A 72,089-nucleotide genomic window follows, 5' to 3' on the forward strand; every position below is an offset into this window, starting at 1 on the left:
TCATCCAACACTATAAAACACTCATCTACCATTATAAAACACTCATCTACCACTATAAAACACTCATCTACCACTATAAAACACTCATCTACCGCTATAAAACACTCATCTACCACTATAAAACACTCATCCACCACTATAAAACACTCATCTACCGCTATAAAACACTCATCTACCACTATAAAACACTCATCTACCACTATAAAACACTCATCTATCACTATAAAACACTCGTCTGCTACTATAAAACACTCATCTACCGCTATAAAACACTCATCTATCACTATAAAACACTCGTCTACTACTATAAAACACTCATCTACCGCTATAAAACACTCATCTACCACTATAAAACACTCATCTACCGCTATAAAACACTCATCTACCACTATAAAACACTCATCTACCGCTATAAAACACTCATCTACCACTATAAAACACTCATCCACCACTATAAAACACTCATCTACCATTATAAAACACTCACTACCACTATAAAACACTCATCTACCACTATAAACACTCATCTACCGCTATAAAACACTCATCTACCACTATAAAACACTCATCCACCACTATAAAACACTCATCTACCGCTATAAAACACTCATCTACCACTATAAAACACTCATCTGCCACTATAAAACACTCATCTACCACTATAAAACACTCATCTACCATTATAAAACACTCATCTACCACTATAAAACACTCATCTACCACTATAAAACACTCATCTACCGCTATAAAACACTCATCTACCACTATAAAACACTCATCCACCACTATAAAACACTCATCTACCGCTATAAAACACTCATCTACCACTATAAAACACTCATCTACCACTATAAAACACTCGTCTGCTACTATAAAACACTCATCTACCGCTATAAAACACTCATCTATCACTATAAAACACTCGTCTACTACTATAAAACACTCATCTACCGCTATAAAACACTCATCTACCACTATAAAACACTCATCTACCGCTATAAAACACTCATATACCACTATAAAACACTCATCTACCGCTATAAAACACTCATCTACCACTATAAAACACTCATCCACCACTATAAAACACTCATCTACCATTATAAAACACTCATCTACCACTATAAAACACTCATCTACCACTATAAAACACTCATCTACCGCTATAAAACACTCATCTACCACTATAAAACACTCATCCACCACTATAAAACACTCATCTACCGCTATAAAACACTCATCTACCACTATAAAACACTCATCTACCACTATAAAACACTCATCTACCACTATAAAACACTCATCTACCACTATAAAACACTCATCTACCACTATAAAACACTCATCTACCGCTATTAAACACTCACCTACCGCTATAAAACACTCATCTACCGCTATAAAATACTCATTTACCTTCATTAAATGTCATATACCCTAATACAATACTCATCCACCGCTATAAAATGCTCATTTTCCCCTATAAAACTCTCATCTACATTGTACTTTCATAAAACACTCATCTACCACTATAAAACACTCATCTACATTGTACTTTCATAAAACACTCATCTACCGCTATAAAACACTCATCTACCATTATAAAACACTCATCTACCGCTATAAAACACTCATCTACCACTATAACACACTCATCTACCACTATAAAACACTCATCTACCACTATAAAACACTCATCTACCACTATAAAACACTCATCCACCACTATAAAACACTCATCTATCGCTATAAAACACTCATCTACCACTATAAAACACCCATCTACCACTATAAAACACTCGTCTACCACTATAAAACACTCATCTACCACTATAAAACACTCATCTACCGCTATAAAACACTCATCTACCACTATAACACACTCATCTATCGCTATAAAACACTCATCCACCACTATAACACACTCATCTACTACTATAAAACACTCATCTACTACTATAAAACACTCATCTACCGCTATAAAACACTCATCTACCACTATAAAACACTCATCTACCGCTATAAAACACTCATCTACCACTATAAAACACTCATCTACCGCTATAAAACACTCATCTACCACTATAAAACACTCATCTACCGCTATAAAACACTCATCTACCACTATAAAACACTCATCTACCGCTATAAAACACTCATCTACCACTATAAAACACTCATCTACCGCTATAAAACACTCATCTACCACTATAAAACACTCATCCACCACTATAAAACACTCATCTACCATTATAAAACACTCACTACCACTATAAAACACTCATCTACCACTATAAACACTCATCTACCATTATAAAACACTCACTACCACTATAAAACACTCATCTACCACTATAAAACACTCATCTACCGCTATAAAACACTCATCTACCACTATAAAACACTCATCTACCGCTATAAAACACTCATCTACCACTATAAAACACTCATCCACCACTATAAAACACTCATCTACCATTATAAAACACTCACTACCACTATAAAACACTCATCTACCACTATAAACACTCATCTACCGCTATAAAACACTCATCTACCACTATAAAACACTCATCCACCACTATAAAACACTCATCTACCGCTATAAAACACTCATCTACCACTATAAAACACTCATCTACCACTATAAAACACTCATCTACCGCTATAAAACACTCATCTACCGCTATAAAACACTCATATACCACTATAAAACACTCATCTACCACTATAAAACACTCGTCTGCTACTATAAAACACTCATCTACCGCTATAAAACACTCATCTATCACTATAAAACACTCGTCTACTACTATAAAACACCCATCTACCGCTATAAAACACTCATCTACCACTATAACACACTCATCTATCGCTATAAAACACTCATCCACCACTATAACACACTCATCTACTACTATAAAACACTCATCTACTACTATAAAACACTCATCTACCACTATAAAACACTCATCTACCACTATAAAACACTCATCTACCGCTATAAAACACCCATCTTCCGCTATAAAACACTCATCTACCGCTATAAAACACCCATCTACTACTATAAAACATTCATCTACCACTATAAAACACCCATCTTCTGCTATAAAACACCCATCTACCACTATAAAACACTCATCTACTACTATAAAACATTCATCTACCACTATAAAACACTCATCTACCACTATAAAACACTCATCTACCACTATAAAACACTCATCTACCACTATAAAACACTCATCTACCACTATAAAACACTCATCAACCACTATAAAACACTCATCTACCACTATAAAACACTCATCTACCGCTATAAAACACTCATCTAATCTTGATAATACTGATCTACTGTCATAAGATATTGATGCATTCCTATATCTTCATAGCCTATCTTGTAATGTTGCCATACCATATGTATTACCGCCTGAACATATAGCCATTGTCTCTTTTATCGGCATCTACATCACCAGGATACAGTCTATAGTACTCCGGTGCATAAAAAGGGAGATAAATCGAGTCCTTACAATTTCAGAGGTGTAAGTTATTGTAAATTATCAACATCAGTATTAAATCGAAGGTTATTGAAATGGAGTGATTCATATGAATTATGATGCCCAATTCGGGTTTCGTACTGGAATGAGTACAAATGATGCTTTGCATTACATTCAATAATTACAAAGTCTTTAACAACAACAACTATTTATACTGCTGATTTGTTGATTTTCAAAAAGCTTTCGATCGCGTTGGTCGTATAAATTTATGGTACAAATTATCAAAATTAGGAATTCGAGGAAAGCTTTTAAATTTGATCAAATCTTTGATATGGACACGTAAAATCATGTGTAAGTCCTCAAGGTCGTATCTCTGATTTCTTCGATAATGAGATCGGCCTCTTCCAAGGGGAAAATCTCTCCCCGATACTTTTTTCTTTGTATGTTAATGATTTTGAATCTTACTTTATATCGCATTGTAATTCACAATACGATTTTCAAGACCTTAAATTCTCATGCTTTACGCTGACGATATGGTGCTATTTTCTGAGACTTTCAATGGGCTGCAAGATCTACTAGATAATTTAGAAAGGTTTTCAAACAAACGGAAACTGACTGTAAATATAGAAAAAAAAGTTGTTGTTTTCCGAAAAGGTGGAGTAGTTTATTGCAATGAGAAATGGCCATATCAAGGTTGTGATCTAGCTTGTGTAAATGAATTCACATTTCTAGGTGTAAATCTGAAATTTGATAATAAATTCAACAGTATTCAAATACAACTATCAAATCAGGGTCGGAAAGCAATGTTTGCACTTTTTACAAAATATAATCACATGAAATCAAATATTGAAACTATGCTTCATCTTTTCGATATGTCGGAAGTATTTTAAGCAATGGTTGCGAGATGTGGGGATCGTCAACTTGAGGCAAATGCCATTGAAAAAAGATCCGAACCCATTTTGCAAACGAATACTTAATGTACAAAAATCAACCTCTAATGCGATGGTATATTGTGAATTAGGTCTTTTTCCACTTTGATATCACAGGAAACTCAGGATTAAGTACTTAAATCGTTCATGTGGATTTTTAAGAAATTGTAATACAAGAAATTGTTTCAACTGGGTAACTTTTGTTGAAAATAAACTGGTTTTTTTTTTGTTGCTTTGTTTTATACATATGTATACAATACAATACAATACAATACAATTCTTTATTAACGAATTCTGGCCCACATGGGGCAATATAGGAAATACAATCACAAAGAGGTAGAGTGGCCGAAAGACAGATAAATGGACATGCATTTATACTAATATAAATTACAAACACATAAACAAAATTGTTTGTAACATGCTCATGTTGTAACCTATGACTTGGAAGTCAGCTAGATTAGCTATTACAAAATCATTATACAGTGGGTACAGAAATAGTTTGTATTGTGTATTTTAAATTTGACATAATGAAATTAGACAACAACTTTATATGTGTGGGAAAACCATCAAAGGTATGCAAGCTATATCAACAATATTTTGCCAATTTTAAAGCAGAGACGTTTTGACCAAGCTCAGCAACACCTACACCATTTGTTAGCGTCATCCTCAAAATGTCATATATATAAACATCTTGTGGACATTGTTACACTACCTTTTTAACTTACTAAATATCTAAAAGATTTAGAATTTGTCTTACTAAGATACGTCTATCTGCGCATTGTTTAGCCATTGAAGCTGGTAGATATAATATTACTCCAAGATTAAGACGAGTTTGTAATATGTGCAATACCAGACAACAAATTGAAGATGAATATCACTTCATTTTTGAATGTAATATATATATAGAATTTTGGAAAAATTACATCGAACGATATTACTGGAGCAACCCATCTTTTTTTTTTAATTAATTCGGCTACTCAGAGTTGAAAATGTAAAGGAACTTTGTCATCCAGGAAAGTATATACAAGAGGATAGTAAAGTAAGAAATAATTACTAAACCAATCATTGATGTTATGATGTCTCATTCTCTATATGTTATGTTCTGTTGTATACGCCATGCTGTAATTTATGTATTTCATGTACAATGGTTTTTGTGAGTGATAGGCCGTACGGCCGAAAGCAATAAAAGAATTGAAATTTAATTGATAATCTTGTCATCTTTCACCTGTATTACATCGTTTTTTGTTTTTTGTTTTTTTGCTTTTTTTTGTGGGTTTTTTTCATTATTTTTTTCCATTTTCCAATTTTTCCATACATCATATACACAATCTTCCCATTCCTCATAACTAGTTAAAATTCTACAGTATATTGAAGATGATACAAACATGATTTACAATGTAATTGCAAAACAATTTATATGAACTGTATTTATGAGAGAAATAACGACAGACTGAAGAAATTAAAGGAAAAGAAAAAAAGAAAGTCAGTGTTGAGAAAGAATTGTTGAATAAGAGGGAGAAGGGTACATGGGGATATGGCAATAGACTTGGTGTATTATATAAGAAATAAGTGACTTTGTAACTCAGAGTTCGTGGGATATATCTTTTGTTTTTATTGTTGTATTAATACTTTCATGATATTGCGAGGGACTTGATAGCATTTATGTCAACTATAGACATAACAAAGTATAACATCATTGTATAGTGAGGAGGGATATTTAATGCATTGAATATTCGCCCAGGTATAAGAATTTCATAGGGGATCAATTTTTATATGACATCGGTATCTATGATTTTAGGGTAAGGGTTAGCTTTTCCAATTTAGTTTACAACATATTTGATTGAGAATGAGGCTAGCCTTCCACGGCCCTTCTCACGAAACAAATAAACATTGATACAGGGGAGGTAACTCGCATACTTTTAAATTATTTCCCTTATTATATTACAGACAGACAGTAATATCAGAGATCATAAATGATTTGATAATATGTATATATCAACCAAATGCATTTGAATTTAACCTTTAAGAATATGACTTAATGTAAAAAGAAAAATATATATATACCAAATTAATGGTGCATTGTCTAGTGTACGAGAAAATCGACCAAAAGTCCCATACGTGTATACAATGTGTAAAATCTTAATTCCGTCTTGAAGTTATTTTTTGTACAATAAAATGAAATAAGCAATATACAGAGAACTGTTTTTTTCTTGAAGATAGAAGAATATTTTTTTACAATCGCATATACTATCCGCACAATTCTTCGTTTGACTCTAAAAGTAGGTTGCGCCAATCTAAAGCGCACTGAAGACCTAGCTATAACACAGACAAAACAAACACATACATTACACACAAACGCCTACACATGAGTGTAATCGGGAGATTAAATAATAGAGGAGTTCAAAAGCTGGGATCCACCCTCTTGGTGTTCTACGAAGCATGGCTTGATCCCGTTATTGGTAAGTTATGTCTATACTTATCATAGTTATGAATGCATTTAATCTTTCACAAGCAATCGTATAAGGCGGTCGTTTGTAGCATTGGCAATCAGCTGTACCGAGGTCCACTGATCACGCTTGGGTAATGTTTAGTGTATACACGTGGTTTAATACAGGTCTAACGTGTGTGTGTTCTGTAAACACCACAGTGACACGTCTCTATGACTTGTAATCACGGTCAAATCCATACGATCTCTTTATATTAATTACGAGTGGACGAAAAGATGCCGCAATATACCTTACACATGTACCAGAGACATATATACAGATATGTCTCTGCATGTACTAAGGCTCGCTTTAAGGTTGTCACAGAACATAGGCTTCTGGTTAGTAAATACTAACCAAAAGCAGACGCATGTGTCACACAATAATTGCCGGGTGCTACGGTCGTTCCACGCTTTAAAACTAACCAACCTTAAGGGTGAATTAATTTGTGCATGTATATCTAGATCTGCTACGTATTTATCGAAAAATGCACGCACACAGACATGGTTGATTCTGCTGTACATACAATGTAGATTCCCTAGCTTGTGACACACATTTTCCATCTGATTCTTTAGGAATCTGCACTAGAGGACCAACGTTTAGGTTGTAGTAGAAGACCTATATATACTGCATCATATGAATGACCTACGGGAAATAAACCCATGTTTTAGGAGAGAGTGGTCTGAAGTTCGCGTTTTATTGCTCTCATTACGACAGCATTTCACTGTCAGTGCATTGACGATCGCGAGGTACCAACTTTATTATCATTATTCTCTTTATTTGCTCCAATAATGAAGATTACATAAACAGAATATTTAAAGTACAAACAACATTCAGACGAGGGTCATATAAATGTATACAGTTATTTTACAAGTGAAAAAGGCATTTGATAATGTTGGGTAAAGATGGAAGTAAATACTATCTAGTGTAATCAACCTGGTTATCCCAGGACGACAAGAACGAGGATATAGGGGAATAACAATGGATATAGGAGGAATAACAATGGATATAGGAGGAATAACAATGGATATAGGAGGAATAACAATGGATATCATATAGGAGGAATAGCAATGGACATAGGAGGAATAACAATGGATATAGGGAATAACAATGGATATCATATAGGAGGAATAGCAATGGACATAGGAGGAATAACAATGGATATAGGAGGAATATCAATGGATATCATATAGGAGGAATAGCAATGGACATAGGAGGAATAACAATGGATATAGGAGGAATATCAATGGATATCATATAGGAGGAATAGCAATGGACATAGGAGGAATAACAATGGATATAGGAGGAATATCAATGGATATCATATAGGAGGAATAGCAATGGACATAGGAGGAATAACAATGGATATAGGGAATAACAATGGATATCATATAGGAGGAATAGCAATGGACATAGGAGGAATAACAATGGCCCATATAGTAATTACATCTAATCTTTTATAGTACTAAGTCCTAGGTATGAGTGTATATGATTGATAGGTACATGATAATACGGAAGACGGCTGTCATATAGCCTAAGACAATATTAGATAACCATGTACAACATGCACCATTAATATCAGATCAACTACGTCAACAGGTAAACAGAATTAGTGCCAAAGGGCAAATGTGTGTAATATAGACAGGAACAGTTTTGGATATAAAATCTGATATATATTTTTAACTAAATTTTAAAATAATTTATTATATTTCACATAGGAGTAAGAACAATGGACATAGGAGGAATAACAATGGATATATGAATAATAACAATGGACATAGGAGGAATAACAATGGACATAGGAGGAATTACACAATTCTAATTACATAAGTAATTTGATGATAATTCATATACAAATATACATAATGAATTACCAATATAATGATGGAGTATCAGATGATACTGTATATAAGTCCACTCTCCTCAGTTCCTATGAAGGGTTTATAGATAGACAAGTTTTGACTATCATCACAAAAATATTTGTTAGCAAAATGGGTATAATAGTTTCATCTTCTGACATACATTGTATGTAGTTTTCTCTAAAATTCTCAAGGACCATGTCATTATCAAGGACACAAATAGAAAATATGTGGCCTTCGTTGTCAATAACATTACAAATATATAGATTATGTGTGACGTTTGGTGACTACATTCTGTCACCTTTATCAGATGTACAGGTGGTGAGTGTAAAAGATTATAATCAAATCGACAGGTGTGATATTGTAATCAAATCTACAGGTGTGATATAATCAAATCGATAAGAATGCGCACTGAGGTTATAAATAGTACGATATTATAATAATATCGACATGTCGTACACACAGTTCACAAACGGTCAACAAATCGATTCAGCTGATAACATGATTCATAAATGTGCGGGTGCTATTTTACCCCCTCGTCCCGGATTAGAACTGATTCGCTGTTTCCAATTCTCTAGCAGACATTATCAGACCAGTAGCTGGGAAATCAGAATAGTGTGTACTGACGGAAATCAGAATAGTGTGTACTGACGGAAATCAGAATAGTGTGTACTGACGGAAATCAGAATAGTGTGTACTGACGGAAATCAGAATAGCGTTAACTGACGGAAATCAGAATAGCGTGAACTGACGGAAATCAGAATAGCGTAAACTGACGGAAATCAGAATAGCGTAAACTGACGGAAATCAGAATAGCGTAAACTGACGGAAATCACAAAAGCGTGATCTGTCGGAAATCAGAATAGCGAGTACTGACGGAAATCAGAATAGCGTGAACTGACGGAAATCAGAATAGTGTGTACTGACGGAAATCATAATAACGTGTACTGACGGAAATCAGAATAGCGTGAACTGACGGAAATCAGAATAGTGTGTACTGACGGAAATCATAATAACGTGTACTGACGGAAATCAGAATAGCGTAAACTGACGGAAATCAGAATAGTGTGTAATGACGGAAATCAGAATAGCGTAACTGTGAACTGACTGAAATCAGAATAGCGAGTACTGACGGAAATCAGAATAGCGTGAACTGACGGAAATCAGAATAGCGTAAACTGACGGAAATCAGAATAGCGTGAACTGACGGAAATCAGAATAGTGTGTACTGACGGAAATCAGAATAGCGTAAACTGACGGAAATCAGAATAGCGAGTACTGACGGAAATCAGAATAGCGAGTACTGACGGAAATCAGAATAGCGAGTACTGACGGAAATCAGAATAGCGTGAACTGACGGAAATCAGAATAGTGTGTACTGACGGAAATCAGAATAGCGTGAACTGACGGAAATCAGAATAGCGTGAACTGACGGAAATCAGAATAGTGTGTACTGACGGAAATCAGAATAGCGTAAACTGACGGAAATCAGAATAGCGAGTACTGACGGAAATCAGAATAGCGAGTACTGACGGAAATCAGAATAGCGAGTACTGACGGAAATCAGAATAGCGTGAACTGACGGAAATCAGAATAGTGTGTACTGACGGAAATCAGAATAGCGTAAACTGACGGAAATCAGAATAGCGAGTACTGACGGAAATCAGAATAGCGTGTACTGACGGAAATCAGAATAGCGAGTACTGACGGAAATCAGAATAGCGTGAACTGACGGAAATCAGAATAGTGTGTACTGACGGAAATCAGAATAGCGTGAACTGACGGAAATCAGAATAGCGTGAACTGACGGAAATCAGAATAGCGTGTACTGACGGAAATCAGAATAGCGTGTACTGACGGAAATCAGAATAGCGTGAACTGACGGAAATCAGAATAGCGTAAACTGACGGAAATCAGAATAGCGTGAACTGACGGAAATCAGAACAGCGTAAACTGACGGAAATCAGAATAGTGTGTACTGACGGAAATCAGAATAGCGTAAACTGACGGAAATCAGAATAGCGTAAACTGACGGAAATCAGAATATCTTGTAAAAACGTGAATGATCTCACGGAAAGCATGTCCACGGTTCTGGTCCAAAAAGAAGAATACTTCATTTTACTATGTAGAATGCAAATCGACGTTACGGAAACGATATGTTGATGATATATTAGAAGTTATCAAAATGGACCACATAATATTCTAAACTTGTCTATCAAGTTACACCGTGGATGCTATCAACATCGTGGCATTATCGTTTGAGGAACAACTAAATGGCACCATGTCCTTCCTTGACACTCTTCTGGTTAAGTAAGATGATGGCTTTACACCAAACCTTTCTTCCAAACAGACACCTAAATATTTAGCTAATTTATACATCAGGCGTTCATTAAACAGAGTCAAGCGCCCTGTTAAAGTCAACAAAGAATACAAATATATTCACTTGTCTCATTAAATATATTATGTTACAGTATATATAATACAAAGTGATACGTATCTGCTGTCTTTTGGTGCTTTAGAAAGTTAAATTGGAATTTGTTCATTGTTCCACGCTTACATTCAGTAAGTCTGATGTCAAGACAGAGTTATCTAGACTGTTTATAATATAAATGGTCTCTATGTTACCAGGAGAGGACAGCTTGTCCGAATATATGCACTCTTCCTTCTTGACCAAGCGATACTGATGCTTACCTACAAAATTGAACATATTGAGACGATTAAGACTTCACAACTTTTTTTTTGTATTTTTTTGTATTTTTCTAGATTTTTCATTACATGTAAAAAGAAGATGTCAAACACACACTCTCACTTTCACACATATTGTTCATAATAATACTCACTATATCACCATTAGCATCTGACATTCATCATCATCATCATCTTCAAAATCATTCTAAAAATTATTATCATTATCGTCATCATTCTAATCATTCATCAAAATTTAAGACTTCACAACTTGCCTTCAGATGAAATTGTTTTGGGCATGTTAGAGGTATAATGAAAAACGAACAATATCTTTATATCAAATCAGCTGCAATTCTTTATCTGACGAGCGACAGGAGACGGGTGGAGACTCGCTAAAGAAACTGTTCTCTACAGCATAGTTAACTGTTATAACATATATCGCTTTACCCGTAATATAGACCAACCAACAGTCAGTACCTTTAACAAAGCATTCGATAGACATTGGGCCAAGGACGAACTTTTATATAATTATAAGTAAGACATTCGACATCAATCGTAACTGATTTTTTTTTTTTCATTCAGAATATTTCATTTGGCAGATCTTAGCATTGGACAACGGGCCATACCCAATACCAGCGCTCTCCCTATATATATATATATCTTAGCATTGGACAACGGGCCATACCCAATACCAGCGCTCTCCCTATATATATATATATACCTTAGCATTGGACAACGGGCCATACCCAATACCAGCGCTCTACCTACATTGTATATATATATCTTAGCATTGGACAACGGGCCATACCCAATACCAGCGCTCTCCCTATATATATATATATATCTTAGCATTGGACAACGGGCCATACCCAATACCAGCGCTCTACCTACATTGTATATATATATCTTAGCATTGGACAACGGGCCATACCCAATAGGCCTCTCTCAAATTATATGCATGCCTAGCATTCCTATCTCAGAACGAGGCTAAGTGAGTACAGCCACCGTAGCAACGCATACACAATGGCTTCCAGTCAAGCTACATGTAGCAAAAAATAAACAACATTATTGTGCACAAAATTGTGTATCCAATGGAACTTATGGTGATTCTATTCATTTTCACCATATTCCAAAAGATGAGGATATCAAAAAGCAGTGGGTTGTAAAAATAAGAAGAGATGAAGGGCCATTATTCAAGGTAGGTTAGCCTTCACCTAATACATGTAAACGCATACTATGGTCAATCATTTTCCCTTTCTTGTTATTTTTTTCTGCAAGTGAACAGTACATGTCAAGACATATATAAAATAACAATTGCAAGCAGTTCAAGTATTTCATAAAATAAGTGTTCAGTTTAATACCGTAAATATCATAGTAAATGTGCAGGTTGCTATTTATATAACATGTATATATATATACGTATATTACAGATATGAATTTTGATACAAAAAAATTATTTAATATAGTAAATATGTATATGCATTTAAATTGCACCTGATTATAACACAGTTATTACATACATATACCTTTAATATGCATGTAATGTATACATGTTCTTTATGTTACAGTGATGAGACAATGTGTATTGAGACACAAGTGACAGAAGAGTTTAGTAAAGATAACACAGAATCAGAAGAAAGCAGCACAAAAAGGAGAAAAATAGAGACAGTGTTGGAAACAGCCAAAAACAACATTAAAAATCTTGAAGAACAACTGTCTGAAAAGGAGAAAGAGTTGACATGCTTAACGTCAGCAGTTAAGCATGGAAAACATTTGTGTAAATAGATTTTCAACAGATGATTTTCTAATTTCATTCTACATAGGGTTTCAAACATGTTTACTTTTTCTTACCTTTTTATGTATACTGCTAAAAACATGCAGAGTGCATATTATAAAAGTAGTGAAACTTTTAGTCTTAGTGGTAGAAAGCCTTCTATGTTGCTCATTGACGAGCTTTTCTTATTTTTTGTCGCCTTTGTGCAGGATTATTAAAACAAGATCTGAGTGTTTGATTTTCATCAAATATATTTTAAACATACTCCTTTTCTAATTTTTGCTGAACACTCAAAAGAGAGCCTTGTGGTATTTTACCAAATTTTGATTCTACCGCTGGTACTTTCATTTGTGTTAAAGAAGAGAGAATCAATAAATCAAGTGGTACTGAAGATAGACTTCTATACTTTGTGTCCCATTTAACATTTTCTCCACGAATGGGGTTGAATGGGATTGTTTTCAGATTTTGGTTAGTCGTAGACAAGTCCAGTGCGGATTTCTGTGATGAATACCCGCTTATCTTTAAATCCTGGACAGCCTTTCCTTGGATTTTCTCCCCTCTTGGGACTTGCCAAGTTTGTGGCCGGGATGTCTTTGCAATTTTAACTGGGATAGCTCTTTGACTTATAATCTTGAATTTCGCAAGCTAGTACAGCCTTACTCACTTCAAAAGTGTTGATATCACCTAAACTCACCTGTAATGTAGTTATGATATCCTTATAAATAATACATTATGTTTACGTCATGGCAAACGTTTTATGTATTGGTTATCTGTATCAAAAGTGAACGACACAAATTAAATGCATTGATATATTTTCATTGATTTGATGTGACGAATCATTTTTTTCTCTGGAAACGGTAGCATTTCCCTGTTACTTCACAACCTTTCCGACTGGTTTTACTATAAAATGAGTTTAAAAGTCATGAGTTCCATAATATATACAGGTAGAATAATCTGTTTTCCATTTCTGGTCATGTACAAGTCTAGTATACTGGGTGCTTAATTGAGTAAATAAGGTTTCCATTTTCTATTTAGAGGACTGACCCTAAAGGGCTGTAAGGACTATCTATAATTACAATGAAATTAATGACAAGGTGGGATCAGTGAGGGGCAGCTGTGAAATGTAAACAGACTGGACCCAAGTACAGTCCCTAAGGCAACAAGGGGAGAGCAATTTGAGATGCTGATAATGAGGTTTAGGAATGGCATCCCCCTGTAATTATTTGTTTTTTGTCCTCAGACATTCTGACACCCTATATATATTACATGTGGCAGTGTTAGTAAAGTGATGAGTACCAACATTTTAATGTTGCTTGGCCTTGACAAATAAAAGAGGACAGACCAGGCACTGAATTTCGACAACCACTACACATGAACATAGGAATATATACATGTATGCTGTATATTTCCTTCGCTAAAACACTTCAGTCCTTTATTCATGCTCTTCTCTCCAGAGGATTTTTTGGGGTTTTTTTTGTTTTGTTTTTTGTGTTTGGATATAGTTTTCAATAAATGAACAGGTAAGTGAAGTAATTAAATCTAAATCTCTATCATTGTATGATGTAGCCATAGCTGCACATGTATATTACTAGGGACGCTTCCTCACTTAGCCTCGTTCTGGTTTAAACATGAATATTCATGAGGCAATATTAAGAAGGGTCTATAGCAGCGCTCTCCCTACATTGTATATATATATATCTTAGCATTGGACAACGGGCCATACCCAATACCAGCGCTCTCCCTATATATATATATATATATCTTAGCATTGGACAACGGGCCATACCCAATACCAGCGCTCTACCTACATTGTATATATATATCTTAGCATTGGACAACGGGCCATACCCAATACCAGCGCTCTACCTACATTGTATATATATATCTTAGCATTGGACGACGGGCCATACCCAATACCAACGCTCTACCTACATTGTATATATATATATATATCTTAGCATTGGACAACGGGCCATACCCAATACCAGCGCTCTACCTACATTGTATATATATATCTTAGCATTGGACGACGGGCCATACCCAATACCAACGCTCTACCTACATTGTATATATATATATATATCTTAGCATTGGACAACGGGCCATACCCAATAGCAGCGCCCTCCCCATAATGTTATGGGTACACATACACATCAGTCTGACAATACTTGTCTATATAATTGTAAATTGATAATATAAAATATATTATCTTAATAGATAGAGGATGGGAGAATGATAAATAATCCCTATCAGTAATAGGTCTCCTCAATTTCTATTATTACGAAATTATCAAAGGAATTTGAATACGAGAAAAGACATAAGTATCATGATCACTCAAATGGTCAAAAAGGGAACATAAAATGATGGACAACGACTAATCTACATATTCTTTACTGAAACCAGGCTAGACTAGACTAGCAGTCCAAAATTCTGGTTTTGATTGTTCATCTTTTCTTTTTTATCATTTAGTCAAATCGTCTATTATCTCTTATGTATCCCTGAACTTTCTCTATTATCGATATCATCGTAATCATATTAAAATTCTGTGTAAGAGTGGCAAGAAAGTTTGTTTAGTCAGTGGGATTTTAGCATATTATTGATATAAGTTTGCACAGAAGTGTGATTTTTTTTATAAATACCAAAACGATTTGCTGTAAATGTCTAATACGGTACTGTGCTAGACACTCAATCTCGTTCCCCGTTTTAAACCAGTAATAAATACGTACAGCTTTAAGCTTGATTCTGGTGTACAGGAACACTTTTTGATTTTGCACTGATTGAAAATTTTCGAAAGGAGATAAGAAGGAAAGATTAGATAACATGTGCTACCGTAACGTGTTAAATCATGTTAACACCTGATGACACGTACAGATAATATGTCACTGTCAGAGTCCTGATTGTTGTCCCAGACTTCTATAATCCATTGTCGCATGTGGAGGCGTCATATGTCGTTAGATCTTCCTACATTTATGATAAAACAGGTATGTTTCTATACTTATATAAGCAAAAGTACTTTATACAATATCGACTGGTTGTTTATACAATATCGACTGGTTGTTTATACAAATGAGGCTAAGATACGATGAGTTGCATCTTCACAAATAATTGACAACTATAGTAAAGACATCATCTCTTGAACATAAAAGCATAATTTCATATCTAAATATATGTAGTCTGCGGTGTGCTCGGTGTGTCGTCGGTCAAGTCAATAGAAATTCCTGTTCAAGATGACAAATACGACTTATGTTTTAATATACTGACCATAAATAACGCCACAATATTCACAGTTTAGACCACTCATGTCACGAAATCTGTCTGTTAATGGGGTTTTAATTCCTGAGCTGGTTTTATGTCCTGATCGATTGAGCTCAATGTAACATGGCCACAATATACCTGTCGATTTACGATGAAATGTAATATATTACCCAAACTTAATTAAGCTATGATTAATTGCTTTCTAATCACATGAAATGTATCTGATGATAGACACACGAAATCATGACGTCATGAACTTTTACGAATAACATTTATTGAATGAAACACTTAATTTCATACACGATGTTGTAACATTTATTGAATGAAACACTTAATTTCATACACGATGATCTAACATTTATTTAATGAAACACTTAATTTCATACACGATGTTGTAACATTTATTGAATGAAACACTTAATTTCATACATGATGTTGTACATGTAACGTTTATTTGATGAAACACTTAATTTCATACATTATGTTGTAACATTTATTGAATGAAACACTTAATTTCATGCATGATGTTGTAACATTTATTTAATGAAACACTTAATTTCATACATGATGTTCTAACATTTATTAAATGAAACACTTAATTTCATACATTATGTTGTAACATTTATTTAGTGAAACACTTAATTTTATGCATGATCTAACTTTTATTTAATGGAACACTTAATTTCATGCATGCTGTTGTAACATTGATTTAATGAAACACTTACTTTATTGGTGTTCTAACATTACCAGGATTGCCCACGGCCCGAGACGTTATGACAGACGACTAAGCCAGACGACACATCATGGAGGACAGCGCCACACGGAGGCAGCCCCCGCCCGATGGTGGCTGGGGGTGGGTCGTAGTGCTGGGTTTGTATATCTGGTTCATACTAATCTATGTACATCCGTCCAAACCCGACGGGTAATCGTGATAAAGTGTCTGCAGTCCGTCAACAATTGGTTAAAGTTTTGGTCAACTATCTTCAGTCATCTTCCGTCAAATAACACCGATGCTATTGTTCTACTTTTAGGCATGGATATACTTCTGGGGTCTAACAAGGACAGTTAGGATTTGACTTAGGAATATAGTTTATATACATGTATATATTTGAATATTTTGTTACGTTTGGAATTTAACTTTTTTCGGATAATTTCGGTTGACGTTTCTTCAGTGGTCTACAGTTAAGTCCGATGATGTTATTGTCCTAATTTTGGGCATGGACTTGTGGGGTCAAACAAGACAACATGCAATTAATTTATGGAAAGTGTTTCCATTTTAAGATCACTTGAGCAGAAGTCTCAAGTGATCTATTCTAATTACGTGTTGCCGTGAGTCGTCCGTCGTCCGTCCGTAAACAGTTTACATTTTCGACTGCCAAAAGTCAACGGAAATTGTGAAACTTATGTCTATGGGACATAACAGAGTAAAACTGACGGACATTTCGGAAAAAATATCATTTCGTTTCTTAAAAAGTACATGTAAAATTAAATGCTCTTCATAGATGGAAGGGTAAGGTGGTTTACTAAAATTGCGGATTGCCATTGGGAATAATTTAAGCACGGTTTGAATTATCAGCATGGTTTAATGGTGTAGACATATTGGCCCCGACTGACTCTCAGGGATCCATAGGCGAAGCCAAAATGAGTCAAACTCACTGAAGATCTGTCCTTCATTTCCCCTTCACTTTTTTGAACTACCTTGGTATTTGTTCGCCATGTTATGTACATTGTTCGGTTTATTTTTTGGGACACACACGAAAAAGATTAGATAATTGAGGTTACATAAGGGATATTACCATACAGTAGTCAGATTATAGTTAAATACAGCCGAAATATACAAAACGTTTTTCTCTGTGATGGGGCCTCATTTTGGGAAATAAAAATCGTCACGATGGATCGAGTGTAAAACACATTCAACATAAACGAAAAAAACGAAATGTATACCAGAGGACAACTAACTGACGTTATTAAAATGTAAACATCTTTAAACTGAATTAAGTAATAGATAGAGTGACTCATGGACATACAACTATATCAGATAACTGGTTCGTCCTTCTACAGCTGATAGGTGATGAAAGGGGCCTAACGTTGAGAGATTCCGTAAGATAATTCGGGAAAATAAAAACGGGTTGAGTCCATGTTACGATAAAGCAGGAGTGGTTCCTGTAAACAGATTTCAGCTCTACAATCTAACGGGAAAACCATGAACAGAGAAAAACTAAAATAAAGACATAGTAACTAAACATGATTGACATAACCAAACATTATGAACCAACGGTAGAACGGAGCGCGAGAGCAATCTATCTAAGTTATAGGCGAATCCGTTCAAATTGAGTTCAAAATATATTGTAAATCTTCAGAATCTGCATATATTATTATACGTTGTGTACACATCAGTCCTCATCTGTGTCCGAGAAGGCCGAGCAATCTAACAAATACGGTTTTTTTGTGAAGTATTCGTTAAATATAAGAAAAGGGATTTTTTTCGCGAATAACTCAGTAGATATTTACTGTGATATCGCGTTGTTTTACTTCAATATGTTTTTATTTAAGTGTGGTATAATTGTGTTATCGAATTTTACTATAAATTACATGTGCAATGTATTTGTATTTTTGGCCGTTGTTTTCTGTCGGTAACCTTGACTTCATTCGTGGATAGATCATAAAGGAAATGTGCATCCCTTAATATTAAAGTAACCGTTTACCGGTGTATATCCTGGAAGAAATAATAATAATAATAAAAAAACAACTATACATTACATGAATTAGTATTTTCACCTTTTTTCTTATGGTTACCCTGACTTTATGCGTGGATGGATCTAATGGAAATTTGTATCCTCCATAATATGAAAGTAATTTACTGTTGTATAGTTTGGAAAAAAATATCAACAATTGAAATTTCCTGCTACACCATGTTCCTTCGTATGCTTACCAAAGTAACGTCAAAATGACAATGCGAACATTTCATAACTTTTGATTTCTCTAATTTCGGGCATCGTAAAATAATGAAAATATTTTGAAAACAAAGGAACTTTAAACCTCTGCCATGTTGCAAAGTTTTGTGAATATCTGCCTATTGACAAATTTGTGAAAATATGTTGAAAAAAAAGTTCAAACTGTTAGGTTATATAGTGTAAGTTGATTGTGCGAACCCAATTACATTAATCTACTGTACAAGCTATCCAACGTTTATACCCACAACTACCACAACACTGTAATGTGTGACTTTGTCTACCTTCTCCCTTCATGCCGCTGCCCTGCAGGAAGGGAGTAAAGAACTGTAGCTGCTGCCCCCATTGGTGATAGTAAAAGGCGACTAAATTTGGGATCTTATCTTTTATCTTCTTTTTAAGCAACCTTCTTTTTCCTTATGTCTCCCTTGACACTGTCTTTTGGTATTTAGTTAAGCGTTCGCTCCTGTAAGGAAATCTTTGGGCTCTGTCCCCTGGCCAGAACGTGTTAGATTCTCAAAACAGATACTGCTCCTGCTTAACGCTCATCATTTTAGGGAGTAGGACGACTGCTTAGTCCGTTTCAATATAATGTGACCGGGTGGGGTGTCCTGCTGGATGTATTCAGCAGTTTGCTTCAGTGAGTTGGCACTATGAATTAGGCAACAGTTCCGCGCTACCACAAGAAAACGAGCACAAACATACAACAGTCTCCCAAAACAAACACACATACATTACACATACGTTCGTAGCATCTAGCACACAGGGTAGGCCGTCCCTGGTAGAACACATCAGTCTGTGTTACCCAAGCGGTCATTTTCAGAGTATATTTCACTAAGATTTGAATTTCTTAAAGGCTCAAACGAATATGGTTGTATTCCATCTTCTTGTCGGCAATATTCGTCAAAATCATCAACCTCAACACTCATGTCCAGATCGTATTCAGACATGTTTGTGTTGCTACTGTTCACACTGTCGTCTATACTGCTGGCCACCATTACAGTAAGGCTACTCCGTTAAACCTGTGACGTCATAGATTGAAGAGTTCCAAATCAGCAGTCGATCGCGTCCGACAAGTGCAAATCGCGTAATTCCTAGTGCGATATCTCGGTTCTTGGCAAACCGATTTTAATGCGGTTTGCAACATTCTTCTTTGGTGTTTACATAGAATAACATATTTGAATATTATTTTCGTTCCGGGTACACTTTAAATGACCATAGCTGTTGATAGGACTTTAATCAGTACTAAACCAACCAAAACCAAACCTTTGTGCCGACCGACAGGCAATATATTCAAAAGTCTCCTCACCATGATATCGCAGCTTGATAATCTAGTTCTAAACAGGGAGGATTTTTTTATTCATCAAACGGGAAATTTGGGTCATAGTAAGGGGTAAAGTCTAGAGTAGAAATGACAAGAATATAAACATCTTTGATAGATAGCGTTTTATTTTTCAAGTGATTATGCATTCAATATACATTACTTGTTGTCTTCCAGGGTTTTTTGGCAGCACGTTTGTAATGGTAGGGATTGCCAAGTCGTTCGGAATCATTCTACAGGAACTGGTGGTGTACTTCGACACAAACGTCGCCACGGTAGCCGGAGTGATGGGAGTAGAGGGCATAGTCTTCACCATTACAGGTAACATAAATAAACTAGGTAGTCTTTACCACGTCAGGTAACGTAACTACTCTAGGTAGTCTTTACCACGTCAGGTAACATAACTACTCTAGGTAGTCTTTACCACGTCAGGTAACATAACTACTCTAGGTAGTCTTTACCACGTCAGGTAACACAACTACTCTAGGTAGTCTTTACCACGTCAGGTAACATAACTACTCTAGGTAGTCTTTACCACGTCAGGTAACATAACTACTCTAGGTAGTCTTTACCACGTCAGGTAACATAACTACTCTAGGTAGTCTTTACCACGTCAGGTAACATAACTACTATAGGTAGTCTTTACCACGTCAGGTAACATAACTACTCTAGGTAGTCTTTACCACGTCAGGCAACATAACTACTCTAGGTAGACTTTACCACGTCAGGTAACATAACTACTATAGGTAGTCTTTACCACGTCAGGTAACATAACTACTCTAGGTAGTCTTTACCACGTCAGGTAACATAACTACTCTAGTAGGTAGTCTTTACCACGTCAGGTAACATAACTACTCTAGGTAGTCTTTACCACGTCAGGTAACATAACTACTCTAGGTAGTCTTTACCACGTCAGGTAACATAACTACTCTAGGTAGTCTTTACCACGTCAGGTAACATAACTACTCTAGGTAGTCTTTACCACGTCAGGTAACATAACTACTCTAGGTAGTCTTTACCACGTCAGGTAACATAACTACTCTAGGTAGTCTTTACCACGTCAGGTAACATAACTACTCTAGGTAGTCTTTACCACGTCAGGTAACATAACTACTCTAGGTAGTCTTTACCACGTCAGGTAACATAACTAATCTCGGTAGTCTTTACCACGTCAGGTAACATAACTACTCTAGGTAGTCTTTACCACGTCAGGTAACATAACTACTCTAGGTAGTCTTTACCACGTCAGGTAACATAACTACTCTAGGTAGTCTTTACCACGTCAGGTAACATAACTACTCTAGGTAGTCTTTACCACGTCAGGTAACATAACTACTCTAGGTAGTCTTTACCACGTCAGGTAACATAACTACACTAGGTAGTCTTTACCACGTCAGGTAACATAACTACACTAGGTAGTCTTTACCACGTCAGGTAACACAACTACTCTAGGTAGTCTTTACCACGTCAGGTAACACAACTACTCTAGGTAGTCTTTACCACGTCAGGAAACACAACTACTCTAGGTAGTCTTTACCACGTCAGGTAACACAACTAAACTAGGTAGTCTTTACCACGTCAGGTAACACAACTAAACTAGGTAGTCTTTACCACGTCAGGTAACATAACTACTCCAGGTAGTCTTTACCACGTCAGGTAACATAACTACTCTAGGTAGTCTTTACCACGTCAGGTAACATAACTACTCTAGGTAGTCTTTACCACGTCAGGTAACATAACTACTCTAGGTAGTCTTTACCACGTTAGGTAACATAACTACTCTAGGTAGTCTTTACCACGTTAGGTAACATAATTACTCTAGGTAGTCTTTACCACGTCAGGTAACATAACTACTCTAGGTAGAGGACAAAGTCTTTACCACGTCAGGTAACATAACTACTCTATGTAGTCTTTACCACGTCAGGTAACATAACTACTCTATGTAGTCTTTACCACGTCAGGTAACATAACTACTCTAGGTAGTCTTTACCACGTCAGGTAACATAACTACTCTAGGTAGTCTTTACCACGTCAGGTAACATAACTACTCCAGGTAGTCTTTACCACGTCAGGTAACATAACTACTCTAGGTAGTCTTTACCACGTCAGGTAACATAACTACTATAGGTAGTCTTTACCACGTCAGGTAACATAACTACTCTAGGTAGTCTTTACCACGTCAGGTAACATAACTACTCTAGGTTGTCTTTACCACGTCAGGTAACATAACTACTCTGGGTAGTCTTTACCACGTCAGGTAACATAACTACTCTGGGTAGTCTTTACCACGTCAGGCAACATAACTACTCTGGGTAGTCTTACCACGTCAGGTAACATAACTACTCTAGGTAGTCTTTACCACGTCAGGTAACATAACTACTCTAGGTAGTCTTTACCACGTCAGGTAACATAACTCCTCTGGGTAGTCTTTACCACGTCAGGTAACATAACTACTCTAGGTAGTCTTTACAACGTCAGGTAACATAACTACTCTAGGTAGTCTTTACCACGTCAGGTAACATAACTACTCTAGGTAGTCTTTACCACGTCAGGTAACATAATTACTCTAGGTAGTCTTTACCACGTCAGGTAACATAACTACTCTAGGTAGTCTTTACCACGTCAGGTAACATAACTCCTTTCGGTAGTCTTTACCACGTCAGGTAAAATAACTACTCTAGGTAGTCTTTACCACGTCAGGTAACATAACTACTCTAGGCAGAGGACGTAATCTTTACCACGTCAGGTAACATAACTACTCTAGGTAGTCTTTACCACGTCAGGTAACATAACTGCTCTAGGTAGTCTTTACCACGTCAGGTAACATAACTACTCTAGGTAGAGGACGTAGTCTTTACCACGTCAGGTAACATAACTACTCTAGGTAGTCTTTACCACGTCAGATAACATAACTACTCTAGGTAGTCTTTACCACGTCAGGTAACATAACTACTCTAGGTAGTCTTTACCACGTCAGGTAACATAACTACTCTAGGTAGTCTTTACCACGTCAGGTAACATAACTACTCTAGGAAGACTTTACCACGTCAGGTAACCTATCTACACTAGGGTGTCTTTACCACGTCAGGTAACATAACTACTCTAGGTAGTCTTTACCACGTCAGGTAACATAACTCCTCTAGGTAGTCTTTACCACGTCAGGTAACATAACTACTCTAGGTAGTCTTTACCACGTCAGGTAACATAACTACTCTAGGTAGTCTTTACCACGTCAGGTAACATAACTACTCTAGGTAGTCTTTACCACGTCAGGTACCATAACTACTCTAGGTAGTCTTTACCACGTCAGGTAACATAACTACTCTAGGTAGTCTTTACCACGTCAGGTAACATAACTACTCTAGGTAGTCTTTACCACGTCAGGTAACATAACTACTATAGGTAGTCTTTACCACGTCAGGTAACATAACTACTCTAGGTAGTCTTTACCACGTCAGGTAACATAACTAATCTAGGTAGTCTTTACCACGTCAGGTAACATAACTACTCTAGGTAGTCTTTACCACGTCAGGTACCATAACTACTCTAGGTAGTCTTTACCACGTCAGGTAACATAACTCTCTAGGTAGAGGACATAATCTTTACCACGTCAGGTAACATAACTACTCTAGGTAGTCTTTACCACGTCAGGTAACATAACTACTCTAGGTAGTCTTTACCACGTCAGGTAACATCACTACTCTAGGTAGTCTTTACCACGTCAGGTAACATAACTAATCTAGGTAGTCTTTACCACGTCAGGTAACATAACTAATCTAGGTAGACTTTACCACGTCAGGTAACATAACTACTCTAGGTAGTCTTTACCACGTCAGGTAACATAACTAATCTAGGTAGTCTTTACCACGTCAGGTAACATAACTACTCTAGGTAGTCTTTACCACGTCAGGTACCATAACTACTCTAGGTAGTCTTTACCACGTCAGGTAACATAACTACTCTAGGTAGTCTTTACCACGTCAGGTAACATAACTACTCTAGGTAGTCTTTACCACGTCAGGTAACATAACTACTCTAGGTAGTCTTTACCACGTCAGGTAACATAACTAATCTAGGTAGTCTTTACCACGTCAGGTAACATAACTACTCTAGGTAGATCTTTACCACGTCAGGTAACATAACTACTCTAGGTAGTCTTTACCACGTCAGGTAACATAACTACTCTAGGTAGTCTTTACCACATCAGGTAACATAACTACTCTAGGTAGTCTTTACCACGTCAGGTAACATAACTACTCTAGGTAGTCTTTACCACGTCAGGTAACATAACTACTCTAGGTAGTCTTTACCACATAGGTAACATAACTTACTCTAGGTAGTCTTTACCACGTCAGGTAACATAACTACTCTAGGTAGAGGACAAAGTCTTTACCACGTCAGGTAACATAACTACTCTAGGTAGTCTTTACCACGTCAGGTAACATAACTACTCTAGGTAGTCTTTACCACGTCAGGTAACATAACTACTCTAGGTAGTCTTTACCACGTCAGGTAACATAACTACTCTAGGTAGTCTTTACCACGTCAGGTAACATAACTACTCCAGGTAGTCTTTACCACGTCAGGTAACATAACTACTCTAGGTAGTCTTTACCACGTCAGGTAACATAACTACTATAGGTAGTCTTTACCACGTCAGGTAACATAACTACTCTAGGTAGTCTTTACCACGTCAGGTAACATAACTACTCTAGGTAGTCTTTACCACGTCAGGTAACATAACTACTCTAGGTAGTCTTTACCACGTCAGGTAACATAACTACTCTAGGGTAGTCTTTACCACGTCAGGTAACATAACTACTCTAGGTAGTCTTACCACGTCAGGTAACATAACTACTCTAGGTAGTCTTTACCACGTCAGGTAACATAACTACTCTAGGTAGTCTTTACCACGTCAGGTAACATAACTCCTCTGGTAGTCTTTACCACGTCAGGTAACATAACTACTCTAGGTAGTCTTTACAACGTCAGGTAACATAACTACTCTAGGTAGTCTTTACCACGTCAGGTAACATAACTACTCTAGGTAGTCTTTACCACGTCAGGTAACATAATTACTCTAGGTAGTCTTTACCACGTCAGGTAACATAACTACTCTAGGTAGTCTTTACCACGTCAGGTAACATAACTCCTTTCGGTAGTCTTTACCACGTCAGGTAAAATAACTACTCTAGGTAGTCTTTACCACGTCAGGTAACATAACTACTCTAGGCAGAGGACGTAATCTTTACCACGTCAGGTAACATAACTACTCTAGGTAGTCTTTACCACGTCAGGTAACATAACTGCTCTAGGTAGTCTTTACCACGTCAGGTAACATAACTACTCTAGGTAGAGGACGTAGTCTTTACCACGTCAGGTAACATAACTACTCTAGGTAGTCTTTACCACGTCAGGTAACATAACTACACTAGGTAGTCTTTACCACGTCAGGTAACATAACTACTCTAGGTAGTCTTTACCACGTCAGGTACCATAACTACTCTAGGTAGTCTTTACCACGTCAGGTAACATAACTCTCTAGGTAGAGGACATAATCTTTACCACGTCAGGTAACATAACTACTCTAGGTAGTCTTTACCACGTCAGGTAACATAACTACTCTAGGTAGTCTTTACCTCGTCAGGTAACATAACTACTCTAGGTAGTCTTTACCACGTCAGGTAACATAACTAATCTAGGTAGTCTTTACCACGTCAGGTAACATAACTAATCTAGGTAGACTTTACCACGTCAGGTAACATAACTACTCTAGGTAGTCTTTACCACGTCAGGTAACATAACTAATCTAGGTAGTCTTTACCACGTCAGGTAACATAACTACTCTAGGTAGTCTTTACCACGTCAGGTAACATAACTACTCTAGGTAGTCTTTACCACGTCAGGTAACATAACTACTCTAGGTAGTCTTTACCACGTCAGGTAACATAACTACTCTAGGTAGTCTTTACCGCGTCAGGTAACATCACTACTCTAGGTAGTCTTTACCACGTCAGGTAACATAACTAATCTAGGTAGTCTTTACCACGTCAGGTAACATAACTAATCTAGGTAGACTTTACCACGTCAGGTAACATAACTACTCTAGGTAGTCTTTACCACGTCAGGTAACATAACTACTCTGGGTAGTCTTTACCACGTCATGTAACATAACTACTCTGGGTAGTCTTTACCACGTCAGGTAACATAACTACTCTAGGTAGTCTTTACCACGTCAGGTAACATAACTACTCTAGGTAGCCTTTACCACGTCAGGTAACATAACTTCTCTAGGTAGACTTTACCACGTCAGGTAACATAACTACTCTAGGTAGTCTTTACCACGTCAGGTAACATAACTACTCTGGGTAGTCTTTACCACGTCAGGTAACATAACTACTCTAGGTAGTCTTTACCACGTCAGGTAACATAACTACTCTAGGTAGTCTTTACCACGTCAGGTAACATAACTACTCTAGGTAGTCTTTACCACGTCAGGTAACATAACTACTATAGGTAGTCTTAACCACGTCAGGTAACATAACTACTCTAGGTAGTCTTTACCACGTCAGGTAACATAACTACTCTAGGTAGTCTTTACCACGTCAGCTAACATAACTACTCTAGGTAGTCTTTACCACGTCAGCTAACATAACTACTCTAGGTAGTCTTTACTACGTCAGGTAACATAACTACTCTAGGTAGAGGACATAATCTTTACCACGTCAGGTAACATAACTACTCTAGGTAGTCTTTACCACGTCAGGTAACATAACTACTCTAGGTAGTCTTTACCACGTCAGGTAACATAACTACTCTAGGTAGTCTTTACCACGTCAGGTAACATAACTACTCTAGGTAGTCTTTACCGCGTCAGGTAACATCACTACTCTAGGTAGTCTTTACCACGTCAGGTAACATAACTAATCTAGGTAGTCTTTACCACGTCAGGTAACATAACTAATCTAGGTAGTCTTTACCACGTCAGGTAACATAACTACTCTAGGTAGTCTTTACCACGTCAGGTAACATAACTACTCTGGGTAGTCTTTACCACGTCAGGTAACACAACTACTCTAGGTAGTCTTTACCACGTCAGGTAACATAACTACTCTAGGTAGTCTTTACCACGTCAGGTAACATAACTAATCTAGGTAGTCTTTACCACGTCAGGTAACATAACTACTCTAGGTAGTCTTTACCACGTCAGGTAACATAACTACTCTAGGTAGAGGACATAGTCTTTACCTCGTCAGGTAACATAACTACTGTAGGTAGTCTTTTCCACGTCAGGTAACATAACTACTGTAGGTAGTCTTTACCACGTCAGGTAACATAACTACTCTAGGTAGTCTTTACCACGTCAGGTAACATAACTACTCTAGGTAGTCTTTACCACGTCAGGTAACATAACTACTCTAGGTAGTCTTTACCACGTCAGGTAACATAACTACTCTAGGTAGTCTTTACCACGTCAGGTAACATAACTACTCTAGGTAGTCTTTACCACGTCAGGTAAAATAACTACTCTAGGTAGTCTTTACCACGTCAGGTAACATAACTACTCTAGGTAGTCTTTACCACGTCAGGTAACATAACTACTCTAGGTAGTCTTTACCACGTCAGGTAACATAACTACTCTAGGTAGTCTTTACCACGTCAGGTAACATAACTACTCTAGGTAGAGGACATCGTCTTTACCACGTCAGGTAACATAACTACTCTAGGTAGTCTTTACCACGTCAGGTAACATAACTACTCTAGGTAGTCGTTACCACGTCAGGTAACATAACTACTCTAGGTAGTCTTTACCACGTCAGGTAAAATAACTACTCTAGGTAGTCTTTACCACGTCAGGTAACATAACTACTCTAGGTAGTCTTTACCACGTCAGGTAACATAACTACTCTAGGTAGAGGTGGTAGAGGATATTGTCTTTTCAATATTCTATAGCATTTTTTTTTATCTTTTTTTTTTTTTTTGTAAAAAAATGTAAAAACAGTAATTCAACTACTATTAAAAGCTATGTTCAGACACAAGGAGAATATACAAAAAATATTACACATCGTTTGTACGTACACTAGAGTACGTTGTGTACATATATTGCTTTGTTTAACATTTATATATATCTATTGTCATCAGCTCCTTTTTGCCTGGCGTTTGGACAACATTTCTCCCAGCGGATGGTGGTGATGGTTGGCGGGATCGTGGGAGGAGTGGGCTTGGCACTGTGTTATTTCATGATCAGTATAGAATACATCATATGTGTGCTTGGCATAACAGTTGGTGAGTAAAAGTTTAAAATGATATAAACATGACAAATATTCAAACTATTGTACAATATACAATAAATGTACAGTGGATGGGTAAAAGGTGACTATAACATTTGTATTCTCTTGACCAGAGGGCCGCGGTGGCCGAGTGGTTAAGGTGTCCCGACACTTTATCACTAGCCCTCCACCTCTGGGTTGCGAGTTCGAAACCTACGTGGGGCAGTTGCCAGGTACTGACCGTAAGCCGGTGGTTTTTCTCCGGGTACTCCGGCTTTCCTCCACCTCCAAAACTTGGCACGTCCTTAAATGACCCTTGCTGTTAATAGGACGTTAAACAAAAACAAACCAAACCAAACAATCTTGACCACGTTGGAGTATACGGGTCACTATAATATCAATACACTAAATATAAACGAGAATGAATGCGAATCTGTCTTGTGCTATTTATAGTTTGTTAGGATAGTCCACCTCGTATGAGTTTTACTTTTTATATCTACAAACAACACTAGTCAATCTGTCACTTCCTGTTTACATTTGTATGTAAACATGTTGTCGCTACTGTCTACTGATGAGCTTAATTTAAAAAGGTTATTTTAATCATCTGATATCCTGGGACTTTCTTTTAGGGAAAAGACATAGTTTGAAACCTTATTTCCTGATTTTGAAAATACAGGAATCATATAACGTGTCATGTGTGATACTAAACCTTTTGTTCTATTTTAGGTTTCGCCAATGCCTGTCTGTTCGGGAATGGTCTAGTCATTGTAGGGCTGTACTTCGAGAAGCGTCGATCATTGGCCACGGCCTTGGCCCTAACAGGAGCCAGTGTCGGCCATTTCGCCATCCCTCCTATACTACAGATACTATTGGATAATTACGGACTACATGGAACATTTCTCTTTCAAGGTGGATTCTACTTAAATGTTGCATTCTTTGGGTCGCTATACAGACCCATTGCAGTAGGACACAAGACAAGGCAAACTACTGAGACCGAAAACGAGGCGATGTTGACGACTAAGTCAGACGAATCTCCTCGAAAAAGATTTCTGAAAGAAAACACGGATTTTTCTCAATCTCACCACATGCTAAACACACTACCAGACACATTGAAGAAACCGAGAATGTCTCTTAGTACTAATGACATCACCTTGGACATGAAACTTGACGTTAGCAAGAAGGCCAACCGGTTCGCGTACCTGTCTTCCGCCGGAAGTCAGATGATGGGCTCTGTAGAGAGCCTTGGTGTCATGGTGATGGCGAAAATGTTAACCCAGATCAAATGATACGATGGGGGGAGAGAAAAAAACCCCGGCAAGAATTAGTTTTCCCGAAGGGGGTTTTTATTGGACTTTTTCAAAAATTAAACTTGAAATCAAGATAGATAAAGGCTTATCTACACCGCCAACATGAAACCATGCATAATTCTGATAAACGATACCGATACCACTACCGCTACCGAAAGACGAAGGGATATAACTCGTGTAGATCAGAAATGAACAGCAAACAACTTGTACCCACTGTATATCGCGGATCGACATGGACCACGGGCTTTAAAATGAAATGCATGTCCACCACGTATCGTGGATCGTCGTGGAACACGGTGTCTCGAGTTGAACTATGCCCACCACTAATCGCGGATCGTCACATACCGTGATGCCGAGTGGATACCGTATCAGTCAGCCGATGTCCACGATATATGACGGACCGTCGCGGAATGCCATATCCGGTGGGCGAGTGGGGTCCGCGCTGTCCACGTCCGTGACGGACGCGTGGAAACCGCAAAGTCCACGTAAGCTGTAGTGTACTCTAGGTAGTCTTTTCCACGTCAGGTAACATAACTACTCTAGGTAGTCTTTACCACGTCAGGTAACATAACTACTCTTGGTAGTCTTTACCACGTCAGGTAACATAACTACTCTAGGTAGTCTTTACCACGTCAGGCAACATAACTACTCTAGGTAGTCTTTACCACGTCAGGTAACATAACTACTCTAGGTAGTCTTTACCACGTCAGGCAACATAACTACTCTAGGTAGTCTTTACCACGTCAGGCAACATAACTACTCTAGGTAGTCTTTACCACGTCAGGTAACATAACTACTCTAGGTAGTCTTTACCACGTCAGGTGACATAACTACTCTAGGTAGTCTTTACCACGTCAGGTAACATAACTACTCTAGGTAGTCTTTACCACGTCAGGTAACATAACTACTCTAGGTAGAGGAGGTAGTCTTTACCACGTCAGGTAACATAACTACTCTAGGTAGTCTTTACCACGTCAGGCAACATAACTACTCTAGGTAGTCTTTACCACGTCAGGCAACATAACTACTCTAGGTAGTCTTTACCACGTCAGGCAACATAACTACTCTAGGTAGTCTTTACCACGTCAGGCAACATAACTACTCTAGGTAGTCTTCACCACGTCAGGTAACATAAGTACTCTAGGTAGTCTTCACCACGTCAGGTAACATAACTACTCTAGGTAACCTTTACCACGTCAGGTAACATAACTACTCTAGGTAGTCTTTACTACGTCAGGTAACATAACTACTCTAGGTAGTCTTTACCACGTCAGGTAACATAACTACTCTAGGTAGTCTTCACCACGTCAGGTAACATAACTACTCTAGGTAGCCTTTACCACGTCAGGTAACATAACTACTCTAGGTAGTCTTTACTACGTCAGGTAACATAACTACTCTAGGTAGTCTTTACCACGTCAGGTAACATAAGTACTCTAGGTAGTCTTCACCACGTCAGGTAACATAACTACTCTAGGTAGCCTTTACCACGTCAGGTAACATAACTACTCTAGGTAGTCTTTACTACGTCAGGTAACATAACTACTCTAGGTAGTCTTTACCACGTCAGGTAACATAACTACTCTAGGTAGTCTTTACCACGTCAGGTAACATAACTACTCTAGGTAGTCTTTACCATTACAGGTAACATAACTACTCTAGGTAGTCTTTACCACGTCAGGTAGCATAACTACTCTAGGTAGTCTTTACCACGTAAGGTAACATAACTACTCTAGGTAGCCTTTACCACGTCAGGTAACATAACTACTCTAGGTAGTCTTTACTACGTCAGGTAACATAACTACTCTAGGTAGTCTTTACCACGTCAGGTAACATATCTACACTAGGTGGTCTTAACCACGTCAGGTAGCATAACTACTCTAGGTAGTCTTTACCACGTCAGGTAACATAACTACACTAGGTAGTCTTTACCACGTCAGGTAACATAACTACTCTAGGTAGTCTTTACCACGTCAGGTAACATAACTACTCTAGGTAGTCTTTACCACGTCAGGTAACATATCTACACTAGGTGGTCTTTACCACGTCAGGTAACATAGCTACTCTAGGTAGTCTTTACCACGTCAGATAACAAAACTACTCTAGGTAGTCTTTACCACGTCAGGTAACATAACTACTCTAGGTAGTCTTTACCGCGTCAGGTAACATATCTACACTAGGTGGTCTTTACCACGGCAGGTAACATAACTACTCTAGGTAGTCTTTACCACGTCAGGTAACATAACTACTCTAGGTAGTCTTTACCACGTCAGGTAACATAACTACTCTAGGTAGTCTTTACCACGTCAGGTCACATAACTACTCTAGGTACACGTCAGGTAACATAACTACTCTAGGTAGTCTTTACCACGTCAGGTAACATAACTACTCTAAGTAGTCTTTAACAGGTCAGGTAACATAACTACTCTAGGTAGTCTTTACCACGTCAGGTAACATAACTACACTAGGTAGTCTTTACCACGCCAGGTAACATAACTACTCTAGGTAGTCTTTACCACGTCAGGTAACATAACTACTCTAGGTAGTCTTTACCACGTCAGGTAACATAACTACTCTAGGTAGTCTTTACCACGTCAGGTAACATAACTACTCTAGGTAGTCTTTACCACGTCAGGTAACATATCTACACTAGGTGGTCTTTACCACGTCAGGTAACATAACTACTCTAGGTAGTCTTTACCACGTCAGGTAACATAAGTACTCTAGGTAGTCTTTACCACGTCAGGTAACATAACTACTCTAGGTAGTCTTTACCACGTCAGGTAACATAACTACTCTAGGTAGTCTTTACCACGTCAGGTAACATAACTACTCTAGGTAGTCTTTACCACGTCAGGTAACATAACTACTCTAGGTAGAGGACATAGTCTTTACCACGTCAGGTAACATAACTACTCTAGGTAGTCTTTACCACGTCAGGTAACATAACTACTCTAGGTAGTCTTTACCACGTCAGGTAACATAACTACTCTAGGTAGTCTTTACCACGTCAGGTAACATAACTACTCTAGGTAGTCTTTACCACGTCAGGTAGCATAACTACTCTAGGTAGTCTTTACCACGTCAGGTAACATAACTACTCTAGGTAGTCTTTACCACGTAAGGTAACATAACTACTATAGGTAGTCTTTACCACGTCAGGTAACATAACTAAACTTTGTAGTCTTCACCATTACAGGTAACATAACTACTCTAGGTAGTCTTTACCACGTCAGGTAACATAACTACTCTAGGTAGTCTTTACCACGTCAGGTAACATAACTACTCTAGGTAGTCTTTACCACGTCAGGTAACATAACTACACTAGGTAGTCTTTACCACGTCAGGTAACATAACTACTCTAGGTAGTCTTTACCACGTCAGGTAACATATCTACACTAGGTGGTCTTTACCACGTCAGGTAACATAGCTACTCTAGGTAGTCTTTACCACGTCAGATAACAAAACTACTCTAGGTAGTCTTTACCACGTCAGGTAACATAACTACTCTAGGTAGTCTTTACCACGTCAGGTAACATAACTACTCTAGGTAGTCTTTACCACGTCAGGTAACATAACTACTCTAGGTAGTCTTTACCACGTCAGGTAGCATAACTACTCTAGGTAGTCTTTACCACGTCAGGTAACATAACTACTCTAGGTAGTCTTTACCACGTAAGGTAACATAACTACTATAGGTAGTCTTTACCACGTCAGGTAACATAACTAAACTTTGTAGTCTTCACCATTACAGGTAACATAACTACTCTAGGTAGTCTTTACCACGTCAGGTAACATAACTACTCTAGGTAGTCTTTACCACGTCAGGTAACATAACTACTCTAGGTAGTCTTTACCACGTCAGGTAACATAACTACTCTAGGTAGTCTTTACCACGTCAGGTAACATAACTACTGTAGGTAGTCTTTACCACGTCAGGTAACATAACTACTCTAGGTACACGTCAGGTAACATAACTACTCTAGGTAGTCCTTACCACGTCAGGTAACATAACTACTCTAGGTAGAGGACATAGTCTTTACCACGTCAGGTAACATAACTACTCTAGGTAGTCCTCACCACGTCAGGTAACATAACTACTCTAGGTAGTCTTTACCACGTCAGGTAACATAACTACTCTGGGTAGTCTTTACCACGTCAGGTAACATAACTACTCTAGGTAGTCTTTACCACGTCAGGTAACATAACTACTCTAGGTAGTCTTTACCACGTCAGGTAACATAACTACTCTAGGTAGTCTTTACCACGTCAGGTAACATAACTACTCTAGGTAGAGGAGGTAGTCTTTACCACGTCAGGTAACATAACTACTCTAGGTAGTCTATACCACGTCAGGTAACATAACTACTCTAGGTAGTCTTTACCACGTCAGGTAACATAACTACTCTAGGTAGTCCTCACCACGTCAGGTAACATAACTACTCTAGGTAGTCTTTACCACGTCAGGTAACATAACTACTCTAGGTAGTCTTTACCACGCCAGGTAACATAACTACTCTAGGTAGTCTCTACCACGTCAGGTAACATAACTACTCTAGGTAGTCTTTACCACGTCAGGTAACATAACTACTCTAGGTAGTCTTTACCACGTCAGGTAACGTAACTACTCTAGGTAGTCTTTACCACGTCAGGTAACATAGCTACTCTAGGTAGTCTTTACCACGTCAGGTAACATAACTACTCTAGGTAGTCTTTACCACGTCAGGTAACATAACGACTCTAGGTAGATGACGTAGTCTTTACCACGTCAGGTAACATAACTACTCTAGGCAGTCTTTACTACGCCAGGTAACATAACTACTCTAGGTAGTCTTTACCACGTCAGGTAACATAACTACTCTAGGTAGTCTTTACCGCGTCAAGTAACATAACTACTCTAGGTAGTCTTTACCACGTCAGGTAACATAACTACTCTAGGTAGTCTTTACCACGTCAGGTAACATAACTACTCTAGGTAGTCTTTACCACGTCAGGTAACATAACTACTTCAGGTAGTCTTTGCCACGTCAGGTAACATAACTACTCCAGGTAGTCTTTACCACGTCAGGTAACATAACTACTCCAGGTAGTCTTTGCCACGTCAGGTAACATAACTACTCCAGGTAGTCTTTGCCACGTCAGGTAACATTTCTACTCTAGGTAGTCTTTACCACGTCAGGTAACATAACTACTCTAGGTAGTCTTTACCACGTCAGGTAACATAACTACTCTAGGTAGTCTTTACCACGTCAGGTAACATAACTACTCTAGGTAGTCTTTACCACGTCAGGTAACATAACTACTCTAGGTAGTCTTTACCACGTCAGGTAACATAACTACTCTAGGTAGTCTTTACCACGTCAGGTAACATAACTAATCTAGGTAGTCTTTACCACGTCAGGTAGCATAACTACTCGAGGTAGTCTTTACCACGTCAGGTAGCATAACTACTCTAGGTAGTCTTTACCACGTCAGGTAACATAACGACTCTAGGTAGATGACGTAGTCTTTACCACGTCAGGTAACATAACGACTCTAGGTAGTCTTTACCACGTCAGGTAACATAACTACTCTAGGTAGTCTTTACCACGTCAGGTAACATAACTACTCTAGGTAGTCTTTACCACGTCAGGTAACATAACTACTCTAGGTAGTCTTTACCACGTCAGGTAACATAACTAATCTAGGTAGTCTTTACCACGTCAGGTAGCATAACTACTCGAGGTAGTCTTTACCACGTCAGGTAGCATAACTACTCTAGGTAGTCTTTACCACGTCAGGTAACATAACGACTCTAGGTAGATGACGTAGTCTTTACCACGTCAGGTAACATAACTACTCTAGGTAGTCTTTACAACGTCAGGTAGCATAACTACTCTAGGTAGTCTTTACCACGTCAGGTAACATAACTACTCTAGGTAGTCTTTACCACGTCAGGTATCATAACTACTCTAGGTAGTCTTTACCACGCCAGGTAACATAACTACTCTAGGTAGTCTTTACCACGTCAGGTAACATAACTACTCTAGGTAGTCTTTACCACGTCAGGTAACATAACTACTCTAGGTAGTCTTTACCACGTCAGGTAACATAACTACTCTAGGTAGTCTTTACCGCGTCAGGTAACATAACTACTCTAGGTAGTCTTTACCACGTCAGGTAACATAACTAATCTAGGTAGTCTTTACCACGTCAGGTAGCATAACTACTCGAGGTAGTCTTTACCACGTCAGGTAGCATAACTACTCTAGGTAGTCTTTACCACGTCAGGTAACATAACTACTCTAGGTAGTCTTTACCACGTCAGGTAACATAACTACTCTAGGTAGTCTTTACCACGTCAGGTAACATAACTACTCTAGGTAGTCTTTACCACGTCAGGTAACATAACTACACTAGGTAGTCTTTACCACGTCAGGTAACATAACTACTCTAGGTAGTCTTTACCACGTCAGGTAACATAACTACTCTAGGTAGTCTTTACCACGTCAGGTAACATAACTACTCTAGGTTGTCTTTACTACGTCAGGTAACATAACTACTCCAGGTAGTCTTTACTACGTCAGGTAACATAACTACTCTAGGTAGTCTTTACCACGTCAGGTATACATAACTACTCTAGGTAGAGGACAAAGTCTTTACCACGTCAGGTAACATAACTACTCTAGGTAGTCTTTACCACGTCAGGTAACATAACTACTCTAGGTAGTCTTTACCACGTCAGGTAACATAACTACTCTAGGTAGTCTTTACCACGTCAGGTATACATAACTACTCTGGGTAGTCTTTACCACGTCAGGTAACATAACTACTCTAGGTAGTCTTTACCACGTCAGGTAACATAACTACTCTAGGTAGTCTTTACCACGTCAGGTAACATAACTACTCTAGGTAGTCTTTACCACGTCAGGTAACATAACTACTCTAGGTAGACTTTACCACGTCAGGTAACATAACTACTCTAGGTAGTCTTTACCACGTCAGGTAACATAACTACTCTAGGTAGTCTTTACCACGTCAGGTAACATAACTACTCTAGGTAGTCTTTACCACGTCAGGTAACATAACTACTCTAGGTAGTCTTTACCACGTCAGGTAACATAACTACTCTAGGTAGTCTTTACCACGTCAGGTAACATAACTAAACTAGGTAGTCTTTACCACGTCAGGTAACATAACTACTCTAGGTAGTCTTTACCACGTCAGGTAACATAACTACTCCAGGTAGTCTTTACCACGTCAGGTAACATAACTACTCTAGGTAGTCTTTACCACGTCAGGTAACATAACTACTCTAGGTAGTCTTTACCACGTCAGGTAACATAACTACTCTAGGTAGTCTTTACCACGTCAGTTAACATAACTACTCTAGGTAGTCTTTACCACGTCAGGTAAAATAACTACTCTAGGTAGTCTTTACCACGTCAGGTAACATAACTACTCTAGGTAGTCTTTACCACGTCAGGTAACATAACTACTCTAGGTAGTCTTTACCACGTCAGGTAACATAACTACTCTAGGTAGAGGTGGTAGAGGATATTGTCTTTTCAATATTCTATAGCATTATTTTTTTTTTTTTTTTTTTTTTTGTAAAAAAATGTAAAAACAGTAATTCAACTACTATTAAAAGCTATGTTCAGACACAAGGAGAATATACAAAAAATATTACACATCGTTTGTACGTACACTAGAGTACGTTGTGTACATATATTGCTTTGTTTAACATTTATATATCTATTGTCATCAGCTCCTTTTTGCCTGGCGTTTGGACAACATTTCTCCCAGCGGATGGTGGTGATGGTTGGCGGGATCGTGGGAGGAGTGGGCTTGGCACTGTGTTATTTCATGATCAGTATAGAATACATCATATGTGTGCTTGGCATAACAGTTGGTGAGTAAAAGTTTAAAATGATATAAACATGACAAATATTCAAACTATTGTACAATATACAATAAATGTACAGTGGATGGGTAAAAGGTGACTATAACATTTGTATTCTCTTGACCAGAGGGCCGCGGTGGCCGAGTGGTTAAGGTGTCCCGACACTTTATCACTAGCCCTCCACCTCTGGGTTGCGAGTTCGAAACCTACGTGGGGCAGTTGCCAGGTACTGACCGTAAGCCGGTGGTTTTTCTCCGGGTACTCCGGCTTTCCTCCACCTCCAAAACTTGGCACGTCCTTAAATGACCCTTGCTGTTAATAGGACGTTAAACAAAAACAAACCAAACCAAACAATCTTGACCACGTTGGAGTATACGGGTCACTATAATATCAATACACTAAATATAAACGAGAATGATTGCGAGTCTGTCTTGTGCTATTTATAGTTTGTTAGGATAGTCCACCTCGTATGAGTTTTACTTTTTATATCTACAAACAACACTAGTCAATCTGTCACTTCCTGTTTACATTTGTATGTAAACATGTTGTCGCTACTGTCTACTGATGAGCTTAATTTAAAAAGGTTATTTTAATCATCTGATATCCTGGGACTTTCTTTTAGGGAAAAGACATAGTTTGAAACCTTATTTCCTGATTTTGAAAATACAGGAATCATATAACGTGTCATGTGTGATACTAAACCTTTTGTTCTATTTTAGGTTTCGCCAATGCCTGTCTGTTCGGGAATGGTCTAGTCATTGTAGGGCTGTACTTCGAGAAGCGTCGATCATTGGCCACGGCCTTGGCCCTAACAGGAGCCAGTGTCGGCCATTTCGCCATCCCTCCTATACTACAGATACTATTGGATAATTACGGACTACATGGAACATTTCTCTTTCAAGGTGGATTCTACTTAAATGTTGCATTCTTTGGGTCGCTATACAGACCCATTGCATTAGTACACAAGACAAGGCAAACTACTGAGACCGAAAACGAGGCGATGTTGACGACTAAGTCAGACGAATCTCCTCGAAAAAGATTTCTGAAAGAAAACACGGATTTTTCTCAATCTCACCACATGCTAAACACACTACCAGACACATTGAAGAAACCGAGAATGTCTCTTAGTACTAATGACATCACCTTGGACATGAAACTTGACGTTAGCAAGAAGGCCAACCGGTTCGCGTACCTGTCTTCCGCCGGAAGTCAGATGATGGGCTCTGTAGAGAGCCTTGGTGTCATGGTGATGGCGGAAAATGTTAACCCAGATCAAAATGATACGGATACGGGGAGAGACAAAAAACCGGCAAGGAAATTAGTTTTCCCGAAGGTGTTTTATTGGACAGTTTTCAAAATGCCAGTTGTGATCATATATACAGTCGTTATGTTTGTAACTTTTTACGGTTATTTCAGTTTTGTTATATTCATGCCACCAGATGCTGTATCACGTGGTATGTCCAAATTTGAGAAAACGTGGCTAGTGTCTTTTTCTGGAATAGGGGACTTTGTCGGTCGACTTTTGATAGGTTTGGTTGGTGACCTTGGCCTGATGAAGAGGTATAAAATTATGTCATTAGTCTGTGCCTTGTGTGGGATCAACATCATTCTGTTCGACTTCGCCACCTCGTTCTGGTGGATGGGGACCCACGTGTTCCTGTACGGATTATTCGGAGGGGCGTACGTCGCTATCAATGCCGTGGTGCTGATAGACTTGGTGGGATTAGAGACGTTACCCAAGGCCCTGTCAACCGTTCTACTGTTCCAGGGGGCGGGGGCAGCTGTCGGGCAACCTATAGAAGGTACAACTTTTTGTGATAATTTTCACTCAATGATTAAAATGATGAAACGTATTTCTAGTTATCTCCCTTGGTACATGGCCACATATGGTTCATCTCTTATTCATTAATATTCAATGTTTCTCTAAAGAGTGTTCAAGTCTATGGTTTATAAATCCTACATTTAGGTTGTTACGCATGCGCATTGTAGTTATGAATGTGTTTTTGTGTTTTAGGTGTTATCCGAGATGTGACCCTGTCCTATCACCCTATAAACTACATGAACGGTACATTCCTACTGATGGGCGCCCTCCTTCTCATCTGCCATCCCATACTTCTAAAGGTGTGGGAGTCACGAAAACCCTCACTTAACGGCAATATCCCCATGATAGATGTTACTGCGACAGAGGAGGAAGGCAGGCAGATGGACGACTGAGGACAGACAATATACAGGGGAGGACGGCAGACAGATGGCCGACTAAGGATAGACACATTCTACAGAGGAGGAAGGCAGACAGGTGGACGACTGAGGACAGACACATTCTACAGGGTAGGACGGCAGACAGATGGCCGACTAAGGATAGACACATCCTACAGAGGAGGAAGGCAGACAGATGGACGACTGCGGACGGACACAATTCACAGGGGAGGACGGCAGACAGATGGACGACTGAAGATAGACATTGTACAGGGGAGGACGGCAGACAGATGGACGACTGAGGACAGACATAATATACAGGGGAGGAAGGCAGATAGATGGACGACTAGAACAGACACATACAGGGGAGGACGGCAGACAGATGGACCACTGAGGACAGTCATAATATACGGCAGACAGATGGACGACTGAGGACGGACACATTCTGCAAGGGAGGACGGCAGACAGATGGACGACTCAGGGCAGACATAATATACAGCGGAGGACGATAGACAGATGGACGACTGAAGACAGACACATTATACTGGGGAGGACGATAGACAGATGGACCACTGAGGACGGACACATTATACAGGGGAGGACGGCAGACAGATAGACGACTGAGGACGGACACATTCTGCAGGGGAGGACGGCAGACAGATGGACGACTCAGGGCAGACATAATATACAGCGGAGGACGATAGACAGATGGACGACTGAAGACAGACACATTATACAGGGGAGGACGATAGAGACAGATGGACGGCTGAAGACAGACGCGAGAAATGTTATTTTTTTAGTACATTGAAAATCGATAGCTAAATTATTATTGGTACAATAAAAATGAGTTGGCGGGAAAATCGCCAATCTGTCCTTATTTACGAGTATGACCGTGAAAACGAAACAATGAAATGTATCTTTTTTTATTCATTTAGTCAATTTTTGAGTCACTACCTTCGCTATTTTTTTCACATGGCTATGGTAGATCCCATTACTTTTAATGTGTATATAAATGTTTGACAATATCGATAGAGTTTTATTTTTGCTTATAGGCATACACTGTATCTGTCACTGCATGTGCATTTTTTTAGAACTCTCGAATAACACTTGCGGCCAAAAGTGCAGAAAGCAGATGGAATGTTGATGGAATTCCTAATCGGCCTTAACTGTTGTTAAAGTAAATAGGCACTAACGTTTTAATTGTCAATGAGATAAAACTTGATTATGTTGAATATTATCAATGTTTATATTGTAAACCTTTAGTCACTGGAGACATACATGATTTTTGTACCACGTGATTGATGTGTTGATACTGTTACTGCCGACACTGTGAAGCGTGGCTGATATAGCTACGGATATCTAGTCACGTTTTATTGATAAACGCAATTACTGTTAGAGTCTGATGTCATGATGAATATATATATATATATATACTACTTATAAATGTATACATTATATGTTATAGAAATTATATCGTGGTGTAAAATATTGTTAAATGTTTTAGTAGTGTTCATGACAAATAATATATACAAATGTTGAGTAAGTCAATAACATATTTTATATATACATATATATAATAATAATTTTGTTATTATAATTATCCTGTAGCTGACGTCATACATACTAGAGCAGAAGCTGTCCAGTTCAACCTGACTTACGGTGCTTACATAGTTTCTGTTCGACCAGTATTGCATTCTTTATTCTGCTCTATTTTTAGTATATAGAGTATTTTTGTCCATTGTGATATGCAAGTTACTCGTCCATGACTCTGGGTTATTCGGGATACATCAGGGACTCTTTGGTATCCTGCTTAATATCACTTTCCTTATTCTATGACCAGTGATATCCCGGTTAATATCACTTTCCTTATGCTATGACCAGTGATATCCGCTTAATATCACTTTCCTTATTCTATGACCAGTGATATCCGCTTAATATCACTTTCCTTATTCTATGACCAGTGATATCCGGTTAATATCACTTTCCTTATTCTATGATCAGTGATATCCGGTTAATATCACTTTCCTTATTCTACGATCAGTGATATCCAGTTAATAACACTTTCCTTATTCTATGGTCAGTGATATCCCGGTTAATATCACTTTCCTTATTCTATGATCAGTGATATCCCGGTTAATATCACTTTTCTTATTCTATGACCAGTGATATCCGGTTAATATCACTTTCCTTATTCTATGATCAGTGATATCCGGTTAATATCACTTTCCTTATTCTACGATCAGTGATATCCAGTTAATAACACTTTCCTTATTCTATGGTCAGTGATATCCCGGTTAATATCACTTTCCTTATTCTATGACCAGTGATATTCCGGTTAATATCACTTTTCTTATTCTATGACCAGTGATATCCCGGTTAATATCACTTCCCATATTCTATGATCAGTGATATCCGGTTAATATCACTTTCCTTATTCTATGATCAGTGATATCCGGTTAATAGCACTTTCCTTATTCTATTATTAGTGATATCCCGGTTAATATCAGATTCCTTTATTCTTTGACCAGTTATATCCCGGATAATATCACATTCCGTTATTCTATGACCAGTGCCTCAGCTTATCCCTGACGTTACGGGTATGTAGTCAATCTTGTCACAAAGAGTACTTGTAACGTAATAAACACGTGAACATTAACCTCATAGCTTTGATTTTACGTTTCATTGTTTTGACCAAATTGTATTTTCTTAGTCCGTACACATTTTATATGATTTCTCAGTTTGATAAGTCACCTAAACATTGCTTTGTTCACTCTGTATCCCTTGTGTTATTTTATAAAACACCTGACCAGGCTCTTCGAATTGATTATTTGTTTATCCTCGAATTACCCATTATTTGTTTGTCCTCGTGTTACCCATTATTTGTTTGTCCTCGTGTTACCCATTATCTGTTTGTCCTGGTGTTACCCATTATTTGTTTGTCCTCGTGTTACCCATTATCTGTTTGTCCCCGTGTTACCCATTATTTGTTTGTCCTCGTGTTACCATTATTTGTTTATCCTCGTGTTACCATTATCTGTTTGTCCTCGTGTTACCATTATTTGTTTGTCCTCGTGTTACCATTATTTGTTTGTCCTCGTGTTACCCATTACTTGTTTGTCCTCGTGTTACCCATTATTTGTTTGTCCTCGTGTTACCATTATCTGTTTGTCCTCGTGTTACCAATTATTTGTTTGTCCTCGTGTTACCCATTATTTGTTTGTCCTCGTGTTACCCATTATGTGTTTGTCCTCGTGTTACCCATTATCTGTTTGTCCTCATGTTACCATTACTTGTTGTTAAAACGACGTTTTCCTTGCGATACACCTGGTCCGTGTTTTTTGTGTAAGTGTATATTCTTCCGATACACCTGGTCCGTGTTTTCGTGTAAGTGTATCCTCCGATACACCTGGTCCGTGTAAGTGTATATAATCCTTCCGATACACCTGGTCCGTGTTTTCGTGTGTACATTGTTCCTATTTCTCTCGTTTTATTCTGTATATTTTACCAGAGTTATGATTTATGATGTTAAGTGGTCTTAGATTATAAAACACAAAGTCATGTTGATTTGTCTATGGGGTACATGTTATATGGTTGAAGCCCTTTTGCATAATATAATTGTTGAGAGGACGTGTTCTATTGTTATTGTGATATACACAGTGGTGGTTGTGATTTTCATGTGTACAAGGTGATGTCACTAATGTTGTTTTTTTTCTGTTTTATGTCTTGGTGTATCTATAGTAGAGTGATAGACGTGTTTACACTATTGTGTGTAGTGTTGATTTTTATAAAACTGCCGGTAGACCAGGTTAGATTTTTTTATGGACCATAAAAGTGACACAAACCTCAACAGTACTTTTTATATTTTATATTGTTTAGAATGGTAATTTGTCATCCTACGTTACGATATTTTCAGCATTTCATGGATTTCAAATTTCTAGGAAACACTCTAACATAACGAGTATTCAAACGAAAAGTGAATTAAATTCTTGACAAAGATTTACGAGTGTGTTGAAAGGGCAGGTTAGGGTTAGAGGAAGACCATGGGACGTAACTGGGATGTGTGATCTAGATTTGTTTGGTGGGAGTCGTCAATTTGACATGGATTTGTATGGCGGGTGTCGTCGATTTGACCTAGATTTGTAAGGCGGGTGTCGTCGATTTGACCTAGATTTGTATGGCGGGTGTCGTCGATTTGACCTAGATTTGTATGGCGGGTGTCGTCGATATGACCTAGATTTGTATGGCGGGTGTCGTCGATATGACCTAGATTTGTATGGCGAGTGTCGTCGATTTTAACTTGATTTGTATGGCGGGTGTCGTCGATTTGACCTAGATTTGTATGGCGAGTGTCGTCGATATGACCTAGATTTGTATGGCGGCTGTCGTCGATTTGACCTAGATTTGTATGGCGGGTGTCGTCGATATGACTTAGATTTGTATGGCGGGTGTTGTCGATTTGACCTACATTATAGATTTGTATGGCGAGTATCGTCGATTTGACCCAGATTTGTATGGCGTGTGTCGTCGATGAAGCAGAGGACGCTAACCCTTCCGGATCACATGGTCATATCCTCCCTGTACATTTTTATTGTTCACATGCGATTCTTCATTTGATCATACTTCGACCTCAGTATATCGATTTAGAGCTTTTTATTGTCCTTTTTAACTTTGTTAGTATCAAGTTATTTCTGTTATACTCTTTATCAACAAAATCTTAATGAAAAATGATTTATTTTAAATAATGATAATGCAGGGATGTGTATGCTCAATTTTGTCCAATCCTCAAAGTCAAAAATGTGGAATATTATCTCAAAAGAAGGGTATTAGAGACCTGCAAAATCATACGATTCCATGTGAATTTAGATAACGTGCGAGTCTTGGATGATTATTACTATATAATTTGTTAAAATGTTTAAATAAATATATTCAGATGAAATTTCGTCGGAGTGTGCTTTATAATTCTGAAGAGGCACCATACCGGGGTGGTGTCGGTTGATTAATGTATAATATATTGTTGTATACACACTGTATATGGTAATAGATTTACATTCTATGTTGCATTTGCCTATATGTTGTTAGTAAACCAAATTGTATTGATGACACTGTATACAAATGTACTACAATTTACAGTGATTCGGTCAGTGTAGGAATACAGCCCCAGGTTAATTAAAACAATGGCCGCCAGTTACTTTCGGCCTAGAGAGCTTTCAAATGCTACCTATATATACATGTATATAATCAACAACAAAAAATAACACAACTTCACAAGTTATGTGAGTAATATTTTATAATTAAAACAAAATAACTATCAGCGCCGTTCTTGATCTAGGAATTATTTAATTGTCTGTGTGTTATAATATCTGTGGTACTGTCTGTGTTATAATATCTGTGGTACTGTCTGTGGTATAATATCTGTGGTACTGTCTGTGTTATAATATCTGTGGTACTGTCTGTGTTATAATATCTGTGGTACTGTCCGTGTGTTATAATATCTGTGGTACTGTCTGTGTTATAATATCTGTGGTACTGTCTGTGTGTTATAATATCTGTGGTACTGTCTGTGTTATAATATCTGTGGTACTGTCTGTTTTGTAATATATATGGTACTGTCTATGTTATAATATCTGTGGTACTGTCTGTGTGTTATAATATCTGTGGTACTGTCAGTGTTATAATATCTGTGGTACTGTCTGTGTGTTATAATATCTGTGGTACTGTCAGTGTTATAATATCTGTGGTACTGTCAGTGTTATAATATTTGTGGTACTGTCTGTCTGTTATAATATCTGTGTTACTGTCCGTGTTATAATATCTGTGGTACTGTCTGTGTTATAATATCTGTGGTACTGTCTGTGTTATAATATCTGTGGTACTGTCTGTGTTATAATATCTGTGGTACTGTCTGTGTTATAATATCTGTGGTACTGTCTGTGTTATAATATCTGTGGTACTGTCTGTGTTATAATATCTGTGGTACTGTCTGTGTGTTATAATATCTGTGGTACTGTCTGTGTTATAATATCTGTGGTACTGTCTGTTTTGTAATATATATGGTACTGTCTATGTTATAATATCTGTGGTACTGTCTGTGTGTTATAATATCTGTGGTACTGTCTGTGTTATAATATCTGGGGTACTGTCTGTGTGTTATAATATCTGTGGTACTGTCTGTGTTATAATATCTGTGGTACTGTTTGTGTTATAATATATGTGGTACTGTCTGTGTTATAATATATGTGGTACTGTCTGTTTTGTAATATATATGGTACTGTCTGTGTTATAATATCTGTGGTACTGTCTGTGTTATAATATCTGTGGTACTGTCTGTGTGTTATAATATCTGTGGTACTGTCTGTGTTATAATATCTGTGGTACTGTCTGTTTTGTAATATATATGGTACTGTCTGTGTTATAATATCTGTGGTACTGTCTGTGTGTTATAATATATGTGGTACTGTCTGTGTTATAATATCTGTGGTACTGTCTGTGTTATAATATCTGTGGTACTGTCTGTGTTATAATATATGTGGTACTGTCTGTGTGTTATAATATCTGTGGTACTGTCTGTGTGTTATAATATCTGTGGTACTGTCTGTGTGTTATAGTATCTGTGGTACTGTCTGTGTTATAATATCTGTGGTACTGTCTGTGTTATAATATCTGTGGTACTGTCTGTGTGTTATAATATCTGTGGTACTGTCTGTGTGTTATAATATCTGTGGTACTGTCTGTGTTATAATATCTGTGGTACTGTCTGTGTTATAATATCTGTGGTACTGTCTGTTTTGTAATATATATGGTACTGTCTGTGTTATAATATCTGTGGTACTGTCTGTGTGTTATAATATATGTGGTACTGTCTGTGTTATAATATCTGTAGTACTGTCTGTGTTATAATATCTGTGGTACTGTCTGTGTGTTATAATATCTGTGGTACTGTCTGTGTGTTATAATATCTGTGGTACTGTCTGTGTGTTATAGTATCTGTGGTACTGTCTGTGTTATAATATCTGTGGTACTGTCTGTGTTATAATATCTGTGGTACTGTCTGTGTGTTATAATATCTGTGGTACTGTCTGTGTGTTATAATATCTGTGGTACTGTCTGTGTTATAATATCTGTGGTACTGTCTGTGTGTTATACTATCTGTGGTACTGTCTGTGTGTTATAATATCTGTGTTATAATATCTGTGGTACTGTCTGTGTTATAATATCTGTGGTACTGTCTGTGTGTTATAATATCTGTGGTACTGTCTGTGTGTTATAGTATCTGTGGTACTGTCTGTGTTATAATATCTGTGGTACTGTCTGTGTTATAATATCTGTGGTACTGTCTGTGTGTTATAATATCTGTGGTACTGTCTGTGTGTTATAATATCTGTGGTACTGTCTGTGTTATAATATCTGTGGTACTGTCTGTGTTATAATATATGTGGTACTGTCTGTTTTGTAATATATATGGTACTGTCTGTGTTATAATATCTGTGGTACTGTCTGTGTGTTATAATATATGTGGTACTGTCTGTGTTATAATATCTGTAGTACTGTCTGTGTTATAATATCTGTGGTACTGTCTGTGTGTTATAATATCGGTGGTACTGTCTGTGTGTTATAATATCCGTGGTACTGTCTGTGTGTTATAGTATCTGTGGTACTGTCTGTGTTATAATATCTGTAGTACTGTCTGTGTTATAATATCTGTGGTACTGTCTGTGTGTTATAATATCTGTGGTACTGTCTGTGTGTTATAATATCTGTGGTACTGTCTGTGTTATAATATCTGTGGTACTGTCTGTGTGTTATAATATCTGTGGTACTGTCTGTGTGTTATAATATCTGGTGTTATAATATCTGTGGTACTGTCTGTGTTATAATATCTGTGGTACTGTCTGTGTGTTATAATATCTGTGGTACTGTCTGTGTGTTATAATATCTGTGGTACTGTCTGTGTGTTATAATATCTGTGGTACTGTCTGTGTTATAATATCTGTGGTACTGTCTGTGTTATAATATCTGTGGTACTGTCTGTGTTATAATATCTGTGGTACTGTCCGTGTGTTATAATATCTGTGGTACTGTCTGTGTGTTATAATATCTGTGGTACTGTCTGTGTTATAATATCTGTGGTACTGTCTGGTGTTTATAATATCTGTGGTACTGCTGTGTTATAATATCTGTGGTACTGTCTGTGTTATAATATCTGTGGTACTGTCTGTGTGTTATAATATATGTGGTACTGTCTGTGTTATAATATCTGTGGTACTGTCTGTGTGTTATAATATTTGTGGTACTGTCTGTGTTATAATATCTGTGGTACTGTCTGTGTTATAATGTCTGTGGTACTGGTCTGTGTTATAATATCTGTGGTACTGTCTGTGTGTTATAATATCTGTGGTACTGTCTGTGTGTTATAATATCTGTGGTACTGTCTGTGTTATAATATCTGTGGTACTGTCTGTGTGTTATAATATCTGTGGTACTGTCTGTGTTATAATATCTGTGGTACTGTCCGTGTGTTATAATATCTGTGGTACTGTCTGTGTTATAATATATGTGGTACTGTCTGTGTTATAATATCTGTGGTACTGTCCGTGTGTTATAATATCTGTGGTACTGTCTTTGCCGATATTCGGGCTGGGTACACAACACAAGATCTCCGTCGCTGTCTTATATCGATTTGATGGTAATGTATAATTATAACTAAAACACTAAACGTTCTCGTAGAAACAACATTTAATTGTAATATTTTTAAAACTATTAGTGGCAGAGTAGTTAATGGTCGTCTTTACTACTGCGCCAGCATCAATATCATACAACGTATCTTAAAAATATCATACATTCATAAATATCGACATTTCTTATACCTTTTAAAGTATCAAATTAATGTGAAGGCGTTCTCTTGTCAGTAACTTATATTCTCACTCATTCGTACATTGATAATAAACACTGGTCAATGAAATAAGATATAACTCTCACATTAAAATATCATCGGGGAAATATTTGGTCAATAAAATGTCACTCACAGCTCCATCCGTTCTCACAGTAACCAAAGGGTAACCACAGTAACCAAAGACTAACCACAGTAACCAATGGGTAACCACAGTAACCACAGTAACCAATGGGTAACCACAGTAACCAAAGACTAACCACAGTAACCACAGTAACCAATGGGTAACCACAGTAACCACAGTAACTAATGGATAACCACAGTAACCATAGTAACCAAAGGGTAACCATAGTAACCACAGTAACCAATGGGTAACCACAGTAACCAAAGGCTAACCACAGTAACTAAAGGCTAACCACAGTAACTAAAGGCTAACCACAGTAACCAAAGGCTTACCACAGTAACCAAAGGCTTACCACAGTAACCAAAGGCTTACCACAGTAACCAAAGGCTTACCACAGTAACTAAAGGCTTACCACAGTAACTAAAGGCTTACCACAGTAACTAAAGGCTAACCACAGTAACTAAAGGCTAACCACAGTAACTAAAGGCTAACCACAGTAACTAAAGGCTTACCACAGTAACTAAAGGCTAACCACAGTAACTAAAGGCTTACCACAGTAACTAAAGGCTAACCACAGTAACTAAAGGCTAACCACAGTAACTAAAGGCTAACCACAGTAACTAAAGGCTAACCACAGTAACTAAAGGCTAACCACAGTAACTAAAGGCTAACCACAGTAACTAAAGGCTAACCACAGTAACTAAAGGCTAACCACAGTAACTAAAGGCTTACCACAGTAACTAAAGGGTAGACATGTATCAATGTAGCTGTTAAGACTAAAAGTACTCGTGTAAAAACTACAAACAATGGCTAATACTAATCGAACATTGTTATATTACCGTTATTACTCAATAAAACGTACAATGCATTCATCATAAGTATGTTGTCATACAAGTCAGATTTCCATTAATAGACCCAAAATATATATCATAAAATATCAATACGCAATAAACACAACCATTTTGTATTTGTTAGGGAAACATGACTTCAACAACACAATCATCATTCCTCGTGTTTTCACCTCCCTCAGGTCTACACTACTCGGACCCGATGCTACATCTTTGTCCTCTAAAATTTCGACTTAATAGCTTAAATATTGCACAAGTATCGATTTCAGTAGAACGCCTGCCCAGCTCGCGTGCCGAGGTCTCTTTAAGGTTGTTGATAAGTTAGTGGCGTGTCATCATGGCTACAGTCCTTCCGTGTAGGAGAGACATGACTGGTCGTCAAAGGAACAAACACCCGTGTCTTGGTGTTATTAAAACTATAATGTGGATAACTTTTTGTGCACACGAAGCCACAAACCTTAGGTAATATCCGTGATATCATACTTTATTTTTAAATCATCCCAATCAACCATAAACCTGTGTAATACCCCTTGGTATTATATTTTACCTTTGTTTCCAAATCGTGCACAAACCTTTAGGTGTATTACACGACGATGTAAGACTAGATTTGATTTACAATCATCTACAAATCTTTTGATATAATAAACAAACCACGCCACATTACTGTTCCAACTACCTTACCTGGCAAACGTCATACATCACAAATCCTGGTGACTGAATAAGCCCACCCTGTATGTGAGATGTAACACCCCTGTATGTGAGATGTAACACCCTGTATGTGAGATGTAACACACACTGTATGTGAGATGTAACACACCCTGTATGTGAGATGTAACACCCTGTATGTGAGATGTAACACCCTGTATGTGAGATGTAACACCCTGTATGTGAGATGTAACACACACTGTATGTGAGATGTAACACACCCTGTATGTGAGATGTAACACCCTGTATGTGAGATGTAACACCCTGTATGTGAGATGTAACACCCTGTATGAGAGATGTAACACCCTGTATGTGAGATGTAACATCCTGTATGTGAGATGTAACACCTTGTAAGTGAGATGTAACACCCTGTATGTGAGATGTAACACCCTGTATGTGAGATGTAACACCCTGTATGTCAGATGTAACACATCCTGTATGTCAGATGTAACACACCCCGTAAGTGAGATGTTACACCCTGTATGTGAGATGTAACACACCCTGTATGTGAGATGTAACACCCTGTATGCGAGATGTAACACCCTGTATGTGAGATGTAACACCCTGTATGTGAAATGTAGCACACACTGTATGTGAGATGTAACACCCTGTATGTGAGATGTAACACACCCTGTATGTCAGATGTAACACCCTGTATGTCAGATGTAACACATCCTGTATGTGAGATGTAACACCCTGTATGTCAGATGTAACACATCCTGTATGTGAGATGTAACACCCTGTATGTGAGATGTAACACCCTGTATGTGAGATGTAACACCCTGTATGTGAGATGTAACACACCCTGTATGTGAGATGTAACACCCTGTATGTGAGATGTAACACATCCTGTATGTCAGGTGTAACACCCTGTATGTGAGATGTAACACCCTGTATGTCAGATGTAACACCCTGTAAGTGAGATGTAACACCCGGTATGTGAGATGTAACACCCTGTATATGAGATGTAACACCCTGTATATGAGATGTAACACCCTGTATATGAGATGTAACACCCTGTAAGTGAGATGTAACACCCTGTATGTGAGATGTAACACCCTGTATGTGAGATGTAACATCCTGTATGTGACATGTAACACACCCTGTATGTGACATGTAACACACCCTGTATGTGATATGTAACACCTTGTATGTGAGATGTAACACCCTGTATGTGAGATGTAACACCCTGTATGTGAGATGTAACACCCTGTATGTGAGATGTAACACCCTGTATGTGAGAGGTAACACCCTGTATGTGAGATGTAACACCCTGTATGGCAGATGTCACACACCCTGTATGTGAGATGTAACACCCTGTATATGAGATGTAACACCCTGTATGTGAGATGTAACACCCTGTATGTGAGATGTAACACCCTGTATGTGAGATGTAACACACCCTGTATGTGAGATGTAACACACCCTGTATGTCAGGTGTAACACCCTGTATGTGAGATGTAACACCCTGTATGTGAGATGTAACACCCTGTATGTGAGATGTAACACACCCGGTATGTGAGATGTAACACACCCTGTATGTGAGATGTAACACCCTGTATGTGAGATGTAACACCCTGTATGTGACATGTAACACCCTGTATGTGAGATGTAACACACCCTGTATGTGACATGTAACACCCTGTATGTGACATGTAACACCCTGTATGTGAGATGTAACACCCTGTATGTCAGATGTAACACCCTGTATGTCAGATGTAACACCCTTTATGTGAGATGTAACGCCCTGTATGTGAGATGTAACACACCCTGTATGTGAGATGTAACACACCCTTTATGTGAGATGTAACACACCCTGTAAGTGAGATGTAACACACCCTGTATGTGAGATGTAACACCCTGTATGGGAGATGTAACACCCTGTATGTGAGATGTAACACCCTGTATGTGACCTGTACATAATGTCGCTTTTCTTTGTTGATGAGGACCAGTATGATATCATCAAGAGCCATGGACACTTTGATGGTATTATTTTCAGACATCGAAATATAACATGCATTAGAAATATCATATTTATCATATGGAAAAAGCGTTATTTGGCTTTCAAAACATTCTTTTTTTTTCGCCATCAAGCCTTTATTTCGCTGGAAACACTCTCACACACACGTTTTCCTCTCCGACCGACTTGGATGCGAGACGCCAAGTGGGCCTACCTCATAATCACGTGATATATTACAGTGCATCAGTGTAATGTATTGGGATCGGACACGATTGCATGCGTCTCCGTGTCGACCATACATCACTGGAACTGTGCCTGTCACACGGAATTAAAATAGAAACATGTCACATTTAAAACCAATTAAGTTGTTGTCAAAATGTCGTAACAAAATATTTAAATAACATTCACGAGGATAAAAAGTGAAACGTTCACTACTTAGTGGGCATCCATTCGTAGTTAAGCCAGTAAATACAGTGAATTACGTACAGGGTAATTGCCAATTACAGTTACTCTGGATCAATCTACTGCGCAGGTCTCCTTTATCGTCAATCGTATAACCAGCTTCCAACTAAAGGTGACTGGGCTTTAATGCGAACAACTTTAATTTTCTCCAGACGTTTACTTGACACCCTCTCCGTGCCGATAACAAGAATCCAATTTGGCATGTTTTCTTTGTGTTCTAAATAATTCAGAACCCATTTTGTTCCAATTAGATTAAAGAAATAGTCCGATCACGCAAAGGGTAATTTTCAAAATAGCAGGCAGGCATCAGTAAAACGCCCGATTTAATGGGGGTACACCAATATCTACACATCATGCCTTTGTTCAATCATCTTCCACATGAATTTTTGCAATAAAGTCGAAAGTCTTTCCTTTCCCAAAGAAGCCAGCAACGTCTCCTATCTCCACATATCTATTCCTTTTTTTCCTCCAAAGCAATATAAAATCTGGAAACATCCATACATCAAGAATCGAGATACAGATCGTATCGCGTAGGGACATTAATACCGTAATCTTCAAGGACATCTCACAGGGGAAGTCTCGAGATCAAAGTAACCGGGTTTTTTTTCTGTTAACTCGTTTCCCTATGTATAGATCATAGATAAATATTAGGCTCGTGTTCATGGCCTTATATTACACTACACGACGTTTAATTCTAAGTCCCCAAAAATTGTCCTTGACTCCTGACCCTTTCCTGTGTACGACGGTTGACCTTTACTAGTTTATGGCGGATGACCTTATTTGTACTGTCACCCTTGACCTTTATTATTAGTTGTAACTGTATTTGACCTGAGCATCCCGACCTTTCTTTACCCTTCGTATCTACACTGCTTTGTTAGGATGGGTGAACCCGACCCTTACCGGCCCTTTAATATGTACAACACACTAATCATTTGACTCACGTGTCCTACAGTTCAATCCTAAATCTTTGCCGGCACGACAATGGCCGTACATCACAGAGGCTGTAATTGATGTTGGGAGCGTACAAACAAAGCGAATACGGACGCCGATACTTTACAATCCAAACTTGTAATTAAAAGTCAGATCTTAATTTTCCCAACAGATTCCTTTGTACAGAGATGTCTTGGTCTCGGTTACTTTGCCATAGTTTGGTACCGTACTAATGTGTGTCCATGACGGATTACACCTCCGATTCCGACAGGAAGACTATCTGTTAGCTCGACATAATGCTTTCTGTCCTACCCCAGTAACACAAGTCTAGCACCACGTAATTATATCAACGGCAGCATGGTCCATGTACACCAATGCTATCATAATTCTGCCGGACAGCAGTGAACCGTTCCTTTAATTGGAGGGCGAAAATGACTCTCATTTCTCTGGATGTCATTAATCCCTAACTGACACTGGCGACAACCACGTTACTCTGGTTACAGAGTCCGTAGTCACTGTGAGGCTCATTGATGAGCCACCGTCACTTCTTCAACTGTGAAACTTCGTCGTTTTGTCGGATAATTTTGTCAAATAGTAACATATGTCCTCAATGTAGCAGAGACATGTTTATAATCTAGTACAAACATATACAAGATATGCCGACTGAATATCGCAATATTGTCCGAAAACCATTGTTAATGATTTCAGCTATGTTTGGTCCCAAAGGGTACAAGGATGTCGCTACGTGTGACGTTGCTAGGGAAACAAACAAGACACGATGGGAATACAATGGCTTTCCTCCACTACTTTGGTTTACTAGAGGGTTGGTCGGTCATCATTGGTCAAGGGCTCCTTAGTAACAGTCTCAGACCGGTGTTATCACATATCGGCATAAGATGCGTGGCCAAACTTGCGTTTACTGGCGTGACAGGACATTGCTGAGCCAATCAAAGTCACGGCTGCTCCGGCCGCTGTTAGGTAGAAAGACCAGAATAGAGTACAGTCCCCTGAAACATAAATCGAAAGTTCATCTGAAGATCGAGTCAAACTATTATCAAAAATATACTAATACACATTCTATTATAAATATTACGTGATTATATTGCTGTTCTTACAATGTACATGTAACAGGAAAGCGAGTAATGGGCCTCCACCGAATCGAACCGCGACCCACGGCCGGTCCACCGATTGAGCTGAAGGGAAATTCCTCCAAGCGCATAAAAGGAAGGCGATCGTTTGGTAGGCTATATCGGACCAAAGAATTTTAGATATATGAGATAAGGTAGAAAATGTTCCGTTTATTAATACTGAGAATATTGCCGAATTGACCTCAACATTGCTATTTAGTCATTGCATGTAGTAATACGGGACAATGTTGAGACTATGTTACAGAAACCACGATGTTGTATAATACTTTTTTTATGTAGCCTGACGTAGCCGCCCAGTATTACACAGACTGCTGCGCTACACCGTGTCGACCTAAGATAAATACACATCTTGTAAATCTCTTCACTACAGACAGACCTGAACATGACTATAACGACTAAAAGGTTAAAAACATTCACCAGAATTACACCAATACACATGTTAAACAAACTTATTTAAATCTCGTCTTATCTCGCGTGCCAGGTCACGTGCCCTGGTATTGTCAGCTTATGCGATGTACATTATTGTGCATTACCTAGGCTGGCCCCTGTGTCTAGAATATTAAACTTATAAATTAAATAGAGCTTTATGATTTTGGTCTATAGAAACTGTCTGATTCTAGAGATGCTAAGTTTCAAACTTGAAGAGATATTCTATTTATATTATAATTCAGCTGGACAAATTCTTTACAAAAACTTCTGGGCGGTTGGCCAGTGTAAATGTTGCCAACTAGCTATTTGTTACTTATCCCGACGCTGGGTCTTGTATGCACCAGAAAACACACTGATTGTATCTTTCAGTTCATTACCACATGATCACATTAGATTTGTGATAACAGTGGGATACACGAGAGGATGACGGGATAGTCTGTATACTTACAGAGTATACCGATATTGTATTTACAGACACAAAAATAAACCTCTGGCTTCTAGATACATGTATATAAGCTTTACTCGGGTTCATTGATCACAATATCGAACTCAAGTCAATGTTAATTTGTAACAGTCGTTTTAATCGTTTGTAGGTTGATTTGTATACCTTGCGGTGTCTGGTACCAAACCAGAACACCTAAGGGTGTCAGGTTATGGTATGTAATGGCGTTACATGTGGGCAGCACTATTTTGAGTCTGATGAACGCTTGTCAGAATGCTACTTCCTGTATAGCATTCCTGTCACTGAGAGGTTTGTAACGCAGACTCGTCTGATAGAAAACCAATGGGAAACTTTTTTTTGCAATTCTTTGAATCCTCGAATAAAGCTTGAGAGCTGCATGCATTGTTCAAACTTTGACTTTGAAGTGCGGTAACTTGTCTACAGAGCATTCCTAGCTGATGTTCCGTCTCGGATACGCGGTATCGGGGGAGTGTCTACAGATAGCTGGCTGTGATAGGAAGCCACGTATCTGTGGGGAAACACCAAAGATTGCCTCATAAAAGTAACGGATCACATAAGGTGGGGTTTTTTTTTCTTCCACATTTAGATTTCTGCTTTTAAAATCAGCTCTAGAAATTCTCTATTCAAAATCTCAATACTACTCAGAACGTGTATATTTTGCAGACAAACGTGTTCCTTCCTACAAAATAATTACAGACTTGTGGCGCCAGCTTTCTTTTATTTTTTGTTTAAAACTGGAAACCATTTTAATCGAAGAAGGGATAATCGAACGATGAATATGAAATTTAAATATCTCGCCAAAAACATGCTGATATTTACGTCAATATGAAGACTAATTAAGTCATTATAAAAAGATGTGAATGTTTACATTCGGTAACTGTTCGTGTCTTTTCATCATACACTACAGAAATCATTGTTGGGTGGTCGGGTGGCACATCAGTAACACACTTGCATTTAGGAGACCGTGGTTCGATTCCCCCAGCAGCTGTGAAAAGGTATGGAGCCAACTGCCGGATCACGTGAGTTTTCTACGGGTACTCCGATTTTCTCTCACAGAATGAGCCCTCGCGCACTTCCATCCAAGCCAACAATAGTGTTTAATATAAGTTGGTAGACCTTGTTTAGAAACTGTTATATAATAATTAAAGTTTAATCGCTGTTTAACCATGACGTTACCTAACTTTCAAACTATGATGAAGATTCCCAAACGTTTTGTCGATTGAAATACAGCTGTTGCATCTGTTCGTATTGAAGTTTTCTTTAAATATACAATTTATCTAAATAATCCAGAGAGAAACGTACATAGGAAATCTGTAACATTCCGACAACGTGACGATTGTGTACCTAATCCTATACAACCCTGACTGGTTTACGGTACAGATTTACGTGGGTATTGTGTACCTAACCCTATACAACCCTGACTGGTTTATGGTACAGATTTACGTGGGTATTGTGTACCTAATCCTACACAACCCTGACTAGTTTATGGTACAGATTTACGTGGGTATTGTGTACCTAACCCTATACAACCCTGACTGGTTTATGGTACATATTTACGTGGGTATTGTGTACCTAATCCTATACAACCCTGACTGGTTTACGGTACAGATTTACGTGGGTATTGTGTACCTAATCCTACACAACCCTGACTGGTTTACGGTACAGATTTACGTGGGTATTGTGTACCTAATCCGATACAACCCAGACTGGTTTACGGTACAGATTTACGTGGGTATTGTGTACCTAATCTTACACAACATTGACTGGTTTATGGTACAGATTTACGTGGGTATTGTGTACCTAATCCTATACAACCCTGACTGGTTTATAGTACAGATTTACGTGGGTATTGTGTACCTAATCCTATACTACCCTGACTGGTTTACGGTACAGATTTACGTGGGTATTGTGTACCTAATCCTACACAACCCTGACTGGTTTATGGTACAGATTTACGTGACTATTGTGTACCTAATCCTTTACAACCCTGACTGGTTTATGGTACAGATTTACGTGGGTATTGTGTACCTAATCCTACACAACCCTGACTGGTTTACGGTACAGATTTACGTGGGTATTGTGTACCTAATCCTATACAACCCTGACTGGTTTATGGTACATATTTACGTGACGATTGTGTACCTAACCCTATACAACCCTGACTGGTTTACGGTACAGATTTACGTGGGTATTGTGTACCTAATCCTACACAACCCTGACTGGTTTACGGTACAGATTTACGTGGGTATTGTGTACCTAATCCTATACAACCCTGACTGGTTTATAGTACAGATTTACGTGGGTACTGTGTACCTAATCCTATTCAACTCTAACTGGTTTACGGTACAGATTTACGTGGGTATTGTGTACCTAATCCTACACAACCCTGACTGGTTTACGGTACAGATTTACGTGGGTATTGTGTACCTAATTCTATACAACCCTGACTGGTTTACGGTACAGATTTACGTGGCGATTGTGTACCTAATCCTATACAACCCTGACTGGTTTATGGTACAGATTTACGTGGGTATTGTGTACCTAATCCTATACAACCCTGACTGGTTTACGGTACAGATTTACGTGGGTATTGTGTACCTAATCCTATACAACCCTGACTGGTTTACGGTACAGATTTACGTGGGTATTGTGTACCTAATCCTATACAACCCTGACTGGTTTATAGTACAGACAGATTTACGTGGGAATTGTGTACCTAATCCTATACAACCCTGACTGGTTTATGGTACAGATTTACGTGGGTATTGTGTACCTAATCCTACACAACCCTGACTGGTTTATGGTACATATTTACGTGGGTATTGTGTACCTAATCCTATACAACCCTGACTGGTTTATAGTACAGACAGATTTACGTGGCGATTGTGTACCTAATTCTACACAACCCTGACTGGTTTATAGTACAGACAGATTTACGTGGGTATTGTGTACCTAATCCTATACAACCCTGACTGGTTTACGGTACAGATTTACGTGGGTATTGTGTACCTAATTCTACACGACCCTGACTGGTTTATGGTACAGATTTACGTGGGTATTGTGTACCTAATCCTATACAACCCTGACTGGTTTATAGTACAGATTTACGTGGGTATTGTGTACCTAATCCTATATAACCCTGACTGGTTTATAGTACAGACAGATTTACGTGGGTATTGTGTACCTAATCCTATACAACCCTGACTGGTTTACGGTACAGATTTACGTGGGTATTGTGTACCTAATCCTACACAACCCTGACTGGTTTACGGTACAGATTTACGTGGCGATTGTGTACCTAATCCTATACAACCCTGACTGGTTTACGGTACAGATTTACGTGACGATGGTATGACTATAAACCTAGTTGATTAGCGGGTAAATTGCGGACCGTTATATGGTGGCTGGATTAGGCTTTACCATCAGTATCGATCTGTGAGCGTGCTGGCCGGGCGATGTTGGTGAGTCCCCGGTACCATAGTGTATTACCATACCATTACCTAATCTACACGGACACAGGGAAGGCTGGGTGATTTGTGGGCCAGTCGGGATATCGATCTGGTTTGAATGTCGGAGGACTGCGATTGTACAGCAGTATTTTTATTATGTCAGAATAGACTAATTTTCTGCTGTACATATAGCTACGGAAGAAAAGGTCAAATTGGCCTGTTGTATTACAGTAATTGCCTACGTCAACACTGTCTGGCTGAAGAATGACATTTATATATTTTGTGTTTTACTGTCACACTTTATTGAATTCCATTACTCTGGCTTGATGATTACAAAACAGACGTGTTGGTATTCCGTATAGTACATTGGCATGATCCCACTGGTTTCCCTGGTAACAATGCCAATGACGTCATGCTACAGTATATCCTTGGACCTGGACAGATAAGATTGATAATTCCTATCTACCGATTTTACTCGGACAACTCTGGTCAGTACGAATACTGTCGAATGTAATGGCCCGGGAAGCAGTCAAACAAATTTAATGTCTTAGGTCACTTTTCAGAATTGACGTTATCGCAGTCATGGAAATAGACACTGCATATGCCGACCGGATATTAAGTTCTAAGATCGTCCAGTACTAACGACTACACAATCCATTAGGTGTCCACCATCCATGTCAATGATATGTTCATTACAATAGGATTCGGCTAAAACATTATCTGGTGACCTTTGGAAACATGTGGTAAAAATGTTGTTAATTTGATGATGTTGGACAAATTTGGCTTTTAAACAAGCTTTCGAGAGATGGAGACTGATGAATACAACAGAAACATTTTATAGCGGACATCGTGATCTCATTCGGAAATAAATGGGAAATGGAAGTCCGACACGTTCGTTGGTTGTTGAGATGCCCGCTGATTCCGCTGTCACCGTTCTCATTTCACCTAAATCCTAATGACGGATGTCGTCGATAAAAGACGGTTACCCTTCTGTATCACCTGGTCCGATTTTTTTGTATTTTTCAGCGGTTTTATGCAAATTTATATACATGTATGTGTTCATATTTTGCCCACGTTTTGTCGTTCTTAAGTTAGAATTACGATTTTTGTTATTCTGTCGGTATTTTATAATGTGTTTATATATGTATGTAGTATTTTTTTGTGTGGCTGATTACTCGACTTACCGCAACTATGATCAGTATACTTACCCATGTAATACGGCTGTGACGTGTAGCCACATGCCTGTTGTACCTCTGAGCTGTCCCAGCCGTTAGGATAAATCCCCACCCCAGCTCCAATGAGTATTCCTGTAACGACAAAGTAAATGTTAACTCTCGCATCAAGAGGTATTTACAAAACACAAGTCATGTCTTTAACAAAAGCTGGTTTGACGACTGAAGACGCTTATGCTTGCGGAACACTTGAAAGGCCCGGCGCGAGAGTGACGTGTGGTTGAAACATTTAGGGTTTTTTCACATGGATATATCGAAAATACAGAGGAAAAACTACAAAAAAGAGGAAGCCGATGGATTTTGCTTTGCTTGGATCGAGTAAAACTAATATTTTTATTAAATATTTTAACTTTTAAATATCCTTGCAGATGAAACAAAGGTTGTTCTGATGGTTGAGTAGGGGAAAGAAAATAAATGTACGATTAATTTGTTACTTTATTTTATTTCTTTAGACCTAAGTACGGAACAACACCATATCCTGACATTAAAGGACACCGCCAACAGCCCGAAGATATCTTTACATGAAACATGTGCTGTGAGTTGTTGTATTTTCATTATACATTATTTACATAAACAAAGATGTAATGGCTCCTTAGAGCGTATAAACAGGTTATTCAATCTCTTCACCGCGGACTTCATCGATAATAAGAATATTTAAAAACCTTGTACAAATATCTGAATCGGATTGTCGTCAACAGTGGGAGCTGGCCAGCGCCTCGCTACAATATATCCTGAGATAGGAACATTTTCTTTAAGATAGGCGAAGCATAGTCTTCACATTTAACGGGTAAATTTCATTTCTATCCACTCACGTTAGAATTGGTGTAGACAAATAGAGAGAGAAAATAGAGACTAATCCCGGGCCTGATGACGTAATAAGTTAGACGGGGTTGCTAGGTGTTGGACCTTACAGAAAATATTCGTCCTGACCGATGGTCATCGGTGGTCCCAACCCTTGACCATCGCTTCCGTTACCGTTACATACCCTACATAGATATCTGACCATTCAGGATAATCCTATAATCCCTAAATCTATCGTTCTTTCTCCCGGACAAATCCTTACCGAGATATAGCAGTGTTTGGTAAACGTGACGTCAGATCACTTTAATTAGATATCTGTCCGATAAATTCTCAGGACAGGGTGACCGTTATTGTCACCATTTAATTGGTTTCTGAGATTTACAAACCTATTGTAGCTGTTTTAACATATGTCGTACATACACGGAAGTTATAAGTGAATACTCAACAACCCATCAACACATAAAAGGTCATTAGGGCCCGCAAATGCTGCATCAAACAAACGATTTATGTAAAATAACGGTTCATCATGACGAATCCCCGAAAATAAAACTATCGACGATAAGGCAACACTTACAATAACTTAACCTTTACCTTGTGTTCGTACATAGCGTCATCTATATTTATATATAATTAAGTGTCATCTATATTTATAACATAGTTACACATCTGAAGAAGGAAGACAACTTTATGACTCGTGCCCTGACCGGGCCTCGAACTCACGATCTACGGCACCCAATCGCCTAGTCAGATTTTATTTATATATAATCAAAATCACTTGTCTTTGTGGAAAATAGTTGAGATAATATAATCAAAAGATTCCCATTAAATTATTATTGACGACACCGAAAACATTGCTCCATACTGAATTGTTGTTGTCACGTTATGCTAGTGTCTGATTTGATAGATATACTGGAATTATACGCAGACTGTAATTATCGATAATTGTCCCTCCTTATCACGTGTAGATACTTATATATGATGTATATACAGTTAACATATAACCTTGTCAGGATTTCCACTGAGAAAGGCACTGTATTGAACATGTTTTCGTGCAAACAGTTTAGGCGTGTCCGAGAGTTTTTCAGTTTTACACAAAATCTCCCATGGCGTCTAATTCACGAGACCTACATCATATCTACAAAGGAGGGTTTAAACATCGACAGGACTCAGTAGTATATTATGGTGGCTCGTTAGGGCCAAGTATCAAATCTCGCATTCTCGCATTCTCGACCTTAGGTCCAAAACGCGAGAATGCGAAAACGCAACGGCGAGAATGCGAAAGAGCGAAAACGCGAGAATGCGGAAAATCGACGGCGAGAATGCGAAAACGCGACGTCGAAAACGCGAGATTAATCTCGCACTCTCGCCGTCGCAATTTCGCTCTCTCGTCGTCGCGTTTTCGACCTTAGGTTGAAAACGCGAGAACACGAGATTAGGTTTAAACGGCCGTCCTCGCACTCTCACTTCCTCACATATATATTTATCTATATCCAACGTAATGTACCTATATATGTTCCTCCAGAAAATAAACGAACTTCCTTACGCGAGGGAGCGAGAGTGCGAGGGCGGCCGTTAAGGCCTAATCTCGCGTTCTCACACTCTCGACCTCAGGTCGAAAATGCGGGAATGCGAAAACGCGACGGCGAGAATGCGAGATTAATCTCGCGTTTTCGCATTCTCGCCGTCGAGTTTTCGCATTCTAGCGTTTTCGCCCTTTCGCATTCTCGCATTTTCGCTCCCTCGCCGTCGCGTTCTCGCATTCTCGCGTTTTCGACCTAAGGTCGAGAGTGCGAGAATGCGAGATTTGATACTTGGCCCTAACGAGCCACCATAGTATATGTACGTTATCAAACTATATTGATTTACACAGTACCAACGCCCACCTCCCGTTCAGGGCCTCGTTCATCAAGGGTAAATTGTCAGTCATATTTGACATGTTTAATATGGTTTAATTAAACAGTTTCACATGAATGTCAATGAGAGTTTTATACATGAGTAATGTCCTTAACTGAGTCACGTGCATTATTACATGACGAATCGGAATGAATTGAGAAAAAATATATCATCAAGCGTAACACACTTGACTGGTTTCTCATTACATGTCATTGACGGGATTGGACATTCAATGACGTGATCATAGTTTTAATGACTCCATGTCTTAGACATCACAACGTGTCGTAATCTTCGAAATCAAAGGTCTCTGTCGTCAAGGTATAATGCCGAGGGCAAAACCCTTGGATTTCAGATGCATCCTCGACTGTCTGTATTAACAGTTACAATGAAAGTATGACGAGAGTTGAAACGTTGGATTGCAGACGTACCATCGACTGTCTGTATTAACAGTTACAATGAAAGTATGACGAGAGTTGAAACGTTGGATTGCAGACGTACCATCGACTGTCTGTATTGACTGTAATTGTTACGGTGAAGGTTCATCAGCCCATGAACGCCAAATCGATCTCCATATAAACATACAAATAATACATTTGTATTAAGCTAATCCATTGTACGTAATTATGTGTATCGCCTATCCTGCTTTGTCTGGTAAGTTTTAAGCAAACATTGATAATTATTGTGAAACAGAGCTTAACAAAATACTTCCAAGAGCACATTCCCATCATCCCTAATTTCCAGGGTCAATGGACTATAAACGTTGTGTTGACATGTACGCTATGTGACTTGACTTATACTTTTTAAGCAACGGATCTAAAACTTTAAAGTGAAATGTTGACGACGCCGACGCCGTCGCCGCCTGAAATGTAACAATATACGACAAAGCTACGTCGCAGACAAAAATCCTAGTTTCGCCCTGCAGCACGTGCACCAAAAACAAAACTTCACACGACTTCTGGAACGGAACGTTATAGCTAATTTTAACTTTAAAGTGATATAATTATCATAATTTCTTTCCTTTTGTGTTTCCTTTATGGCCTGTCTGATGACTAAAACACGCCCTGTAGATTTGTTGATGATAGTATGGAGTTGTTACTGAAGTAGCGTGGTTTATAAAATCTCACACATTTAAATAATGTATCTGGGATATAACTAGTTAATTCTCGTAGCTTTCTGGACTTTACAGTTACCAGTGAGTCATTGCGATCTACTTGTATGACGCTAAATCGATTAAAATCAACTTTTAAGTTAAATGTCGTAAAGTGAGGAATTGGCTACCGACAACTTCTCTAGATTATATAGTGTTAATAGCTTGAGTGGTACCCAGACATTAAGTTTTTATGTCATTGATTTAATTGATAAACCGCCAGGAATGTCATTATATCGACAATATGTCTTATTACCAGTGTAGGCCATCCCAGGTACAATTCTTCACTCTTGTTCCTGTGAGATTTATATTTATTAGAACACCATCTGACTGGGGATTTAATAAAAAAAAAAAGCTACTTTCAGCGACTAAAATATTTAAATGTTCAATCTATCAATACGTTGTGTCTCAATAAAGATATGTTAGCCTCATTTCATGTAGACCTTCCATGATCACGAAATCACACAATCCTCTGATAAACCTCATCTGGATTCCCGACAAGATGCCCTGCTCAGTATTGTAGAATCCAATGCATGGGGTTAAAAACATGACATATACAATGTACTGTTGTGGACGTGGCAGAAGTGAGTTTAGATTGCCATAAGGAGCATGTCCAACATTGACAAGTTCATATCACGTTACACGAATGCGTCACTTCATCACTTCATTATATTAAACAATTTTCGTAACAAACGTTGCATGCCGTCTCGGATGTAAATAGTATTATATACATACGAATGGTTTAATTAATCTGTCAAAATCGTGACGATAAAATCTGTTATAGTTTATTAAAGTATCTAACGCTGGGTTAGAGAAACACCTGGATATGGCTCCTGTACATAGCATGCTTGTAACCTGATCATGTAGAACTTCGACAATAGGGTAGCAGAGTTGTCTTTCCTTGGCTTGAAAAGATAAAGTTCGAGAAGACCTGGTTGTGCAAGAGGTCTGGTAGAGTATAGTTTAGTGGGTTTAACCTGTCATTGTACTTCCGGTTTAGTGAACTGTTATTAAATGGAAATCACATCTCAGACAGACGTGGCACATCAACGGAACATCAGATCTCCGACAAACGCGGCAAATTAACCGGAAGTCATAAAATATCTCGGACAGGAGCGGCACATCGACCGCACATCATATCTCGGAAAACTGTGACCGAAGTCATAACATATGTCGGACAGACGCGGCATATCAACCGGAAGTTATCAAATATCGCGGTCAGACATGACATATCAACCGGAAGTAATGAAATATCTCGGACAAACGTGACACATCAACCGGAAATCATATATCCGACAAACGTGAAATATTAACATGAAGTCAACAATACCCACATCATTAAGACACAAGTCTATACATTGTATGTTAAGGTGAAAATAAGTACATATTTAATGTATACTTTATAGACATTGTAGAAAGTGTATAGGTCATAAATGAGGTACATGTATACTAAATGTCACAGGGTATGAACGATATACAGTATGTACCCAGTGATACAGGTCTGAATGTCAGCAAACCAACCAACCCCAATGAGCGAACGTTACAAAATTAGTGAAGAGGACTACCTGGTTAAGATTGACAGGAAGCCTAGTCTACAAGCCTGCATGCCTTCCTCTGAAGGAGTTGTGTAAGAGATATTGATTTTGTACAAGTGAATGTTCAGAACATCTGTTACATTTTTATTAAAAGCTAAATTAAATACATTTTTACAGAAAGCCTGGTTGATCAGATTGTATGTTGAAATGTCGCAATGGAACCCGCACACAAACACGAAAAATCAGATGAATCACAAGGCCCCGGGGAGATTTGTACTCACTACGTGGGGAAACATTCCATGTAGGAAATCTACGAAACAATAATACGTTTTTGTATAAATGTCTTCTAGTATACGATACACTTAAGGCTTGTGAACAACACATCAATTCAGTAACATTGGCGATGTAATAGTATGCCAAAATATACATCTAACTGATTCATACAGCTTTATCATCCTTCATATCATCTAAAATAACATTAGTGATGTAAGGCACTAGAATTCTTGATAACTGATATTAATATCGTTACCATAACAAATTGTCATTGTAAAAATAAACCTTGATAGTGATAGAATGAAAAGATTAATTGATTTTATCCGCAAACGAACATGTTGTGTACATGTACGTCTTAGCACTGCTTGGCACATAAGACCTCAATAATGTAAGGAATATGGGCAACATTCATCACCTCATAAGAGCTTGGATTTGATGTAGAGAGACTCTGATAAAATCTGGCGTCATACCGGAAGTAAAGAAGTAACGGAAGTTAAATACATTACTGTCAACATAAACAGCACGAAGTAAACAAATATCAACCTCACAGCGTCATTGAGTAGTATATATGGCTAAATCCCGTTGACAGTCTGTCGTACAGTAAAAGGTATCTGCCTTCGTACGCCATGATGAAGCATAACAACTGATGGACGCCATCAGAAAACCTTACAACAGAATGCGTGCGTCTTCAGCTAATTCTACCCTTTTTATCAATTTTCCGCGAGGAGCATCATTGATGTTACATTTGTAAAAGACATTTTTTTTACAGACAGTGTTTTTCGGTTTGGGATAAAAACGATATCAGTAGTGTTGCAGTGCTATGAACATTATAACCATTTTACGCAGCAAAAGGAAATTGTTATGTCCGTAGAGGCATTAAATCGAGATATCCGCGATGTCTTCTGTTCAATATACCAGAGGCTGTCTAGGTTGACACCAACAACAGTTCTTAATTCAGATCCACCTTTTTGTGTATGTACATTACCTTAACGCACCTGTAATATACTACATCTATATATAGACACACGGGCGATTGATACCGGTGTCAGCCGTATACTGACCTATATACATCAATACACAACACACACCCTACAGCTCTTCTAATCACCACTTTAATCAAAACAGATTTTGCCTAAAAGCTTCAATCAATTAAATTAAAAACCCACCGAATACATCAGATTCTTTTATGTCGATGGTTTTTCAGATTTGTTTTTTATTGGACGAATATCAAATAACTTTTCATCCTAAGAATATATTCACTTACAGTACTAATGTATGAGTATTCGTGTCCCAGATAGAATTACGTGTACAATTTATAACATTGATCTCCAACACTGTATAAGGCCTAATGATTCTGATTATCTACCCAAAATGGCATCTTACTTTCGACATCAAAATGTTAACATAAGTAAACAAAACTGACAAAATAATGTCCGAGTCCAAGGCAAGTCGGGCTAGAGGATAGACAAAACTGACAAAATAATGTCGGAGTCCAGGGCAAGTCGGACTAGAGGATAAAAAACTGACACAAAACTGTCAGAGTCCAGGGCAAGTCGGACTAGAGGATAGAAAAAACTGACAAAATACTGTCAGAGCCCAGGGCAAGCCGGACTAGAGGATAGACAAAACTGACACAAAACTGTCAGAGTCCAGGGCAAGTCGGACTAGAGGATAGACAAAACTGACAAAATACTGTCAGAGTCCAGGGCAAGTCGGGCTAGAGGATAAAAAACTGACACAAAACTGTCAGAGTCCAGGGCAAGTCGGGCAAGGCAGATTATACAAAGCACACATAAGATTTGGCGACTTTTAATAAAAACATCAAAATTAGTTACAGTAAAGCGGTAATGAACTCAACTTCCTTATACAGCTGTTTCGTCCTTCTAATACTCGTCAGTGATGTTAGGGACACCATACAGCTGTTTCGTCCTTCTAATACTCGTCATTGATGTTAGGGACACCATACAGCTGTTTCGTCCTTCTAGGACTCGTCAGTGATGTTAGGGACACCATACCGCTGTTTCGTCCTTCTATTACTCGTCATTGATGTTAGGGACATAATACAGCTGTTTCGTCCTTCTAATACTCGTCATTGATGTTAGGGACATCATACAGCTGTTTCGTCCTTCTAATACTCGTCATTGATGTTAGGGACATCATACAGCTGTTTCGTCCTTCTAATACTCGTCATTGATGTTAGGGACATCATACAGCTGTTTCGTCCTTCTAATACTCGTCATTGATGTTAGGGACACCATACAACTGTTTCGTCCTTCTAATACTCGTCATTGATGTTAAGGACACCATACAGCTGTTTCGTCCTTCTAATACTCGTCATTGATGTTAGGGACACCATACCGCTGTTTCGTCCTTCTAATACTCGTCAGTGATGTTAGGGACATCATACAGCTGTTTCGTCCTTCTAATACTCGTCAGTGATGTTAGGGACATCATACAGCTGTTTCGTCCTTCTAATACTCGTCATTGATGTTAGGGACACCATACCGCTGTTTCGTCCTTCTAATACTCGTCATTGATGTTAGGGACATCATAAAGCTGTTCCGTCCTTCTAATACTCGTCATTGATGTTAGGGACACCATACCGCTGTTCCGTCCTTCTAATACTCGTCATTGATGTTAGGGACACCATACCGCTGTTTCGTCCTTCTAATACTCGTCATTGATGTTAGGGACACCATACCGCTGTTCCGTCCTTCTAATACTCGTCATTGATGTTAGGGACACCATACCGCTGTTTCGTCCTTCTAATACTCGTCATTGATGTTAGGGACACCATACCGCTGTTTCGTCCTTCTAATTCTCGTCATTGATGTTAGGGACACCATACAGCTGTTTCGTCCTTCTAATACTCGTCATTGATGTTAGGGACATCATACAGCTGTTTCGTCCTTCTAGAACTCGTCAGTGATGTTAGGGACATCATACAGCTGTTTCGTCCTTCTAATACTCGTCATTGATGTTAGGGACACCATACAGCTGTTTCGTCCTTCTAATACTCGTCATTGATGTTAGGGACACCATACAGCTGTTTCGTCCTTCTAATACTCGTCATTGATGTTAGGGACATCATACAGCTGTTTCGTCCTTCTAGAACTCGTCAGTGATGTTAGGGACATCATACAGCTGTTTCGTCCTTCTAATACTCGTCATTGATGTTAGGGACACCATACCGCTGTTTCGTCCTTCTAGAACTCGTCAGTGATGTTAGGGACATCATACAGCTGTTTCGTCCTTCTAATACTCGTCATTGATGTTAGGGACATCATACAGCTGTTCCGTCCTTCTAATACTCGTCATTGATGTTAGGGACACCATACCGCTGTTCCGTCCTTCTAATACTCGTCATTGATGTTAGGGACACCATACCGCTGTTTCGTCCTTCTAATACTCGTCATTGATGTTAGGGACACCATACCGCTGTTCCGTCCTTCTAATACTCGTCATTGATGTTAGGGACACCATACCGCTGTTTCGTCCTTCTAATACTCGTCATTGATGTTAGGGACACCATACCGCTGTTTCGTCCTTCTAATACTCGTCATTGATGTTAGGGACACCATACAGCTGTTTCGTCCTTCTAATACTCGTCATTGATGTTAGGGACATCATACAGCTGTTTCGTCCTTCTAGAACTCGTCAGTGATGTTAGGGACATCATACAGCTGTTTCGTCCTTCTAATACTCGTCATTGATGTTAGGGACACCATACAGCTGTTTCGTCCTTCTAATACTCGTCATTGATGTTAGGGACACCATACAGCTGTTTCGTCCTTCTAATACTCGTCATTGATGTTAGGGACATCATACAGCTGTTTCGTCCTTCTAGAACTCGTCAGTGATGTTAGGGACATCATACAGCTGTTTCGTCCTTCTAATACTCGTCATTGATGTTAGGGACACCATACCGCTGTTTCGTCCTTCTAGAACTCGTCAGTGATGTTAGGGACATCATACAGCTGTTTCGTCCTTCTAATACTCGTCATTGATGTTAGGGACACCATACCGCTGTTTCGTCCTTCTAGAACTCGTCAGTGATGTTAGGGACATCATACAGCTGTTTCGTCCTTCTAATACTCGTCATTGATGTTAGGGACATCATACAGCTGTTTCGTCCTTCTAATACTCGTCATTGATGTTAGGGACACCATACCGCTGTTTCGTCCTTCTAGAACTCGTCAGTGATGTTAGGGACACCATACCGCTGTTTCGTCCTTCTAGAACTCGTCAGTGATGTTAGGGACATCATACAGCTGTTTCGTCCTTCTAATACTCGTCATTGATGTTAGGGACACCATACCGCTGTTTCGTCCTTCTAGAACTCGTCAGTGATGTTAGGGACATCAAACAGCTGTTTCGTCCTTCTAATACTCGTCATTGATGTTAGGGACACCATACCGCTGTTTCGTCCTTCTAGAACTCGTCAGTGATGTTAGGGACATCATACAGCTGTTTCGTCCTTCTAATACTCGTCATTGATGTTAGGGACATCATACAGCTGTTTCGTCCTTCTAATACTCGTCATTGATGTTAGGGACATCATACAGCTGTTTCGTCCTTCTAATACTCGTCATTGATGTTAGGGACACCATACCGCTGTTTCGTCCTTCTAGAACTCGTCAGTGATGTTAGGGACACCATACCGCTGTTTCGTCCTTCTAGAACTCGTCAGTGATGTTAGGGACATCATACAGCTGTTTCGTCCTTCTAATACTCGTCATTGATGTTAGGGACACCATACCGCTGTTTCGTCCTTCTAGAACTCGTCAGTGATGTTAGGGACATCATACAGCTGTTTCGTCCTTCTAATACTCGTCATTGATGTTAGGGACACCATACCGCTGTTTCGTCCTTCTAGAACTCGTCAGTGATGTTAGGGACATCATACAACTGTTTCGTCCTTCAAAACTCGTTAGTGATGTCAGGGATATCATACAGCAGTTTCGTCCTTCTAGAACTCGTCATTGATGTTAGGGACATCATACAACCATTTTGTCCTAGAACTCGTCAGTTATTATTTCGTCCTTCCAGGACTCGTGACGTCCGTGATAGAAGATTATACATTTTTGGGTTCATTTGGGTTAGTTAACTCTATTTGTTATATAAATATGTTGTATATAAAGCGCGTGCACGAACCGCTGTACAGTATATACTGTAATATACAAGTATGACACTTGTATACAACATTACATGTATTGGAGAGTTTAGGGTGTGTAGATAAGATGTTATCTACCTGTGAAAGTTTACCGTTGTTAGTGGTGACCTTTACCTTGGGTTACCTGGGGGATTGTTTATGACCTGGTTTTACGTGTAAGGTATGTGGCAGGTACAACTTCACTGACATCAACGACAAGATGAAACTGACGACAAACAATACAG

At 38.5% G+C, this 72,089-nt stretch overlaps 2 protein-coding genes across 2 annotated transcripts in view; one reads left to right on the plus strand and one right to left on the minus strand.

Moving 5' to 3' along the window:
• Positions 1-6,771: 6,771 nt before the first annotated feature.
• LOC117342585 (monocarboxylate transporter 12-B-like) lies at positions 6,772-44,608 on the plus strand. Its single transcript, XM_033904779.1, has 8 exons — positions 6,772-6,882; positions 17,230-17,349; positions 20,929-21,072; positions 28,894-29,037; positions 29,748-30,288; positions 37,969-38,219; positions 38,930-40,012; positions 40,225-44,608. The coding sequence occupies exons 2-8, from the start codon at positions 17,283-17,285 to the stop codon at positions 40,422-40,424; spliced, it is 2,430 nt and encodes an 809-aa protein (XP_033760670.1). The 5' UTR covers positions 6,772-6,882; positions 17,230-17,282; the 3' UTR covers positions 40,425-44,608.
• Positions 44,609-53,188: 8,580 nt separating this feature from the next.
• Positions 53,189-72,089, minus strand: part of LOC117342383 (LHFPL tetraspan subfamily member 6 protein-like) — a 44,062-nt gene continuing 25,161 nt past the window's right edge. The window contains exons 2-3 of the mRNA XM_033904534.1: positions 61,020-61,118; positions 53,189-55,329 (exon numbers count right to left, since the gene is read on the minus strand). Of these exons, the coding sequence (XP_033760425.1) occupies positions 55,202-55,329; positions 61,020-61,118 (227 nt within the window). The 3' untranslated portion in view covers positions 53,189-55,201. The remainder of the gene's footprint in view (positions 55,330-61,019; positions 61,119-72,089) is intronic.

The sequence above is a fragment of the Pecten maximus genome, chromosome 14 (assembly GCF_902652985.1).
Source record: "Pecten maximus chromosome 14, xPecMax1.1, whole genome shotgun sequence".
Classification (NCBI taxonomy): Eukaryota; Metazoa; Mollusca; class Bivalvia; order Pectinida; family Pectinidae; genus Pecten; species Pecten maximus.

Bases quoted from the DNA above. Each gene is read 5' to 3' on its own strand.
- LOC117342585 (XM_033904779.1), top strand. From the start codon at position 17,283: ATGGAGGACAGCGCCACACGGAGGCAGCCCCCGCCCGATGGTGGCTGG. The intron at 21,073-28,893 runs GTAACATAAATA...TATTGTCATCAG, and splicing joins CATAGTCTTCACCATTACAG to CTCCTTTTTGCCTGGCGTTT. The intron at 29,038-29,747 runs GTGAGTAAAAGT...GTTCTATTTTAG, and splicing joins TGTGCTTGGCATAACAGTTG to GTTTCGCCAATGCCTGTCTG.